The sequence below is a fragment of the Cryptomeria japonica genome, chromosome 10 (genome assembly GCF_030272615.1).
Source record: "Cryptomeria japonica chromosome 10, Sugi_1.0, whole genome shotgun sequence".
Classification (NCBI taxonomy): Eukaryota; Viridiplantae; Streptophyta; class Pinopsida; order Cupressales; family Cupressaceae; genus Cryptomeria; species Cryptomeria japonica.
The window spans coordinates 518,323,054-518,395,142 of NC_081414.1; the positions used below are offsets into that span (position 1 = coordinate 518,323,054).

Below are 72,089 nucleotides of genomic sequence, written 5' to 3' on the forward strand. Positions count from 1 at the left end.
AAGTTGACATTGATATACATTACCATGAATTAAGACCATCTTACCATAAAATTAATGCATGGGCATGAGCCAGGTCGGGCCCCAAAGTGGGTCTGGCTAAAAAAAATTTTGTTTTCATGCCATTGACCTCTGAAATGCCTCACAGACCTTAAAAATACCTCTGGAATCGATCGGCACCATTTTCGGGTCGTTAAATTGAGTTTTACAACTTTCAGGGGCCTGCACCACATTTTCACATTTAATTGCGAAGACGTAATTTTCAAACTAGTCAAAACACCTTTCTGGACTTCGCCATCTGACATGCATGTACTCTGATATACAAGCATGAACTCTACCAAATGGTTTCTCAAGATGAATCTCGAGCGAAGAGATATTAATTTTTAAAAATGACCAACTAGTTTTGTCGGCACTGTGGACCTGATGAAGTCAATGTTCAGGCAAGACATGATGCCTTTCTTAAAAATATCAAACGATCTCCGTAGACCCTCAAATCTGAGACATATGTACCTTGAAGTACATATCAAAACTTAGAATTCTTAGTTTGACCAAAAGTATGACTGGGTGCAAATGGTACGCTCATGAAAACTGCTACTTTAACTGATATAGCACTGAAAGTACGGAACACTGAAACATATGGCCTAAGAAACCCTTTTGAAAACCGATCAAACAGATTGGCAGGAGCTTGAAATTTGAAACATAGATCATCATTTATACCAAGAATAGCTCAGAACAAACATTCTAACATGACATTCACTAAGGCAACTTTTACACTTATGCAAAACAGGGCTCCGACTAGGTCCTGAAATAGGGACTTGTCAAAACATACAAACTGCAAACAGACCGAGCTTGGTAAACTGAGTAAATGGATTCATGAAGACTTGAAATTTTGCACAGAGACACACTTTTATGCATAGAATTCAATACATTTTTAATTTCTTTATGACGATCAATAGGGAAAAATATATAAACACCCAAAGTAGGCTACTTAGTAAAATCTGCATTTGTGCCTAAAATGCACTTTCAGCTCACCCCTTGAAATGGGTACCTGATAAATTGATCCAAGCTGAAATCTGAAAGTTGCACATCATAGCACAGGCCAAATTAAAGGTGTAGGACACATTTCCCAAGCCTTACCCTTTGAAAATCAACTAGCTCCATTTTACCCTCTCTCTACTAGGCCATTCAAACTGACTTATTTAGGAATGCAGAGCAAAATTTTGAAATGGGCCTCTAAACTTGACTCAAATTTAATGAGTCCATGCACCAACAACATAGCAGAGTATGAAGCTTTGGTTATAGGTATCAAAATGGCTATAGAATGTAATATTACACAACTTCAAGTCTTTGGAGACTCTCAGCTCGTCATCAATCAAATCAATGATGATTATCAAACAAAGGACGAAAAGCTAATGCCTTATAAAAACATGGTTGATGATATCAATAAATACTTTATAGAAATAACTTTCTAGCAGATTCCAAGAAATGACAACAAATAAACAGATGCCATGGCTACAGTTGCTTCTCTCCTTTAGACACAGGAAAATCAACAACGTTATGAATTACTAGTGGAAGAGTTGGTTTACCCTACTTATAATTGTCCTGATTCTCAAACTATCTATCAACTTGTCAGGCATGATTCCTCCTGCTATGGCCAAACTTACACATACCTGAAAGATAACACCTTACCTCCCGATTTATCGAAGAACCAAAAGAGAAACATTATTCGCCAATCCTCCCATTTTACTCTCATCGTGGATACCCTATTTAAATGAGGTCTAGACGGTACTATTTTAAGATGTCTTGAACAAAAAGAATTTGAGAAGGCCTTACATGAAGTCCATAACAACATTTGTGGCACTCATTCAAGTGGTCTTACCCTTTTGAAAAAACTCATACGCTTGGGCTATTATTGGCCAACTATGGAATGAGATTCTTTTCAGATAGCTAGAACATGCAAACAATGTCAGATCCATGGGAATTTGATTCATGCACTAGCACAAGAACTTCATGCTTTGGCAACATCTTGGTCTTTCTGTCAATGGGGTCTTGATCTAGTAGGAAAGATAAATCCTTCTTCATCTAATGGTCACAAATTCATCCTTGTAGGTACAAAATATTTCACAAAATGGATTGAGGCAGTACCTCTCATAAATATCATAGGAAAACAAATTGTTGCATTTATGTTGAACTATATCATCTATCACTACAGAATACCAATGACCATTATAACTGATAATGGGCAACCGTTCAAGAATTAGGATGTACAAGAGCTATGTGAGAAATTCAAGATCCAACACAAATTCTCCACACCCTACTATCCACAAGGGAATGGGCAAGTAGAAGCATCAAACAAAACTATTCTGAAAATCCTCAAAAAGACAGTGAATGATGCTGGAAGAGATTGGCATATCCAATTAAACCCTGCTCTATGGGCCTACCGTACCAGTATTCGCGCACCAATAGGTTCCACACCTTTCTCTCTTGTGTATGGATCATAAGGAATACTACCAATAGAAGTAGAGATACCTTCTCTACGAGTATCATTAAAAGGTCTCATCCTAGATGAGGAACAACGAGTATCTAGATTACAAGAGTTAGAACTGATCCATGAACGAAGACAAAATGCATTTGATCATCTAAAGGTATATTAGCAAAGAATGTGTCAGAGCTATAATCGCAAGGTCAAACCATGAATTTTTCAAGTAGGGGAACTAGTACTAAAAGAAAATCCACACAACTAGGCAGATCGAGAAAAGAAAGGAAAGTTTGAACCAAACTGGTTAAGTCCATTTGTGATCACAATAGTATTTGGATCCGGAGCATATTAGCTATCAACAAAGGACGAAGATCAGCTCAAGGAACCCATCAATAGTATGCATCTGAAGAAGTTCTATATCTGAAAAGGCAAAAACATCAAAAAAAAGGTGAAAAAGCAAAAAAATAAAATAAAATAAAAAATAGTGAAAAAGTAAAGAAATAAAAAAAAAATCAAATATGAGAAAAAGTGCAATAAAACAGAGGGTGAAAACCTGGCAAATAGGCACTATCTATTGGCTAGCTCTTCCATCTATTAGTTCATGCATCTTTTCGCTTGCATTCATTCATTTTCTATTAGCGCTGTTCATATCCATCATAAAGCTTTTGTACATATGCAGGCATTGCAGCTGCTCTCTCACCATGGTTTGGATCATTGGGTATATCATACTGAATTTGTTTCTAGGCTTGTGGCAAAATCCTGCACTTAGCTGGAGGAAAAACTTTGGATCAATTCTGAGCATAATCAAACAGATAGAAAAAATGATTAGACAACACTTATCAAGCGAAAATTGAGACACATCCAACATTAAACATGAGATCAAATTATCAATCATCAAACTATCACAAAGTCAGCCTAAATGCATGGATGATATCTTTTGGGTAATGATTTTAACATGATTGTTCAAATTTTCTATATTGATTTTTGCTATCATGATTTCTGAGTGACTCCAGGATGTCTTTGACTAGAGGAACAAGGAAGAAACATGATATTTTTCTTGTCCGTTGTCTGAAAATTTATCATTAATATGTACAAATTTGTCTCAGGACAATGTCATCAAAGTATTATTGAAGACATTTCTTATTTTAATATTGAAATGATTAATACTTCCTATTGTACACAAGCAACACTCAGGTCATCTCGGTTCAATTATACCTCGATGCTTGTGCTAACTTGCCATATCAAAATCCAGGAAAGCAGTGCTCAGGTCATCATGGTTTAATTATACCATCAATTTTTGCACTCACTTCCCACATTTAAAAAGCTCAATGATGACAAAAACACAATAATCCAGTGACTAATCTGCTCATAGCTTTGCATTGCATTTGCATTTTAGCTTGCATTTCATTCTTGCATGGGATCCCGCATGCTTCTTTTATCGAAGGTTAAATCTATCGCAGGAATCATCAAGGTATCATCACAACTATATACACAATCAGAATGATGACTCATATCTCTCCAGATATTGTCAACCCAACAAAAATCGTATGCTACCCTCTCATCAGAACCAACATCAGCATATCCAAATCTTTCTGCAATTTGATATCAATAAACTGTCAGTTCTTTATCCAATCAATCTTATCATTTCTATCAATCAATCACATCTAAATTGATTCTCTCATGTCCTATACAGGATGTATCTTTCCTGAAACCAGATGTTTTGATCATGTCTTATACAAGATATATCGTTCCTGAAACTAGACACTTTGATCATCTTTGTCTTATACAGGAGGTGTCATTCCTAAAACTAGACTGAATCTTGATCTTATCAATCTAACCAATCAAGATTTATCAATCATCAAGAACCACATTACCGTGATCATAGAACTCGCATTTTCATCAACCACAGTTGCAGACATTAAATCTTTTCTAATCGGGACATCAATCTCGCAATCATTCAAAAACTCCAAAGATCGATTATCTCAATTGATCTCCTGAGGGGGCATCATTGTATCACAATTTATCAACCAATAGATGGGGCATCCTATCGAACCAATATCATCATCAAAATGAGATTATTCTTTGAATCAACATGTCATCACACCTCGCTTCAAAGAGGGGCAAAATATATACACCTAAAAATGGTCTGAAGATAATTAGTTAAATAAGCAATTATTTAATTAATCCCTCTTCCCAATTTAATTGAATTCACTAAGCAATTTGATTAAATTCCCCCTTTCATCTACTTATTAATAAATCTAAGGATTTATTTAATAGGTTCATTTCAATAATCCCCTTAAATTAATTAATTCAAATTAATTAATTCCCCCCATCAAATTCATTTCTTCTAAATCCCATAATTAATTAAAACAAATCAATAATGAGTTGTTGAGATTAATTAGCCTTTTCCTATTATTGGAATTTTTAAATTCAAATTCTCCTAACTTCTAACCACCTAACCTAACCCCTTCTAAACCTAATTCATTCCATCTAACCCCGGGTTTAACTAACTCCTTCTTATCTTGCACATCCTAACCACCATGTCCCCTTTCCTTAGACACTTTGCCCTCTCATGAGAAAAGCCTCTTGACACTTGTCACCATAGAGATGACAATGTTCCCTTTCATCCAACCTTTCTAGATGCCTCTTGACACTTGTCACCATAGAGATGGAAAATGTTCCCTTTCATCCAACCTCTTTTCCAACCTCCTCCAATTTCACCATTAATATCTTCAAATTCAATCTTGACCGTTGATTCCTGCCACCTCACCCCTGGCCTTGGAAATCCTATAAATAGACCCCATTTTGGAGCAATAATGATCCCATCTCATTTGCATTCAAGCATTGTTACTATAGGCATATGCAATCTTAGTTTATCATTTTAGCATTGTCCTCATGTTCAAGTTTAGCTTAAATCTATCTTATTTTCTAGCATAATCATAGAATCATGTAGCATAATCTCATCATTTCTAGCTTAAATGCATCATTTATCATTTAAATCCTCCATTTAAGTGTAGTCAAGTCACTGGAATTTGCATGACTAGATCTGAGAGAAAAATTCATACTCACATTTACTAGGAGGTGATTGATCGCTTAGCTATGGTTTTATCTTTCTTTCCTTTAAATTCATTAACCATGTTTGTAATGATCTATTGAGTGTTTTGTGTTGTAGGAAAAGGTATGCACTTCACAGGCATGTCACGTACCTCATATTTGTGCTCCTATTTTACCATTCCCTATCTTCATTATATCCTAGCCTTGTTTTGGCCCTTTTTACTCTAAATTTAATGTCACCTGATTGCATAGTTGAATGAACCCCATATCGGGACTATGACCTCTTTTTTGTTTATTTGTTTGTCCTATTTTGTGAGGAAAAGGGTGTTGGGGTTCCCTCATCACCTTGGTCCTCCTTAAATAAGACTTATGTTAAATAAAAGTGGGAACTTTCCCTCCTTGATGGATTCTGGTCCTCGTGGTTCAACTTGACCATTGGAGGTTGACCTAATTAGTAGTTTACCTAGGGAACCCTATATAAAGGTATCCTACCACTACATTTAAGAGAGGGGAGGAGACATACATTCATATCATGAGCATTCATTATTTTCAAGCATCAAGAACTTTCAAGGGAAAAGTTCATCATCCATCATCCATCTTCATGCATCATGGAGAAAAGTCACATCAATATTTATGCATGCATGTGTGTTTGATTAGATCATTCATGTTCATGTGTTTGTCATGTTACTGTATTCAAAATTAGTGATCACATTTAAAGAGCATTTTATCATCAACCTTTAGTCAAGCATCGTAGATTTGAGGTATATCATTTAGAATTTACTTTAAAATTTCATGTTTCAATTATCATTTTAATTCAAGGTTAATTCCTAAACTGAGGTTTGATCCAAGGAAAACCCCTATTCGCAACCCTTTCTTCTCTCTTTCTATTTGCAAGAAATTGATTCAAGTTCTATGATTGAAGATTCTAATAGAGTAGACAACTAAAAAGGCTCAACTTTTACAAGCACAAAAAGCGAAGGACCAAGTAGCTCCCACCATCCTAGTCCCAAAAAATTAGACTACTCTTTTGACAGTGGATTCTTTATGTTCTCCTATTCCAAAATACATCCTACTTGCCTACCCTAGAATATGCAAGACTAGGTTGTTCCCACCCACTGGTCCTGACAGTTCAACCCAATTTTTTACCTACAAGTTCTAATCTAATTTCCGTCCTTAGATATTTGTCTATAGGTTTGTGCGAAATTTGGAACATTTTATCATTATTGTTTTGGTCCAATTTTTCATTATTTTCCCTAGAACTTGCACAATTTTATTTTTAACTTTGAATCAAACAAGAAGGAACACTAGTCTGATCTAAATTTAATCCCTTGAGGATTGGATCAATTAGATTCATCTTTCCTCAATGTAATTTTGGATCTTAGTGGCCTTATCAATCCTCTAGGTGGTAAAGCCTTAATTTCTAGCACCTTTTGAAAGTATTAAAAATAATTTTGGACAACAACTAGTGGATGTTAAATAATTTAAGAATGTTTACTTTAAAGGATGGAAAAACTAGAAAATGTGTCAATTTAAGCACAAAAAAAGTTAGTGTATATGCATTCATGTTATAATTTAAGAGTAAGATTGTATCAAAGTATGTGAGACACTCTCAACTTACTAGATAGCTTGTTTGTCACTTTCATAGATGTAGAAATACATTTCCATTTGGATGTATACTATCAGTTGTACTGGAATTTATAAAAAACTATACACTTGCTCCACAAGAGGGAATTATATATTAGTACTACAATTCAATGTAGGTGGCTATTTTATTTCATATTATTTATAGACATACAGATGATAGTATAAAGAATGATAGAAATTTTTTGAGGGAGCACCATTTCTATTTGAGTGATAATTGGATGCACTCATCAAAGTTTGCTCAATTATACAAATTTAAGAGAATGAGGAATCCACATGATAGAACATCTCATATGGTTAGATAATTAAATGAGAAAATTCAAGAATTCTTGAATGTTTTATTTTCTAAGTAGGGCTCAAAAGGAAAGCAATATCCAAAATATGTGGAGTTTTTTTGAAGCTAGACATGGTCAAGGAAAACATGATGGAGCTGGTGCATGTGTTAAAAGAATTTTTGCTAGAGAGAAACAAGAATTTGACAATTAGAGATTTTTAGGCTTTTGTCTCACCTCATCTAGTTGAAACATGTGTTCAATCACTTAGTGAGAAACCTATTGTGTGTACATTGGCCACTTGATCACACACTTATAAAATGTGCTTAGAAGTGTCCCATGTTTGAAGGGTTAATCAGTTTTTGTATGCAACTTGTCTATCTCATATACCTTGCCTATGTATCCAAGGCTCTTTATGTACATTACTTACACTCTCATTGTAAATGATAGATATTTCTATTTGTGCTAATTTTTATTTATTTATAGAAGGTTGTTATGCATTTTAAATTTGACAAATCCTAACATCATTAACAACCAAAAGCTTCTGCAAACCAAGATTTTGCAATCCACTTCTCACATCACCCATTTTAAAATCCCATTAAACTTGAATAATGAGGTCTTCGCTCATATTTAATAGAAACATTTTAGAGTACAAACATGGCAACTATTCTTCTATCATAATTTGGACCAAATGGAAGAAAAAATTGGCAAGACCTTCAAAAATATTTTTTAAGTTTTTGTTATTCTTTGTTTTAGGTATGTTGTGTTAGAGGTCTATTTTTTTTTTCTTTTTACTATTGTTGAATTGTAGGTTGGCTATGTGTTGCTTGTTGGTAGCTCTTTGTACTTATGGTTTTGAGATCCGTTCAAAACCCGATTTTCCTTTAAACAAAAAACATTCTTCTATCATGTGGGTTTGCGTATATTAATGAATACTCATGTTCAAATTAGGTAAATAAATATAGGGCTTGAAGCCATTTACATAATAGACAAAAATATGAAAGAGAGGGGTCTCACAAATGGTGAGACTATCAAAAACAAAAAAAATGATCAAATGCATTGAAATAAGAATAGTAGACAACAACTAAATAGGGGGGACCTGGAGAAGACCATATAAACAAAAAAACTAGCTACTGTTATCCAACTGATTGAGACCCTTCATACCTTTCCCTTCCTTGTTAAATATTAATAGATTTTCCAAGAATGACAACTTCAAATGAATATTTATGTTAATAAAGTATATTTATAGTGAGTTTGGATTAATCTTGATAGCATGGTCAAACTTAATTTATTGTTTCTTTTATACACATGTTTATTTAAATGTTTAATTTGTTTAGTTATGAATGTAATATATAAATTTAGAAACATAAATTTTGAGAAGAGATAATATAATGGGGTTCAAAGGAGGAATGTTTAATTTTAATCTTGAGAGGATATAGATTACTCAAGAATTTTGAAGTGGTGTCTAATAACCTATTAATGTATGCTATAAATGTGGATAATCTTGAAACTCTAAACATATTCTCTTCTATTCCTTTTGCTATGTATCAAATTTAGTATTTCTAGGTACAAACATACAATTTATAACCTTAAGAGGCAATTCTTAGGTGTTTCACTAATTATAATTTTTTAAGAATTTTTTGACTTTTCAAATACATTGAGTGTGAAATGGCATGCTGACTATCTCCCTTTGATTGTTTTGCATATTATGATATTATTTTATTTAGAATGTTGTCTAAGAAAGAAAATTATTTCAATTTTTAATTTTAATTCAATTTATTTTATTTTATGAAAAATTAGTCAATTAAAATTTATAAATAACTATAATTAGTGTGAAAATATTTGTATTCAATGATAATATTTTTAAATGTTTAATTTTTAAAATAAAATATGGCATACTAGTTGTTTCCTTACATTTACACGTCTTCCTATAAAAATTCATATATTTACTTTTTATTTTGAATCATGGTCTATATTACCTCATCCAAAGTACCATGTTAAATATACTCAATTAAATCTATTCAGTGCACTCCAAATTATTATTCCACATACCTAACTTTTTATTAAATTCATATTTTATGTTTTTTCATTAAAATGTTTCACATACTATTTACCTTATTCATTACTATACATTGTTTAGTTGAGTTCTTAGTCAAAGGATCATTAATTAATCTCACATAAATGATAGAATTGATTTTGAACAATATTTAAAAAATTATGTTTCACATGAATCTTGGGAACTCAATGAGTTTTTGAGTTGTGTGGATCATTTTAATGAAAACAAAACAATCCAAACTAATAACCTAATTGAATTGTCAACAAAAGGAAAGTACACAAAATAAAATAACTCTTGAATAACAACACAATAATTTTTAATATTAAAAAATATTTTTTAGAAGTTTAAGTCAAGTATTACATCTATATTAATAATCTATAATAGTTAGTTATTATAATAAATATATAAATAATTAATCTATATGTAATAGATAAGATTGGTAAGAAAATAAATATTAAATTAATAGTGTAAGTTAAACACAATAGTTAGAATGAGATTTTGATGATTGAAAATTATATTGATAAATAGAGAAATAGTAGGGTTATATCTAGATGAGTAGATTGATTATATTTTATTTTAATTTAAGTCAATACATGTAGATTTGATCTCTACTTTATGAAAATTAGTTGATTGAAAAAGTTGAGCCCATGATCATGGGAGTAAACCTACACACATTAAATCATTGACACATGTTCACTTTGAGCTTTTGATATTTAAGTTCAAGTAAGGATGAAATATGTTCAAAAACAACTTTGAGAAATTGTAGAGTCACAAAGGCTGTGTTTGTTGGAATCCAAGAACACTGAGAGGGGGGGGGGGGTGAATCAGTGTTTTCTCGGTATGATAAATTTTAACCTTATCAGCACAACAACTTAGTAACCAGTATGCATAAAAGAAAATAACAACAAGTAATAATGCAACCACAAAGATCAATACCATAACACATAGATTTATACGTGTAAAACCTCAAAGAGGAAAAAATAAGGTGGGATTGGTGACCCACAATATCTATCCACCGATCAAATGAATAAATATTACATATAAGGGGCCTACACATGCAGGAAGGCACACTGCCTAGAGTGCACTGCTCATCAAAAAAGGAGCTTCATTCACTACAAGAAATCTTCAGACTACAATCCAAAAAGAAGATTGAACTACAAGAATAGCATCTCTTATGCCCGAGTATAGTTCCAATTACACTCAATACCAGAGATCTTAAACCTCTTACACAAATTGGTGTAGGAGCACCCTTCTAAGGTCTTCCTCCTTTTTGGTTTTTGTTGGTGTTTTGCTTCTTTAAGAAGCCATTGTAAATGTAATAAGAGCCATGAGCTCATTGGTCTTATTTAGGTCCTAGTTTGGGTCCTAGGTTCTCAAGTCTTGGTTGAGGTTTCTTGTGGAGGAGAGGGTATGTGTGCCATTTATGAGTTTGGGGTCCTTTTAGCATGATGGTTTCCATAGGATAGCCCAATGTGGGCCTAGGAGTCAAGAAAAGCAACATTGCAAAAGTTGCTCAAAAGTTGCAAAAAGTTGCATGACAACTTTTCCACCTAATAGGTCAAAAACCATAGCTTAGTGTGGAGAACCCTCATTTTGGCACATAGACCAAGGAAAGGATACTATATATTGTTACAAACCCTAAAATGATGGGTTGGATGTTAGTTTGGTATGTCCCAAGAAAAGTGTCTTTGACTGTGATTGTAATTTTGTTGCCAGTCAACACAAATGGAGCATCAGAGGGTGATAACGGATTGTTTTGCAGATCAAACTATGTTGAGAGATTTTTTTTGTGTTTACTCTTCCATTTTGAGCAATTAGTTTTAGTGTTTTGTGCAGGTTTTGAGTCCTTTGTAAATATTTTGTAAAACACTCTTTCACTGTCCAGTTTTGGACTGTTTTGTGTCAATGGGTTGACAACTCCTATCCCCATTATGGAATCACCATGAAACCATGGGGAATAGGAGTTCAAACCCTGTATATTACCCCAGAGAAAGAAAGGACCTTGAAGATGTAGAGAAGCCATCCCAAGACCCACTCCTAGGTGAGACTGGACAGTGCCTGGCTAGGAAGGGTTAAGGTTGCAGAGGTCCGTGAGAGCAAGGAAGGTCAGAGGAGGATGAACCCTTTGGAGGAGTTGTAGAGGCATATGTGGAGAACCATTGGTGAGAAGGAGGAGCTTCCACCAGTCCAGACAAGGTGGTAAAAACACCAAACCATCACTGTGACCCTGGCAGGCTTAAAAACCCTCTCAAAAACCCTTGAAAACCCCAACATTCACGTAGGGTAGTGTACGGACACTTGGAGGCCCAAAACCTAGAAAATCTTAGAGATTTTTCCAATTGAACAATATTTCTTTTGGGGAGTTTCACAAGTTGGGTCATCGTTTGCAAGAGAGAGCCCTAAAAGTTTGGAATGGAGGCCTAATTGGGCTCATTCCTTGTAGCCCTATTTTGCAGGAAAGAAGCAAAATAATGAGATCGGTAGTAAATAGGAAGGTCTAAACCTCTTGGGGGCACATGAATGGATGGAAAACCATGTCTAAGACCTGTCCTATCCTTGCTAGGACCTAAGAAGGTGTAAGCTAAACCAAACCCTTATTAGCCTAAATAAGGGTTCTTTTGAATCTCATGAGTAGGATAGACCTTAGGAGAAGATATTATAAATTGTTGGTCGGTGGATTGGGAAAGGTCAAGGGATTACACAAGCAAGGGAAGTCCTAGAGACCCTAGGGTGTGGTTAGAACACCTGGTGATCCAAGGAAAGGATCAAAGAGCATAGACTAGGCTAGTCTATCCCATACCCATTCCCATCAGATTGGTATCAGAGCAAGTTAAATATTTTGTGGACCGTTCATGTCTCTATATTCTGGTGAATCAGTAGGGGAGAACATAATGGTCACTAATGCAGAGCTGGCAAGGGAGGTAGAAGAGCAGAAGGTGAAAAATAGACTCCTTGAAGAAGCTATGAGTGAGATAAGGGACAAGCTGCAAGAAGTGGTTGATCAAAGGGCACATGGACTCTAGGGTGAGGAAACCAAGGATAAAGGCAAGAAAACTATTGATATAGATGACATTATACCTAAGCCAGACCCCTTGATCAATGAAGAACCTTTTATAAAGGCCATTAAGGCTTTGAATCCAAAATCTTTTGAAGGATTGCCACTTTTTAGTGGGAGGATGGATATTGACACCGTCATGGAATGGATTGAAGGTATGGAGAACCATTTTGAGTGTGAGGGTGTGATAGAAGCCCAAAAGGTTAAGGTTACCAAATCTAGACTAAGGGGAGTAGCCTTGACATGGTGGAAATACTTACAAGAGGATAGGATTAACATGGGGAAGCTACCTATTGCAAATTGGAAGGCCATGGTGAGCAAGATCAAAGAGAACAAATTGCCCAAGGACTATGAAGTCCAACTTCATAAGAAGAGACAAGGATTGAAGTAGAAGGATATTTATGTGGCCTCCTACACAGAGGAGTTTCAAAAGCTTTGTCTTAGATCCAGAGTCCAAGAAGAAGAATCTGTCAAGGTGGCTAGGTATCTAAGTGGTCTAAAGTGGAACATCCAAGAGGAGATAAGCCTATGGACTCCTACCACTATCTAAAAGTGTCATCAGCTTGTTGTTAAGGTAGAAGAGAGGAACAAAAGGAAGGGAGACTCCAACAATAGGGGTAGAGGCAGAGGTAGAGATCAAATGAATCACCGAGGTGGTTACCAAAGCAAGACAAATGAACAAAGGAATCAAGGAGAGTCCAAGTTGATTGAGCATAGCAGTGAGACCACTCTTAGAGGAGGTCATTCTCAAGGTAGAGGTGCACAAGGGGGCTCAAATAGGGGCAGAGGTACTAGCAGGAACAGTTCCTACTTTGCAACCATGAAATTATACAATTGTGGTCAATTGGGATACCTGGCCTATAGATGCCCTGACAAGACTACATCATCAAATAGTGCAAAAAGGGTTGCTTATGCCCATGAAGACACATCAAGCAGCAAGACACCAGAGGTGGACCATATTGAATCAAAGATTGGAGAAAATCTGATGTTCAATAGAGTCTTGATAAGATAGCCGGTTAAGGATGAACCTAAGCATAGGAGAGCATTGTTTAGGGTGAGATGCAAGATCCTTGGTAAAGTTTGCAAGGTGATAGTTGATTCAGGGTCAATTGATAACATCATATCAGATGAGGCAACCAAGAAGTTGAAACTCACAAGGATACCCCACACTAGCCCTTACAAGATGACATGGTTGAATCAAGAACAGAGTGTGCTTGTCAATAAACAGACTTGGGTAGAGTTCTCTATTGGAGGATATAAGGATAAGGTCCTTTGTGATGTGTTACCCATGGATTCCTGTCATCTACTGCTAGGTAGACCCTAGTAATTTGATAGGAAGGTGATCTATGATGGAGAGGAGAACTCCATTTCCTTCAAGAAGGACAGTAGAACCTTTAAGATTTAGTCTCTGATAGAGAATGATGAGGGAACCTCAAGAACACCTAGTGTCTTACTGAGTACTGGTAAAGAGTTCTTACACTTGCTACATGAGGAGGAAACAATGAGGTGTGCCATCTTTGTGAAGCCAAAGGAGGAGGAAGACAAGTTGCAGACAGAGGTACCCAAGGAGGTGAAGCAAATGTTGCAAGAGTATAAGGACATAGTGAGTGATGGAGCACCTGCAACACTTCCACCAAGAAGATCTATAAGTCATCAAATAGACTTTGTTCCCCGTGCATCCCTACACAATAAAGTTGCATATAAGCTCACACTTGACCAAAAGAAGGAGGTGGCAAGGAAAGTGCAGGAGTTGTTGGATCAAGGACTGATCAAGAAGAGGATCAGCCCATGTGCAGTCCCGATAGTGCTAGCATCAAAGAAAGGAGGCAAGTGGAGACTTTCCACTGATTCAATGGCAATCAATAGGATCACCATAAAGTACAGATTTCCTATTCCTAGAATAGAGGATCTGATGGACTTTTTAGGAGGTGCCATGTATTTTACCAAGTTGGACCTTAAAAGTGGTTATCATCAGATTAGAGTTAAGGAGGGTGATGAGTGGAAGACCGCTTTTAAGACCACAGATGGGTTGTATGAATGGCTTGTGATGCCATTTGGACTTACTAATGCCCCAAGCACCTTCATGAGGTTGATGAATGAGGTGTTAAAGGACTTCATAGGTAGGTTTGTGGTGGTGTACTTAGATGACATACTCATCTATAGTAGAACCAAAGAGGAGCACCTAGAACATCTAAGGTTAGTCCTAGAGAGGTTGCATGAAGAGAATTTGGCAATCAACTTAGAGAAGTGTGAATTTTTGAAGCAAGAGTTGGTCTACTTGGGATTTGTGGTGTGTAAGGGAACCTTGAAGATGGATCCAAGCAAAGTGGAGGCAATCTTGAATTGGCCTGCCCCTAAAACAGGGACTGAAGTTAGGAGTTTCCATGGTTTAGCCCAATTCTATAGAAAGTTTGTGAGGAAATTTAGTGGCATATGTGCACCAGTACTTGACACCATAAAAGGAGGCCTAAAAACCAAATTCAAGTGGACTGAACAGGCTGATAAATCTTTCCGATTATTGAAGCAAGAAGTAGCCACAATACCCATCCTACTCTTACCTACTTTTGACAAGCTATTTACATTGGAATGTGATGCAAGTGGCATTGTAGTAGGGGGTGTCTTAAGTCAAGAGGGAAGGCTTGTGGCATTTTTCAGTGAGAAGCTCAATGAAGCAAAGAAGAAGTATCCAGCCTATGACCTAAAGTTGTATGCACTAGTTTAGTCTCTCAAAAAGTGGATGCATTACCTACTCCCAAAGGAATTTGTGGTGTTCATAGATAACCAAGCTTTGAGTTACATTAACACTCAAGAGAAGCTTAGCAATAGACATTTGAAATGGATGGAATACCTCCAATCCTTTACCTTTACCATCAAGCATAAGAAGGGGCAACTCAATAAGGTGGTGGATGCTTTAAGCAGGAAGTTGTTGACTGTCCAAGAGGTACAATTGCAAAGAATAGGAATAGAAGGTTTCAAGGACCTATATGAAGTAGATGAAGACTTCTCATCAACCTACAAGGTATGCAAGGAGTTTGAGAATCATTTCCATGGTGAGTATGCAGAATACACTCTTCAAAGTGGTCTCTTGTTCAAAGGTAATTAGCTATGTGTGCCTAGAGGATCCATGAGAGAAAATCTCATACAAGAGAAACACAATGGAAGTCTAAGTGGACACTTTGGGATCAGTAAAACCTTGGAGCTAGTACAGAGGTACTCCTATTGGCCTAGGTTGCCAAGGGACGTGAGAAGGTATGTGGAGCAGTGTGGTGTTTGTAAAAGAGCCAAAGGAGGGTCAAGTAATGCAGGCGTCTATTAGCCATTACCGGTCCCAAATAGGCCTTGGAAGTGTGTGAGCATGGAATTTGTAGTAGGACTACCCAAGACAAAGACAGGTATGGATAGCATCTATGTGGTAGTAGATAGGCTTTCTAAGATGAGCCATTTCATTCCATGTAAACCTACTCATGATGCTAGCTATGTTGCACATCTCTTCTTTAAGGAGGTTGTAAGGATTCATGGACTACCACTAAGTATTGTTTCAGATAGGGATAACAAGTTCATGGGCCATTTTTGGAAAACCTTATGGAAAAGACTAGGGATGAATTTATCATTTAGCTCAGCTTACCATCCACAAACTGATGGTCAAACTAAAGTCATTAATAGGGTGTTAAGCAACTTGTTGAGGTGTCTAATCAAGGAGTATGGGCAGACATGGGATCTAGTCATTCCACAAGTGGAGTATGCCTACAATGACAGTGTAAATAGGACCACTGGAAGGAGTCCTTTTGAGGTTGTCTATGGCAGACATCTAAGGGGAGTGTGTGAACTAAGAGAACTTGGTTCCATGGAGATGAAGAGTGGGCAAGTAGAGGACTTCACTCAAACCATCAAGGAGGTCCAAGAATAGGTCAAGAGAGCCATCCTAGAGTCTACTCAAAAATTGAAAGCTAAAGTGGATGAGAAAAGGAGAGAGGTTCAATTCAAAGTGGGTGACTATGTGATGGTCCATTTGAGAAAAGCTAGAATGCAAAGCGACAAGCCTACTAAACTGCAAATGAAAAGGGTAGGACCTTGTAGAATTCTGTCAAAATATGGTGAGAACACCTAGAAGGTTGATCTTCCTTTAGATTTGGCTATATCACCAGTCTTTAATGTTGTTGATCTGATATTATACAAGGGTGAAATAGCAAGACAAACTGAGAATCAAGCCAAGGTACTACAAGATTTGGATGTGAATGTTTTACCTCAAGTGAAGCAACCCATAGCAGAGGAGATCTTGGAGTCAAGGGTGAAAAATTCTACTAGACACCAGGTCTATATGGAACACTTGGTGAAGTGGGTAGGTCAACCTGAGTCTGAAGCCACTTGGGTTGAAGAGGGTAGGTTCAAGAAACTTGGTATTGACCCTACTCACATTTCTTCCCTAGTTCCTTAATTTTGTGCAGAGGGGGAGTATGGTGCAGGAGCATCCTTCTAAGGTCTTCCTCCTTTCTGGTTTTTGTTGGTGTTTTGCTTCTTTAAGAAGCCATTGTAAATGTAATAAGAGCCATGAGCTCATTGGTCTTATTTAGGTCCTAGTTTGGGTCCTAGGTTCTCAAGTCTTGGTTGAGGTTTCTTGTGGAGGAGAGGGTATGTGTGCCATTGATGAGTTTGGGGTCCTTTTAGCATGATGGTGTCCATAGGATAGCCCAATGTGGGCCTAGGAGTCAAGAAAAGCAACATTGTAAAAGTTGCTCAAAAGTTGAAAAAAGTCGCATGACAACTTTTCAATGTTATCAAGCAACTTTTCCACCTAATAGGTCAAAAACCTTAGCTTAGCATGGAGAACCCTAATTTTGGCATACAGACCGAGGAAAGGATACTATATATTGTTACAAACCCTAAAATGATGGGTTGGATGTTAGTTTGGTACAGCCCAAGAAAAGTGACTTTGATTGTGACTGTAATTTTGTTGCCAGTCGGCACAAATGGAGCATCAGAGGGTGATAACAGATTGTTTTGTAGACTAAACTATGTTGAGAGATTTTTGTTGTGTTTACTCTTCCATTTGAGCAATTAGTTTTAGTGTTTTGTGCAGGTTTTGAGTCCTTTGTAAATATTTTGTAAAACACTCTTTCACTGTCCAATTTTGGATTGTTTTGTGTCAATGGGTTGACAACTCCTATCCCCATTGTGGAATCACCATGAAACCATGGGGAATAGGAGTGCAGACCCTGTACATTACCTCAGAGTAAGCATGGCTCTTGAAGATGTAGAGAAGCCATCCAAAGACCCACTCCTAGGCAAGACTGGATAGTGCCTGACTAGGAAGGGTTAAGGTTGCAGAGGTCCGTGAGAGCAAGGAAGGTCAGAGGAGGATGCACCCTTTGGAGGAGTTGTAGAGGGGTATGTGGAGGACCATTGGTGAGAAGGAGGAGCTTCCACCAATCCATACAAGGTGGTAAAAACACCAAACCATCACTGTGACCTTGGCAGGCTTAAAAACCCTCTCAAAAACCCTTGAAAACCCCAAAATTCACGTAGGGCAGTGTACGGACACTTGGAGGCCCAAAACCTAGAAAATCTTAGATCTTTTGCCAATTGAACAACAGTTCTTTTGGGGAGTTTCACAAGTTGGGTCATCATTTGCAAGAGAGAGCCCTAAAAGTTTGGAATGGAGGCCTAATTGGGCTCATTCCTTGTAGCCCTATTTTGCAGGAAAGAAGCAAAATAATGAGATTGGTAGTAAATAGGAAGGTCTAAACCTCTTGGGGGCACATGAATGGATAGAAAACCATGTCTAAGACTTGTCCTATCCTTTCTAGGACCTAAGAAGGTGTAGGATAAACCAAACTCTTATTAGCCTAAATAAGGGTTCTTTTGAATCTCATGAGTAGGATAGACCTGAGGAGAACTATTACAAATTTTTGGTGGGTGGATTGGGCAAGGTCAGGGGATTCCACAAGAAAGGGAAGTCCTAGAGACCCTAGGGTGTGGTTAGAACACCTGGTGATCCAAGGAAAGGATCAAAGAGCATAGACTAGGCTAGTCTATCCCATACCCATTCCCATCACAAACCCAATTCGATCACCTATGATCAACCAAATCCTATGCATATGATTACAACCTTACTCACACACAGATAATCCAATAACCCATAATCATCCTATGATCTACAAAGACATATTACATCATATTTATACAAACCCAGGACCTAAACAATTAGGTCGACCACCTAAAATATAATACAATGTCTCCATTACATAAATCTGCAAACCAATGATAACCCAAGTCGGTCTAAGTCCAAAAAAACATTAAACAATCAATAAATCCAAGCGTAATGCATCGGGAGCATCCATCAACACGTTACACAAACCGGTTGGTGCAATAGCACCAAGTGAACCAAGTGTACCTCTTGATTCCAATGACCTATATGGGGTCAAATATGAACATTTTGAGTTCTATATGGTTTCAAATAAGGTCTAATGAGACCAAAGAATTGTAATAAGGTCATTTGACCATTCATGTAATCAAGTTGTCTAGATGGTCCTAGGAAGGTCCTGATTTGGCTTATATTGTGCAAATGAGTCAAAATGGGTCAAATTGATGTAATAATGTAAAATTTGGTTCCAAAAGTCATTTCATGTCTATTTGGACCTATTTCAATGTGTTTAAGGTCATGGTTTAGCAAAATGTTGAAAGTTGTCATTTTTGACAAATATTGTCATGAGCAACTTTTCTTTGTAAAGGGTAGTTTTATGTCTCCAACGGTCAATTCAGTTTGAAAAATGGTTGGAGGAGGTTGTGTTCATTTGGGGTGACACCTTTAAGGACCCCAAACCCCAAAAGATGCAGGTGTGTGTTGATTTGATTGTTTTGAGAAGGAAATTGAAGCATCAAAACTGTTGGAAACGCATGAAATCATCTATTTTTTGTTGATTGCATACTAAAGGTGGATTGGCAAGAATGATCATCACATAGATCCTAAAAATAGATTGTTTTACCTTTGTTTTAAATTTAGTGTGAAGCCTTGAAGTTATCGTTGCCCCATTCTACAAGCAAATCGCTACTGGGTAGCCTAAAACCCTCAAAGCCCTAGGGTTTGATTGTAATAATGGGTTTTGGCCTATCAATCCTTAATTGAACACTTTGTCGTTATAGGAGATGATAGGCCAGTGTATCATATGTCAATTCCAAGAGCCATCAAGAGGACATAACAGGGCAAAGAGGATGGAGAACTAACCCTAGGTCTGACATCTCTATGTGACAGACTGATTTGATGAGTGCAGTGCGAGATAATTGAGTGGTAGAGCACTGGAAAGGAGTTTGAATTTGAAAGAGGAGTATTTTGGAGTTTGACACAACATTTAATGGTGAGGGATAGTCATGTTTTCGGAGAACCAAGCAAGTTTGTGACAAGTGTTCAGTCAAATAGGCCTAATAGCCCTATTAGGTCTGTTAGTGTAATATTGGTTGGGATATCTACAAGTTGGTCTGGTGCCGAAAATTGAGATATTGTTGAGAAATCCCAAAAGGGTATTTGAAAATATAATTTATTTTCCTAGATGCTCAGGGTGTCGAAAGTTATCATCTGATTCCTTCAAATGGAGGTCTAATTGCAACCAGTTCTGTTTGTGGGCAAGTGAGTCAAAATTGATGTTCAGGCAGGTCTAAACCATGAAATCCTATTTCATTTGTGTTAAGGTGTTGTGAGAACACCCCTCCAAGAGTTCTTGTATAGAATTGGTCAAGTGGGCCATTCAAACCCCTAAAGCCTAGTAGTAGCCCACTCATGTATGCAAGGGTGTGTGTAGTCACACAAGACTTGAGAGTGTTACTTGTTTGTAAGTGGACATATTGAAGCCCTTGAGTCTCCCAAGGCATTGTTTAGTGTCATTGAACCATTGCTTTACTTGTCACTTGTTGTTGTGTAAGGACTCTTTGGTAGTAGGGTTTTGGTTGAGTTTGCGAGCCTTAGAGGTTGGTTGGTTCAAGGTTATCCTTCCAGTCTGTTGCCTCCTCATCACTAGTCCATAACCTAAGACAAAATAGCACTAGACCTAAATAGGTCACCATAAGCCAAATGCAACACCACTAATCAACTGGAATATCAACTTGATAACCATCAGCATCTTGAGAACCTTCTAGAAGCCGCACCAACACCACTTATCAAATCCATCAAAAGATCTTCAACAAAGCTCTATTAGTAAAACCTTTACTGGTAACCAAAAAGCTTACTAGAACATATGATAGCTTTCGGATCATCGAATCCCAAACCAACTAAATATGACACTCATTTGAATGGCATGAATGACCGAACCAAACTAGTACCACGAATCTGAACATACCAGAGAATACCAGAGATGGTCTCCAGATCAACATCACAGTCCAACCACTCTATTGGAACCCGATAGACAACCAAACAAGCTAGTGTTGACATCAATGACAAACATCAATGCAACACATAATCAATTCCTCCATATTGCCAACAGTGTTATCTATAGCCAAACTCCTAGTTGGACTGATTTAATGATTTTGGAACAAGGGTTAAGAAGAACAATGCACTTAAGTTGTTGTAAGTTAATTTTATCCTTTTACAAATTCAATTCTAGATGAGATCAATACATTCCGAGATTATTTTAAAATGAATGAATGAATAAATTTATTTAAATTCAACATCAAACACAAATCAACACAAATATGTGCTATATTTGTTGACAAGAACTAATGAACAAATTGAAGTAAACATTTTAATTTTAAATTTTATCAATTTAAAATTTAGACATTTTGCAAATTACATATTTTAATACCTGATTGAAAAATAAAAAGGAAAAAATATTTACATATATTAAATCATAATAACACCAATAACATTAATAATCGTAATTTTTTTGGTGAGATAATAAACATTCAATCTGAATGATATATGATTTTTATAAAACCATTTCATAATATTAACATACCCAAAATCAAACACACAAAATTATCATACACAAACTCGAACTTACACAATTAATATATTCACTATATCAAGTACCACTAAATTACTAAAGATGATTTTATTACAAAATATAAACCTTAATTTTAGCACAAAGGATATGAACAGTGGGATCATCTTGCCATGGTTTGATTCATAGGAGGTAAGGTGGCTGTGCCTATACCCCGTTGTTGGTTTAGCAGATATCCCCTCCAACCTGCAAAAAAATGCCAAAAAAAAAAGAAAAAAGAAAATGAAGCAATCAGCTCCAAACCCAGACAAACAATTCTAATAGGTAAGATGTGATCATAAAAATGCAATATTACCGAGAGCAGGATCATATCCTCTATATTTGAGCTCCTTATATTCCTGGCACAGCGCGCATGGCTCGCATAAACAATGGAGCAGACAATCTCCACAGGGGGTCTCCGCCAGATTATATTTGGCCCGCATCTTGGTTCGGTACATGCATGAATAGCACCAGCCAAGGCCAGTAAGACAAATAGGACCATACACCCCTGCCAACGCATACCCCGTAAGACAAAGCACCCCATGGATCCCTCCGCTCACAACGCATGCTGCAACAACTTCAACCAGTCACCCCTTCCATCCAATATACATAAATTGCATGCTAAGCTCGGCAATACAAATTATGAATGAAAATCTTACTTACACGTAGAACCCTCATCTACGATCTCCGCTATTTGCCCGAAAGTGACGCAGGGGCACCATAACGTGAGGCAACCTGCACTCACACAATATTTCCATTATTAATGTTAACATACAATCATATACGGGAGAGAAGAGGAGAAGTAAATAGATAGTTAGGCATACAATTGGAAGGATCTTCCGTGCAGGCAAAAATGTCAGAGGCCCACAGTGCAGGAAGATCATACACGCCTTGTACAAGATGAAACTGCGGCGGCGGCTGCACGTATATCATATTTACAAACTGAGCGCTGGCATTTTGAGCGGGCGGAGGTGGAGGCGGAGGCAGAAGCGGATATTGTTGGTGAGGGTGAGAATAGGGATTTTGAGGTGGCAGCGGATACCCTGTTGCTATTTGCTCTGGAGGCGGATAGCCAGGGGAATTTTGGGGTATAGGCTGAGTGTAGAGATTTTGAGGTGTTGTAGTGTGAGCGTAGGGATTTTGAGGTGGGTGTGGAGACTCTTCATGCTCTACGGTTGGGGCCGATGGGGCATACATCTTTCACTTCTTCTTCTGCTCCTGCTTGCCTGCTATGGATCATTTTTAATAATGCGAGGGCACACATAAAACATTTACAACCTCAACCTTCTTCCTCGATGTTTCGCTACCTACCTAGTTCCAATTTAGCCGGCTTTCGCCGGCCTTTCAAATGCTTTGGTAGTCACGAAGATTCTAGTTTATCTTCTCTTACCGTCTTCGTTACGTACGCTCAAAGCTGTTGCTTTGTCAGTAGCCCAATCATGATTACTACACGTTAGATGACATTTAATATATTTTACTATTAAGTATTGTATCTGATGCAATAAAAATATTATTTAATCGATTTAACATAAAAAGTTTAAATACATCAAGAATTATTTATTTTTTATGTATTTATATTTAGAATATTTATTTTCAAAAAATCAATATGAAAACGACATGAAAGATGATATCTTGATGTCTATTTTGTTTGAATTAAAATTGTAATATTAATGATGGGCATATTCTATACATTTTGACATAAACAAAACATAAACACAACTTTTTTTAATGCAACGTAAAAAATAATGATATACAATGAAAATAAAATGCATACCTGATGAGTATCCAGAAAGAGAGATGAAACAACTAAACCATGAGATTTGGACTCTTCCCACTGGACTTTTGCTTTCAACGTTTGAATTCCTCTCACATAATACAAACTATGAAGCAAAATGTATATGTGTCTGTTTATTTTCTTTCTTTAAATTACATTATAAAATAGAACAACAAGCAACAATAGATAGAAAAATCGATTCCAGGCATAGGAAAAGTATTGGAGGTGAATCATGCCCTCACCATGAAGTGGATATCATTAAAATAATACAGCATGCAAGGTTTGAATCTGCCCCATTCAATAAGGTAACCAAATATTAATTTGAGATGTGGTGCAATGGCAATGGACTACATTCCAGAACAACCCATTTCTAGAAATCCTAAGGATGTGATCCAAACCTTACTTCACACACTATTTGTCAAACAAAAGGAAGCACATACCATCGCCTAAGATTTTAAAAAGAAAAGCTTATTGTAGTGTCCCTCCCTGATTTATCTTTTCCTTTTGTGCTTCGATAAACTATTTTGTCATAGCATAGACTATTTTGTGATGCTTGGATTAGACTATTGTGGATTTACATGTGATTTAGATGCTTTATCTTGGATATTGGACATATTATATCGCATTTGACATTACTATTTCTTGAGGTGGTAACATTATGGATTGTTCTATGGGTTATTATGATGATAGGTGCTCATTTGATGACTTGTATGTATCTCCTTCTATGTGTTGTTTATACTCTTTTACGATGATTTGATGATATTTTATGTTGTACTAACCCTATTTCATGATGCGAGGTTAATTATGATATTGCTTGATTGTTTGTGAGTGTCTTCTATTGTCTTCATGATAGGGATGATGTCACATCACTCATTGCGAGCGGGATGTGCCATTGTGATTCTCTATCACTTGTCTGTATTATATATTATATATGTTGTATTGTGAATTGTGGATGCATGATTTGTAAGTACTAGACATTGAATCCACCTGGCTTCAAAGGTCTAAGCGTGTCTTATCCCAATGGCAAGTTGATCAGAGATGACATGAAATCCCATTCTACAGTCTAGGTTTAGGCTGATTATCCTTGTCAGTCCTTGTGCGAGTTGTAGTTCAGTGTTAAGTGATCTCTTGAGTTGTCTCTTGTTGGTGTGTTTGGAGTGTTGTATGTATTGATTGGTTTAATTATTAATTAATTAATTAATTAATATAGTTTATATAGTTTAATAATGTAAAATTACATTAATAGATTTATATAGTTTATAATAATAAAATAAATAAATATTTGATAATGATATTTAATATAGTTGAGAAGTAATGATGGCACGTGATTTTATAATCATTTGATGTCTATATATTATTCATGGGCTTTTGGAATTGTTATTGATATTATTATTAATATTGCTTTGTAATAAAAGGCTTTGATATTTAATTAATTAATAGCCTTTGATTTATTATTATGGCTTTAACTTAATATGGCCTTGGTTTATTTATTTATTATTAGGATTTTATAATTATTTGTGCCCATGAGTATTATTATTATTTCTCTTTTTACGCTTTGAGATAATTAATATATTCCTTTTTACTTACCCTCTTATTCTCTTGGTTGAATTATTGGGTAAGTTAATTAAATAATATCTTATTATTTTTACCTTGTTTTTTGAGATGGGTAGGTAAGAAATATATTTTAATTTTGAATGCCAATCAAAATTTCGCTGAGGTATTCTATGGTTTTGGGTTTTCATTTCTATTTATTTTCCTTCATGTGAGTTCACGGGGGTTGGCTTTTTGAATGCATCTTGCTGGAGTTTGATTTTGGATCTTGGAAGGAATTTGGATTTGCTTGGTTTGTGGATTTTCTTCATCAATTCTTGTTTCTACGTATTACCAAGTCAGAGGTTCTTACTTCAACATTTTCAATTTGGAAAAGATTGTCTTCTCTGTGTATTTTCGGGAATATGGGAAATAAATTTTATCATTTAATTTTATATAGTTCCGAAGTAAATATTTAAGGGGAAAACTTTAAATTATATGGGTCTTGGTATAGTTTAATTGAAATATTATTATTCTGGGAATTATTGTTGTCGTGAGCGCACTTCTCTGTGAAAGTTTTCTCTGTGCTTGTCTTCTTGCTTGGTGTTTGTGTTTGTGATTTGGATTATGTTGGTTTGAGAGCCTCATTGTATTTAGAGGAATGACTTCTGTATTTCATTTTCTGTCTAGTTTTGGTAGGAAGTTGTGAGGCTTTATTGTGTGAGATCTTGCACTACGATTTATGTTTAATTGATTTGATTATTCCTTTCTTTTGGTATTGGTTGGGCGTCACTTTTCAATCTGATTTCGGGACCTAGATGTTTTTCCTGATTTATAATTTGAAGTCGTAACTTAGCCTTTCTGGGTAATTTTTGCATTTTGTGTCAAATGCGCTAAAACAATAATCATATGTGCTAAACTATTTTCTATATGCACTAGACTTTCTATCATATGCACTAAAATAATTGTTGAATGCGCCAAAACATTTATTGTATTCACTAAAGAATCAATCATATGCCTTGAATAAATAGTCAAAATCGCTAATCTGATGCTCATATGCGCTAATCTGCTATGCATTTGTGCTATTCTGTGTCGCTTGGGTTATTTTGGTCTTTTGGAGTTTCATTTTGATCTTTTTGGTTTTTCAGTCTATTAGGGGGTCTGCCTAGAGGCTATGTTGTGTTTTTGAATGCTCTCAATGTCGGAAAAAGAAATTTGATACAATATTTGATTATTTGTGTTGTTGCAATATGTATTATACATTGTTTAAATGATGGTTCTTTCCTTTATGAGTTTGTATGATTTATGTAGCCTATATGGATTATGTCATTGACTCAATGTGTGTCTATGATGTTTGATCTTGGTTAGCTGGATTGTGTTTTGTGATTCTTCTTGTTTTGATTTCATGTGTTGTTAAGGCCTAGGTGCATGATTAGGGGAGTGGGCTTCCATGAGTCTACTGAGGGCATGAGGAATAGACTACTAGGATTTTGGAGTAAGAGAGCCAGGGTCTAGACTGTTTGGATAGCTCATTGGAGGTTTTTCATTGTAATTTGACAAGTGATAACATAATCATTAACATTAGGTAGGTTGGTTAGAGTAACTCATCTAAGTAAGATAATAAATGTGTTTTACTACACCCATCTCATGGATCGAAGACTAGAGTGAGGTGGTAGATCTGGTAATCAGGTAAACCATACTACCTTGATTTCCTCAAAGGTTGAGACGGTTCCGCCATGTGTATACTATGTGGTAGCATGTGATGACACTTTTTCCCTACATGTTGGTCCTAGTTCCATGTGTCTTGTTGATGAGTCACCTCTAGAGATTTCTAAGTTGTTTGGTATGTGTTTCTTGGTTGTGTTAGAGTTCTTTTCTTTTTAGTTATTAGGTGTCAGCTTAGATCTAGAGTGTGTGTGGGATCTTGTGTCATCTCCTAGCACAGGGGGTGGTTCCTTTGGTTCCACATGGTCAGGTGGTTGACGTCTTTCTTCCATTGGGATGTTCTTCAATGGATACTTTTGTTGTATGCTTGCGTGGATATGGATCTCTTACCTCTTCTGTCCGTGGATGGAAATTTGTAGTAGCTTATTGATCATAATTCATTATACATGTATATGTAATTATATTTGAGAGAATTGCTCATTGTTGTAATAGGCATTGTAATCATGTATCTAGTAGATGTTATTAGGAAAAATTATATATTATATGTATCTTGAGAATGATTCATTAATTGGGAATATTGATATTGAAATAAGGATGTGTACTTGTATTTAGATGATGTAATTAGTTCATAATGCTATGGTGAAATGGTGTGGTAATTGGTATTGATATGTGTATGTGATGCTTACGGAATTAATGATAGTAAGTTCGACTGCATTTGGATTATGAAAGTAAATATCTTATCATGTTTACAAATGGATAAGTGGTTAGTTTAAGTGATGGCATTGAGATACCCTAGGGAAGGTAGATGATTATTGTATTTTATTTCCACTTGTGTCTTATGGTTGTATGTTATGTCTATGATGTGTAATTGTATGTTGAGTGTTAAAGATTGTTAAATGCATACGAGTAGTTGGTTATATATGTTGCATTAGTTTATATGATGTTAAAAAAAATTGTTATCTCTATTTTTACATGTTAGTTAGTGTATTTCTCTAGGGTATTTTGGTGGGCATTACACTTATTTTTTATGACCTCAACCTAGTTGTAAAATTAAATTATCCCCCACTAGTTTAAAAGCTAAATTCAATAGACTTAAATAATACACAACACCATTTATCAACAATTTTGACCTGCTCGTGCATCCATATACACAATTGAATAGATTTTTATTTTTTTAAAAGCCAACCATTCAAGGTAAATTTTACTGAGCCACGCATTACAATGCCACTATTCAATTTTGATTTCAATCGACCATACACATGTTGGAAATTGATGATTCAGTGAGTTTGAAGGAACATGCAGTTCTCCTGTTACAACCAATTACAACCAATTTGCTATTCACCATCATGCACTGCCATGCATCTCATTCATCACATGCTACAGTTTGTGTGCAATAGTTTAACAATTAGTTTACATTAGTTAATAGTTGATTTCCATGTTTAATTTCCAATCTTCATGCTATAGGAATAATGCATGCAATGCATACTTAGCTTTAGTTTAGGTGATCTATAATCTATGAACTGAGGCTGCAACCTCTGTAAAAACTGCCTATTGTAATATTTAATACACAGTCTGCAAAAATATAGTCCATTACAAAATTTGAGTTAAAAAATGTTTTTAATGTTGCATTTGGTTTATTGTATGTGTTTCTAGATTCTACAATTGGTATTAGAGTAGGTGATAGGTCTTGGAATGAGGAGTGGATTGGGTTCAAAGAGATCAGAAGATCTGGATGCCATGAAGGAGAAGAAAGGATCCAGGAAAGAGTTCAAGAATTTGCAAAAAATTGAAAAGAAGAGAAGTGTCCAATGATTGTGAAAATAAAGTTGGGAGAAATAGAGATAAACCCATAGGTTGAAGAAAGAACATAAAGCTGCAACTATTGGAAGATGATCACAACAATTGATTGTCCTCTAAAATCCAAGAAATAGAAGATTGTTGTGTTTAAGGAAGGTAGTTTGCAATTGTCTTGAAAGCTAGCTAGCATAAAATAGTTTTTCTATTTTGCAAGATGTAGTGAGGAGATTGCCAGAGACAAGAGGAAGATAGGGTAAGATGTCGCCCAAGCTGAAGATTATAGGATTTAAAGAAGCCGTAACAAATGTGTAAGTGGAATTGTCAAAAAAATAATAGGTGTAGAAATGAAAATGAAGTTAAATTTGTTGTCATTGATGAAGATGCAAGTCATAAGGTTTGGCCCCCAAAGATATGAGTGTTTGTGTTTAAAGGTATAAATTTTGAGAAGCCTCAGAAGAAGGCTATTAGTTTCTGATTAAAGTTACAACTAAGTGAATGGAAATTTGATCTAAGCTACCGTGAAGGGGTTCTCAAGGGTAAAGCTTTTGTAGAAGCAAAAAGTTGTTGAAATGTTTGTTGAAGAAGATTGTTTTTGAAACCACTTATATAAAGTTTGTGGTCATCTGAAACCAATTAGTGTAATGGTTTGTGGTAAGCCAAAACCACTTTAGATTTATATTGGTTAGGGATAAGGCACAAGATCCCAAGGTGATACAACAAAGAGAAAGGTCTTAAGACTACTAGTTAGGTGTTTGATGAAATTATCACAAAACTTGAATAATTTGGAGCACAATAAGAAAGCATATGATGAGATGAAGTGTGTGTTTGAATTCAAATAGGAAAAAAGAGATCATAGCCAACAAGAGACAGAAGATTATGACAAAGTGGAAGTTGATCCAGTCATAGTTGAATTAGTAAAGAAAGTTTCTAGTTTAATGTTAGAAAACAAGGAGGAAGATTGTGGCTAGTAAGAAGCCACCACAAAAAGTGAGATCAAAAAGATCTAGGAAGATCAAGAGGAGCTCTAGTAGTTGGAAGAAGCCATAAGAAAGGAACGATCTGAAGATCAAGAGATGGTTAGAAGCTATCAAACAAGAAAAATATTGGAGGAAGTCTGAAGACTTGGTTATGATATTAAAAAGAGACAGAAGAAAGACTATAGTCACTAGCAAGGAAATTTGACTATTGAAGCATTCATGGTCAAAATTAATGGGGAGTTCGTTAAAGCTTCAAGATCATATTGTGAGTCTCAGCATCAAGCGTGGGAGTATGTTGGAAATTGATGCTTCGATGACTTTGAAGGAATATACAATTCCACCGTTACAGCCAGTTACAACTAATTTTCTATTGACTATCATGCACTGCCATGCATCTCATTCACCACATGCTACAGTTTGCATGCAATAGTTTCACAATTAGTTTACATTAGTTAATAGGTTATTTCCATATTTAGCTACCAATCTTCATGCTATGGAAATAATGAATGCAATGCATACTTAGTTTTAGTTTAGGTGATATAAGCTATGAACTGAGGCTGCAACCTCTATAAAAACTACCTATTGTAATATTTGATACGCAGTCTGCAAAAAAGTAGTCCATTACATAATTTGAGTTAAAAAATGTTTTTTATGTTGTATTTGGTTTATTGTATGTGTTTCTAGATTCTACAACACACCCATCTACAATGAAATCAAACAAAATAAAGAAATGATAGAAATCCCTAACTAGGAATGGAGTGAAAAGAAACAAGCACTCATCTATCAAGTGCATCTCTAAGAAACTAATATAACTAGTTCATAACATCTACTAGGTTTTGGGGTTCTTTTCCTACTTATTTCAAAAGAAATATTATGAAAATATTCATTAACATTCTTTTCTTGGTGGGACTCGACTGGTTAATCTCTGAGAGGTTTTGGCACGATAAATTATTTTATGCACTCTACTCGAAGTCTCTGAGTTCCCAAAGAGTCAGTGTGTCTGCCATTTCCTCTTTGAATTGCTCTTCTGCAAAAAAAAATATGACAAATAATATCAAAGCATTTAATTACAGATTGTTAATGGGCCAAGGAAAATAGAGATGTGGAGAGCGTGCAATTGGAAGGGGATGGAATTCAAATTGATGTACAATTTCAGTGTTAATTGCATCTAATGAGTGTTTATTGCATGATTTTGTTTCTCCCCTTGGTTGTGGACCCTCAAGAAAGTTAAAACTAGAGACAAACATTTAGCAAAAACCAAATTCATAGTTATCTACAAAATAGGATTTGTGAGCACGGGTCTTTAAGATACATTATGCAATTATATACATCTGTTATCATATTGGAATTTATTATCTATATATATTTTATATATAGATTAGATTTAAGATATATATTTCCATTGAGAGGCATATTGTGCATTTGACTGTCAACCAATTTGTCAATTAAAAAAGTATTATCTATATTATTTAAATTCAAAATTTTCTTTAAAATCAGTTTTAGAATATTACTAATCAAAATATAACATAAAATTTTTAAAAATAATTGAAAAAAACTTATAATACTTTTTAAATGGAATATTTATTTAAAAATTAAATTTTATAATTTTAAAATGCAAAGAATTTTAAAAAAAAAGCATAATCTATATTCTTTAAATTCAATTTTTTCTTTAAGATTGGTTTTAAAATATTATCATATTAAAAAAATTACTAATTAAAATATAATATAAATTTAAAAATAATAATTAAAAAAAAACTTGTAATTTGATAAAGATTATAAGTTTTCCTTACTAACTAATCAATTAATACTAAGTCCAGTTAATTTACAGTAATACAAGTATTTATTTTATGAAAATTGCAAGTATTCTTTATTAACATTATTCTTAATTATAAGAGAAGTTTCATAATTTGCTAGTTTTCCTTATTAATATTACTCTTAACAAAAAGAGAAGCTACATAATTTGCAAGTTTTCCTTATTTATAATAAAAATATCTTTCCTAATAATCAACTTAACTAAAGTAAGTTTTTAAATTCAAAGAACTTCACAACTTTTATATGTATTATCAAGCAAGGATCAGAATTTTTCTTTCTAGTTCTTTTTTCTAGGAGCTCCTTGAAACAACTTAACTTAATATATCTTATTTATATATTTCTTTAAAAAATTTGTTTCAAAGAGCTCCCAGAGAAAAGAACCAGAAAGAAAAAGTTCGATCCTTGCTCAATAATACATATAAAAGTTGTGAAGATTATATCCCTAATATGCCAAAAAGATACAATATATCTCATAATGTCCAGAATACCAAATGCCACAAATCATCCCCAAGTATTGAATGCTTCTTGGAGTATGTTCAGCAAGATGAAGTCCAAACCAAAACATAACAAAAGCTATACACATTTACATAGCAGCCCACAGACAGCCTAACTTAAGCATTTATGCAGCTTGAAGTCCACATGCTTCCTAGATGCCCAAATCGACATCCATTCACATCATTCAGATACAACAAATCCACGGAACCCTACAATTATAATGCCTCACATACACCCTTTTTATCATTATGAAAAGGACAACTTCATAGCCATGTGCAATATTATCCTGTACACATGTCCTCCAAAATTAGTTTTTTAAGAGTTGGAAAAGAATCGAGATCGCAATTCGGACCATCATATTAAGCTCCACCTTGGAACTTCCCATATTTGCCAAATGATCTGCAACCCAGTTCCCTTTTGTATACACATGTGAAATGGTAAAGTTTATAAATGTATCAATTAAATTAATATATATAATATTATAAATTAAATGATATATATATTAATATTATAAACTATAATATTGTATTGTTTAAGTAAAATAGTGAAAAATTAAATTATTAAATTATTTGATATTGTTAATTTTACGTCGAGGTGTAACAATTTCTTATGTCATAAAAACAAAAAGAAAAAAAAACAAAAATAAATAAAGAATAGATAGTTTCCAAGTTGTTAATTTTTCTTATCTTTAAAATAAGTTTCTATTTAATTGCACATGTTAGATCATTGTTAAACTTTTTAATCTTAAAGCACAACGTGGGTGTTTATTGCTAAGGAAGAACAAAAAGAACAAAAAAAATAGATAAAGATAGTTTCCAAGTTTCTATTTTTAATTTTATTTTTAAAGATAAGTTTCTATTTAATTACAAATGTTAGATCATTGCTAAACTTGTTTATTTTTAAACAAAACATGAGGTTTATTGCATCAAGAAGAAGAGAAGGTTGGTAAAGTGGGGCTCTCAACATGATTTAACAATAAAGGAAGAGTATAATATTTTTTTTTTCATCATTTTATTTTTTATTTTCATGCATTATGGATGGGGATAAGACAATAGGAGATAACATTTGAGAGGACCAACATAGCTATGACTTTGATCAATGTATTTATATGAATACTCATATTATCTTTTTTATTATATTTACAAGTTTGATGAAAATAAGTTATATTCACCTTCTTATAAGTGATAAGAATATTGAGAAAGTGATATGAATAATGACAAAAGACAGTTTCTATCTTAAATCGTTTATTATCTTTCAAAATTGTATTTCCAAAGACTTTGCAGGTGGAGTTTCCTAAAGAAAGAGGTAAATTTCATGTGATTTTAATTTGTCTTATATATTATCCTTTGAATTAAGGTTGTAGGTTCACAATGCAATCTAGACAAGCATTATTTTTATTGATTGAGTTATTCAATCACAATATTTAATCAATTCTTTGTATATGTATAGTTGTAGAAATATCACCTTCTTAACCAAAACTGTAACTTTTAATTATGCCTTGTTCTACACATGATAATGAAAAGATTGAGAAACTTGGATGGAAATTCTAATATTGTAGATGCAATTCGTAATCTTGATTTTGTAGAAGTAATCGATGATAATGTTGTTTTGTAAATATAATTGATAATGATCACTTTCATCTTCAATCAACAAACATATCAACATCTATAAAATAAGGAATACAACTTTTTGCACAAGTAAAATATAAAAAACATATAATTTGTTTTAGTAAATTTATTTTAAAATATGATTCAATATAATAATAATGCTCCTATTATAAGATTTCATTGTTTCCTTAAATAAAATTAAAATTTCTGTAATTGGAAAGCTATTATCTCATACCAATGTTAAAAAAATAATTAAGGGTTTTCAATTCTCAATTCCATGATGTTTTTAAAATGTATTTACTTAAAATAAATTAAGATTATATCAAAACTTTTTCCATATTTATAAATATCAATATAATATCGAAAGTGTTGTTTTTAAAATATATGTTTATTTCCTTTACATTCAATTCTTAATAGATGATGTTTCTATAATTTTATTATTTAAAATAAATAATTTATATATTTAAAATAAATTAATATTGTATCAAAATTACCTTTTTTATATTTATAAATATGAAGATAGTAATTAAATTATTATTTTGAAAAAATATATGAAAGATTTCCTTTTGAAGTTCCATAAAAAAAGTAATGAATGAGAATAAACATATTTTTATATTTTCAATTTTATGATGTTTCTAAAATTTAATTACTTAAATAAGTTAAAATTATGTCAAAGTACCTTTTCATATTTATAAATATCAATACAGTAACAATTTTTTATTTTTATTTTTTTATTTGTATTTATTGTCTTTACATTCAATTCTCAATTCCATAACATTTTTATAATTTAATTACTTAAAATAAATTAACATTATAAACCAAATTAAACATTAAACCTAAACCGGATTGACCGCTATCCCTAACACTAAAATAAAATAAACCTTAATCATAAACTAATTAAACTCTATAAATAAATTTAAAAGTAATTAATAATAATAAAGATGTCTCTATACTTAAAATTTCATGAAATTTCTAAAATGTAAGTACTTAAATAAAATTAAGATTATTTCAAGAGTATTTTTTCATATTTATAAATATCAATATAGTAACAAAATTGTTAATTTTTAAATATATAAAGATTACCTTCCTTGACATTCAATTCTAAATTCCATTATGTTTCTATAATTTAATTACTAAAAATAGATTAATATCATATTAGAATTATTTTTCCATAAATTATTAATTTGAAGAAATCTATTAAATTTGTCTTCCTTCTTATTATATACATAATCTTTTACGAGTCCTCTGAAAGTGAATCAATATGATTATCAAAGAAAGTGGACAAACCAATATATATCTTTCCATGAACAATAAAAATAATTCAATAGTAAGACATGTGATGATGGTCGAATTTATTGATCTTCACATATACATAATATAGTCTATCATTAAAAAATGAACAATGAAAATTCTAGACATATTAATTCATAAAATATTATTTAATTATAAAAGAACTATTTCAAATTTAATTAGGTGATAATTTTTGAATTAATGTTTTGAATTACACTGTAATCTATAAAAAAGAAAGAAAAATAGACCAAGAGGTCCATTGAAATATTATCCTAAACCAAACTTAACCCAAATTCTAAACTAAATTAGTACTAAAATTTAACACTAAACCAAATAAAACCTTAACCCTTAAAAAAAAAAAATTTAACCCCAACCTTAATCCTAATCCTAATAAGATCAAATTAAACTCTAACACAAAGCCACCTTTAACCACAATCGTATACTAAATTGAACCCTAACCCTAACACTAAACCAAATTGAATCTTAGCACTAAACCAAATGGAACCTAAAGCCAAATTCTATTCAAAATCAAATTAAACTTAACCTACACCAAATTGAGTTCAAACCCTAAATCAAATTAAACCCAATCTTTAGGCCATGGAGAATCTTATTAAACCTATAGAAATTATCACCTTGAAAACTAAATTACACATTAAACCAGATTGAACCCTAACCTTAACACTCAATCAAATTGAACTTTAACCCTAAACCTTGAATTGAGCCTTATACTAACCCTATTTTAATGTTTTTTTAATTAAATAGAAACCCTAATTAGTGTCTTATCAAGTGATCTCTTTTCTAATTTTAATATGTCCCCATTACATATTTTTAAACTAATATAATCTTATCCATCATAAATCTGCAACCAAATTAAACCTTATCCCTAATACCAGACAAAAATGAACCTTAATACTAAACCAAATTGAAGCCTAACTCTAAACCCAAACCCAAATTGTACTCTTACACTTATAAAACCTTAACACAAATTGAAAATTGTCCTTAAACCTAACTAAACTTTAAATTGAACTATAACACTAAATCTTATAGCCATCATCATCAAGTTTATCTACTCTAAGGTTTAGAGTATTTGACTTTCCAAAATCTACTAATTTGTTGGATGAATAATTTTTAGAGTCATTGTTAGATTCAATTAAGTAATATTAAATAAAAAGTACAACTATGTTTTTTATGAAATGATAGAATATTTAGTTTTGTATTTGATATGATTGAATCATGAATTGAGATTGATTAAGTATCATTATCAAATATATAATACAATTAGAATAGTGATAAGGAAAGATCACAAAGAATAGTCATTAATGGATTAAGATTGATTAATTATTCATTTGAAAATAATATTTTATTGGACTGTATTGCTAAGTTTTAGGTTTTATTACATTCAATTTCTTGCATGTATTGTTTCAAATATGAGTTTGTGTTGTTATTGATGTCAAACTTGCTAGTCTAGATATCTAACTTGTTGATATCTTTGGTCCATATGTGATCAAAAGTAGAGAAATAATAATGGATGGTATATCAAGTTATTATGGATTTTTTGGAGCTTTGGAGATGATCTTAGTGGTCCATAGTTGGAGTTGGTTAAGCGTGATTATTCAGGTGAACAATCTGTCAGAATTTGTTCAAAATTTCATTTGCATTATGGCACATATGTTTAATTAGTTCTTGCAATTAGAGTACGATGTTGGTGGATGCAAATGCATGATATAAATTTTAGATTCTCATTTGGTCTATAGTTGGAGTTATGTCTATATGAGTTAAAGTTTGTATAGTGATAGAGTGACAATGTGGATGAAAGCATTGCATTCCTTTGCCTTAAGGAAATTTGGTGATGTGGTTTGATAATTTGGATTTGATTCACTATTAGGTGATTCTATGTTGAAAATTTGCAAGTGTTTTGGGTGGTCTACATTATAATTTAAGTAAGTTTATTTGGCATGCCTTAACTGTTTTATCATTTAGAATCGACCTATGACGTCCTGGTCCATGCGGTAGAGTACAAAATCATAGGAGCTTTTTTGGAATAATCTAGGTGTGTTGAAATCATGCGATGCCTCACATGTTTCATTTTGTCTTCCAAATTTTTATGAAATTTTTTTTTGGGCCAACGATTTTGATCCTACAAATTACATCTGATTAGGGTGACCTAATTAATGATTATTTTGGTTGTGAATGGTATAAAAGAAATGAAATAATTTTGACATATTATGAGTGGTGTGTGTTGTGTTAAATTTATGTAAATTTGTGTGAAGGTTGACAAGTACAACACAAGTACAATAGAGTAGTAATGAAGGAAGTTTTAGATGTATTTTAAGTGTTAACCGTAATCACCATATCAGTGAATGTGGTTGCCTATAGTTCAATATATTAATGTTTCTATTTCAATTACAATGTATCTTTCCCTAAACAAGTGATCTTTGAAGCCCACAAGTCACTTATATGTATCTTTTCCAGAGGTTGTGTGCCTCACTCTTGCAAGTCCACTCTAGGGGTAGTGAGCTCCTTGGACTTGAGCCTAAAACATTGTAACTTGTTTTTCATATTGTGGGATAGTTCTCACTATTGTTTTTCTCTCATTAGGTTTTTCATGTAAAATCTTGGTGTTCATGTGTAATTTTTGTATGCATGTAAAATTCATCTTAAAAAAATTGAAATTAGAAACAAAGGGAAATCACGAATCTCTATCTAATCAAATAATTCTAACAAACAAGACAATGAAATAATGCAATATCAAACAAACAAGAATTAAAATAGTTCAAATCAAACTCCCTATTCCAAGATTGCATATAGCGTCCATTTCTCTTCTCTTCTCTATGGTATGATGGATCTCAGATATTGCACTGGTAACCTGCAAGTGACACAAAGATTCGAAGTTCGTGATTATTGAAAATGGAGATTGGATGCTCAATTTATAGATTTTTGGAGAAGATTGATTGAAAGGTGGAAAAAATTGATCAAGAGGTGGAACTCAGGTGAGCTCACATGAAAATTGATAGTTGAACTACTAATTGTAGGAGTGAAACTGAATAGAATGAATAGATTAATGGAGTCAACTAATTGACAAAAAGCTGACTAAAGGAAAAAAAATAATGATTGGAGGAAAATTAACTAATGACAAAGAAAACTTTATTTAGAAAAAGCTAACTGAAAGATGGAAATAGAGATTGGAGAGATAAATGAATGAATTAATTAATTTAGCATGTGCTTGCATTTTAACTTAGATTTTCAATTTAATCTTTGCATGAGATTTTAATTCAAATAATTTAATTTAATTTAATTCACTTTAGCATTTGAATATATTTAGAACCTGACTTTGATTTTCAATTTGGTTTTTGAAACCATGCACATGTATTTGAATTTGGAAGAAATTAGAAGAATATGAAATTAAATCAAATTAGAATTTGGGGATTTGGAAATGGAAGAATTAATTAGCTAGTTAAATAATTTAAAGAAACTATTTAATTATTTAGAAATAGAATTTAATTAAATAAAAAAGATTATTTAATTTAAATGATTAAATCACAATTAATTAAATAATAAATATTTAATTAATATTTAGAAAAGGGTTAAATGATGAGATGATTAGAGATAGAAATTCAATAATTAGTAATTTATTTAAATAATAAAGATTATTTAAATTGGGGAATTAATCAGAATTAATTAAATAACAAATATTTAATTAACATTTAGAAAATGGTTAAAATGATTAAATGATGATAGAATAAGAAATAGAATAATTAGTAAGATTATGAGGAAATATGAAATAGAAGAATAAGATTAATTAACTTAATTAAATAATTAAAGAATTATTTAATCAATTAGAGGAATAATTAGTACATGATCAATGAGACATTTTTAGGTGTCTACATTTGCCCCTCTTTGAGACAATGTCGGAATGACTTTGTTTCAAATAAAATGAAAAATTCTGCCCCAGTATGCCTTGGTACTACTATATAGTGTAAATATGCCCCCTCGAAAAAGGTGGTCAGAAAATTCAAAAATTGAGACCATGTTTTTGATATCAGTTTAACGAGCAAGCGTGTAAAATTTCATGCAATTTCGAGATTGTTTGAGTAGGCTACAAGGTGTTTAAAGCTAGCAGGGACCATGGGCGTCAATGTGTCAAAAAACCCTAATTTTGAGTTATAAATAAAGATTTTTTAGGTTTTCATTTGCTCATTTGCAATTTGGTAATTCTTTGGTTTTCTCTGCAATTTGTGTGCTTTTTTCTGAGTATTTGATCATCATGGCTGGTTATAGAGCTTGATTGCATCTGTCTGACTGAGTACGTTCATATCAGAGACCTCTTGGGACTGGCAGCATGGTATTTTTCCAATTTTTTTCTTTATTTTTTATGTGTTTTTATGCTATTTTCCAAAAAAAAAATTCATGATCAATTTTTGCATTGTGTTATGGAATCGCTTGTCGATGTTTACGCATTCATTGTTAATGTATTGCAAATGCTCTAAATACTACGCATGTGCTTTAAGTGTTACGCATTCATGTTAAATGTGCCGCATTCGCTCATTTCTTTACGCAAACGTGTCTAATGTAACGCATGTGCTCATGTCATTACGCATTAGCTTTAAACATCACGCAAGAGTCATAATTGTACCGCATTAGTCATAACTATCACACATTCGTTCTAAATGTAATTTTTGTCATGCGTTTGAAAATATTTTAGTTTTTCAGGATTTGATATCTGATATTTTGAACATTTTCTCATTGTAGGAGAACATTGGCATGTTATACTACTGACAGAGCAGACCTAGTGGACTTGATCTTCGAGCTAACTTACTTGATAAGGAGATTGAGCATATCTGACAACTTGTTCTATATCTTGTTTTACACTTGCCAGACGTTATGGCCAACAGGGCTAGGATTACAGCTTTGATAGAGCGATGGCATCCTGAGACTTGTTCTTTCCATCTTCCAACTGGTGAGGCATCCATTACATTAGAGGATGTATGGCATATACTGCGTATTCCTATTCATGGTGAGAGAGTTGTATATGACCATGACAATGGCATTGCTAGACTATGTGCATTTTTCGAGTGTGAGATACAAGACTTGCAGATCAGTGGCCATTATGACATCCCTTGGGCCCGATTAGACTATGATGACATGACTATTTATTATGCGGTGTTGTCGGTGGTTTACTGATACCCGACAGACGAGGTCATGGATTTCTAGTTGGATGGGGCAGAGTGCTCCATGATATGATTGTTCATCGTCGATTGTATGCATGGGGTCCTTGTCTACTAGCCATGTTGTACTATCAGTTGCATGGTATTGTGTATCTAGGATACCGAACTATTAGTTGTAGTGTGACTCTACTCCAGACTTGGGCATGGGAGCATATTTCTATCTCTAGGCTTGTTATTCATGTAGATTTGCAGCCTGGTGAGCCTTATGCTTTCAGGTATTAGACACGGGTTCAGGTAATACCTTGTATTGGAGGCATTAGTTTGACATATTGCAGCATTTTATTTGGAGACCATACTTAGATTGCCCCAGTTGGGAGGATGATGCAGTGCACATGCCTTTCTATTGACAACAAAGATATTTGATTGGTAGGACCTTTGAGACCCAACGGATTATCAAGATGTATCTTCCAGGGCAGGTTCTGAGACTGTTCGGTGAGGTATCTGATTGGGGTGTCTGCATACAGCCACATGTTGCTTCTGCTAAGTTTGATTCTCTGTAGCCATTACTCTAGGGTTGGGGTAGAGGTGCAGCAGATCTAGGGATGGCAGTGGAGTATGATGTGTGGTTTGCTAGGCATAGGCCAGTGCCTTTGACTGATCCTGTTGTTCCGGTTACAACACAATAGATTCGCCATCCTAGATAGCGGTTAAGGATAGATGCAGGGGAGAGAGCTGAAGGAGGAGGAGAGGGGGGAGCTGAGAAAGGAGGTAAGGATGATGAGGGAGGAGGTGAGGGAGATGAGGGAGATGAGGATGTAGACATTGGAGGAGATACCGAATCTATTAGCAGTGAGGATAGCGATGATTCTTATGAGTCATCGAGTAGTGAGGATGGAGGTGATGATGAGGATATGCCGGAGCTGGAGGATGTGTTTGTTGCTGAGGGTGGGAGAGGACAAGTTAGTGAGGAGGATGAGCTGCAGACTCTTAGAGCGCAGGTCTAGAGTTTAGAGGATGAGATCGCTAGACGAGATGTCAAGCAAGAGACCTATCATGCAAATTATGGTGCCCTTGAGGCTGAGAGAGATTGTCTCTAGAGGGGGAGAGATGAGGCAGTCTGGAGATGTCAGATCACTATGGATGCCTTTGATCAACTATTTAGAGCAGGTACAGATGTGCGACACCAGGCAGATAGGTATTTCACTGCTACGTAGGAGTCTATTTATTATCGGCAGGCATATGAGAGAGCCATCCTTGAAGGTTAGAGAGAGCCTAGCTTCAGTGCATTTATGAGGAGGAGATCGAGTAGATCTACTTCACGATGAACTAGTAGTGGTGGTGTTATGGGACCACCTCGACATCCTGGGGCAGGATCTAGTGGACAGGATCCACCTGCTAATAGAGGTAGTGTTGGTTGAGACATTTTTTTTTTATCATGTTATCCAAGCCTTCGAGCAAATTTATCGTATTCATACACGTTATCATTTTTTAGTTATATATATATGATATGCAGGTTTTGGCAGTGATCTATTTGTGTTTTGTTTTCCATGTATGCTTATATGATGCTATGAGTTTTATGATACATATCTATTTGATTCTATATGATTCTGAATGCAATGGTAGTACATGTATGTATTAATGATGCTAATGAATGTAATGGAATCTATAATGAATGCAATGGAATTTATTATGAATGCAATGGAATCTATAATGAATGTTTTATGAAATTATTATGAATGCAATGGAATCTATAATGAATGCAATGGAATGTTTTTGTATGATAATGGCTGAATCAATTTTACCTCAGATACACCATGAAGAAATGTTAGTAAGATGATAGAAAGAAAAATTGATGATAGAAAGAATATTAGAAAGAATATGATTTAGAAAGAAGATGAGAAATCAACAAACTATCAATAAGCAAATGAGATGAGACTGAAATTTGAAAGAATCACGAACCTGTGTCACATATTTTATTGCGTAAATATATATTCATCACTGAGCCTTATTATTGAACAATGAAGCTTAGCACATCAAGGTATAAGGAACCAAGATGCAAACATATCTAATTGTAGAAACAAACACGTAGTAGACAAGGAGTGAACCCTCCATTCTGGGAATTACACTAGGAGTCGAGGTATGTGTGGCATCAAATAGCTAAATACTCCTATCACAGACACCCACTAGAGCAATTTCCCTATAATTTCATCAGTTCACACCACAAAAAACAAACAAAGAAAAAGATAATGCCCATCATATCTCCTCTAGTCACTTGTGGACATCCTTGAGTAGCATAGGAACAATATCTGTCGCTAAATGATAAAAGATAAAGATTGACCTGGACAAAATTCAGCAGCTATACTGACCTTGTGCCTTCGTTCTCAGTTGCTTGATGTGATGGTTGATAATGTCTGATCTCAGAAAGTTGTGGACCACGTTTAACACTGACCTGTCTGATTTCAAGTGTATCCTCTTCTGTTTAAGACAAGATAATGATCACTCTGATATGGATATGATACGATTGATAAGATAGTTTGTTCAGTTGATTGCAAATGTTTGACTGGATAGTCGTATCCTTTGTTGACTTCGTGTGAAGTGTTTGTTGGATATCTACTAGGGTATTTGTTTCTCACAAGACATTTTATTGCAAGTTTTTTTGATTGATTGATTGTCGATTTTTAGTTCTTTTCCAAGAGCTTTTTTGATGTTTTTGGATTATGTAGATCGATACTTGAATGTTTTTTATTGATTTTTTCAGGATCGTATTTGGATGTTTTGGGGATTTTATGGTTTTCAATGTTTTTGAATTTTGAGTTTTTCATTGTTTTTGAATTTTGAGTTTTTTCAATGTTTTTGAATTTTGAGTTTTTCATTGTTTTTTGGATTTTGAGTTTTTCAATGTTTTTGGATTTTATGTTTTTCATTGTTTTAGAATTTTTTTAGGACTTTATATGATTGTTTGGATTTTTTCGGTTATGCCCCCAGTGTGCAGACCTGTATGACATGATGATCTACAAAATGCATGTGGAGACATTGAATTTTTTTTGACATGACCTATGTTAATGCAATATGCATGATGAAGATGCATTTCCTATTTGAACAAGGTTGATTGTGTTTGTTTTATCATTTGCAATACACCAATTGAAATGGAGGTGCAAAACATTTCATAGCTAAGCAGTCAATCGATCCCTAAGGCCCTTTTGGAACATCCAAATTAACACACTTAGTGACTAGGATTTACAAATGGAGACGTGGAAAAATTCCCCATTGGTTGTTGAAACATTGATCTTCTTTTGCCCATGTGTGTGCAAATGAATTAATTCCTGCTATTGTGTTCACTAAAGATCCTTAGCATCCTATATGACTAGCTACTTGGATTATCCTAACTTCAAAAGCATCCCGAATAGAGCCTCGCTGCCAGCAAACCTTGAGAGCTCCAAGGAGGTTATAGACTGTAATTTCTCAAATATTGCTCCATTGCCAGTAGGCACTCATAGCCCTGATGGAGTTACTCGCATGTTCCCATAGTCCAGCTTTTTGGCGCACTCGTATGCATGATATTTCAGTTATATACGATTTCTCTTTTGCCTTAAGATGAATTTGGCATAGCTCTTTTTATTTTTATTTTCTTGCCTTGACTTGTAAGTAATGAAACCTACTTGGGTGTGACAATTACAGTGGCGTTGAAGTAGAATTTTAGATTTTTCACTAGTCATATGATCAACTAGGTGTCTAGAATGAATTAGAGATCTATGGTGTTTGAGATATAGCAATTGATATATTTTGGGTTAACAAGTCTCAAATAGTGAAATTGCTACCCAACCATAAGTAAAGCGTCGTCACAGGGTAATGTTGAAAATGAATGACCTTAGGACCTCAAAGACTTCATGTCCGAATATCTAAGAAAGGAGGTGACCCTTGCTTCTCTTAAATGTAAACGAATGATAAACTTGGACAGTTGCCGTGTATTATTGGTTCTTATATATGAAACTACAGAAACTTTTGAGAATGCGATGCATTTTTAAAAAAAAAGGAAACTATATGTAATGTAGTACTTTGAATAATATGATATGCAATGTAGAAAGTAAAACCTAAACTACACATCCCTTAGGTATAATATCATTTAAGGTGCATGCTTTTCATAGGATCAGAGAGTGGATCTCTCTCCATGGTAGCCAAATTATATGCTCCATTGCCTATGACCCTTGTTATGATGAAAGGACCTAGCCAATTAGGTTTGAATTTCCCTGGATTTTCTCGTTCCACTAGGTTCCTTTGATTCTCTTTAAGTACTAGATCTCCTACTTGAAAAGTTTGTGGGCGGACCTATTTATTATAACTCTGTCCCAGTCTATTTTGATATCCTTGTAGATGGTTGAATGTCGTTTGTTTTTTTTCATCAAGGGTTTCAAGTTCTTGTAACCTTGCTACCCTATAGTCTTCCTCTGATACGAAGTTCTATAAGGAGACTATTAGAGATGGTATTTCTATTTCAATGGGGAGTATCGCTTCTGTCCCATAGACCAAGGAATATGGTGTTTCTCCTGTAGGTGTGCGTACTCCTGTTCTGTAAGCCCAAAGAGTGGGATTTAACTGGAGATGCCAGTCCCGTCCTGTGTCAGTGACTATTTTCTTAAGAATTTTCAATATTGTTTTATTTGTAGCCTCTGCTTGTCCATTTCTTTGTGGATAATATGGCATGGAAAATCTTTGTTATATGTGAAATTTTTCACACAACTCTTTCACTTCCTGGTTTTTAAATGGACGTCCATTATCTATAACAAAGCACATTGGAATTTTGTATCTACATATAATGTAGTTGAGAATGAATTTTGATATCTACTTTCGAGTGGTGTATGTAAGAGGAATTGCCTCAACCCATTTGGTGAAGTACTAAGTGGTTGTCAAGATGAACTTGTGCCCATTGGAAGTAGGGTTGATTTTACCCACTAGATCTAATCCCCATTGTGAAAATGGCCATGGTGATGTAATGGGTTGAAGATCTTGTGTTGGTGCATGAATGAGGTCTCCATGCATTTGGCATTGTTTACACTTCTGTACATACTTGTAAGCATCCTTTTCCATAGTTGGCCAGTAATATCATATTCTTAATAATTTCTTTGACAATGGTGGATTGCTTTGGCGAGCCCCATGGATTCCATCATGGACTTCCTTTAAAGCAAGGTGTGCTTCACTCTCATCCAGACATTGGAGAAGAGTTCCATCGAAACCCTTTCTATACAAAGTATTAGCTATAATGGTGTATCTAGATGCCTGATGAATAAAGGTCTTCTTTTGATTTCTAGATAGATCCGGTAACATGTATTGAGTATGTAAATATGTATATATTTCATTGTACCAAGGTGATTCTGGACCCACAATTGCACATACATATTCTGATAGGGGAGTCTCATATGTCGGTAGCATCAACTGTTCTATGATGAACTCAAACTAAGTTTCGTTAGTAGGCATATTCAGAAGAGATCCTATGGTAGCCATTGCATCTGTTGCCTTGTTTTGTATCCTTGGGATCTGTTCGAAGGTAATTTTGTTGAAATGCTCCTTGTAATCTTTGACCAACTTCTTCTAAGGCATGATTTTGTCATCCTTCATGTTGTAATCATCATTGACCTGGTTTACAATCAGTTGTGAATTACCATAGACCTGTAACTCTTGTATTCTCCATTGTACAGTTGTACAAAGTCCTATGAGGAGAGCTTCATATTCAACTATATTATTTGTGCATTGGAAATTGATCCTAAATGACATAGGTATAACATCCCCTTGAGGGGTGACAAAAAGAATCCCTGCTCCAGATCCATGACTTGTATACGATCCATCAAAATATAATTTCCATATTACAAAGGTAGTTAATGTAAAGATGGATTCATCTGGAAAGTCTATCAGCAACGGGTGACTATCCTATAAAGGAGCCTCTACTAATTGATCTGCTATAATTTGTCCTTTGATGGATTTTCTATCTATGTATTCTATATCAAACTCGCTCAAGATCATAACCCAATTAGCCAATCACCCGGTCAATGTTGCTCTGCTCAATAGGTACTTGAGTGGGTCAAAGCGTGCAATGAGTTGTACCTTATGACTCGGCATGTAATGTCTGAGCTTTTGGGATGCAAAGATTACTGCTAAGTATTCTCTCTCTATAGGGGTATAATTAAGCTCATAGCCAATCAGAGTCCTACTTATATAGTAAATGGCTCTTTCTTTTCCATTTTTGTCATGCTGTGCCAATAGAGCTCCTAGAGTTGAGTTTGTTGCTGATATGTATAACAATAGAGGTTTTCCTGGAGTAGGAGACATTAACACTGGTGTGTTCAAAAGATAATCTTTCAGAGCTTGGAAAGCTTCCTGGCATTGTTTTGTCCATTTAAAAGTAACTCCTTTCCTGAGTAAATGTTGGAATGGGTGACACTTATCTGCCAACTGTGCTATGAATCTCCTTATGGATTGTAGTCTTCGTTGTAACCCTCTGAGTTGTTTAAGTGTTAATGGAGGCTGCATATCAATGATTGCCTTGACCTTGGCAGGGTCTATTTCAATTCCTCTATTTGACACTATAAACCCTAACAGTTTACCTATTGTTACGCCAAACACACTTCTTCGGGTTTAATCTAACATTATACTGTTCCAACCGATCAAATATCTGTGTAAGAATTGCAAGGTGACTTTCTCTTGTTTGTGATTTAGCCAATATTTCATCCACATAATATTCCATTATGTTGTGGATCATGTCATGAAAAAATGTTGTCATGGCTCTTTGGTATGTTGCTCTGGCATTTTTGAGACCAAATGGCATCACATTCCAGCAGTATGTTCCCCATGCGCATGTAAAGGCCATTTTATGTTGATCTTCTGGTACAGTTTTAATCTAGTTGTATCTTGAAAAACCATCCATTAAGGATAGCATCTCATTTCGAGTTGTTAGGTCAACTATCATATTGATATTTGGTAGTAGGAAGTCATCCTTAAGACAAGCTTTATTTAGATCCCGGAAATCCATGCAAATTCTTATGCCTCCTGTGGGCTTAGTCACAGGTACTAGGTTGGATATCCATTCCGCATAGTCAATAGGTCTAATAAAACCTACATCCAACAACTTTTGTAGTTCTATTTTAACTAGTATTGTGATACTTGGATGCATTTTTCTCAATTTTTTCTTGTAAGGTTTAACTCTCGGTATCAAAGGTAAGTGATGCAGCTCTAATTCAGAGTCTAAGCCTAGCATGTCTAAATAGGACCAAGCAAAGTTGATAGGTCCTTTCTTGAAAAAATGAATGAATCTATCTTTTTCTTTTTTGCTTAGTGATTTTTCCAGATGGATGTTATGTACAACCTCCCCTTCTGCTATGTTTACTTCTTTTGTTTCCTCTATAAGTAATGTTGAACTTTCTCTTTCCCTAGGAAGATTACCCAAGTCACTCTTTCCATTATGGGTAATTTGATCCTTATCTTCTGTTACAAAAGAACTCTCTTCTCCAAAGTATGTTGTTCTATTCAGGTCTAAAACAAACCCTACTTTGTGATCACCTTGTGGAAATCCCTCTCTGACTCTTAGAAATTCTGAAATTGCTTCGTCGTTTTCAAACCAATCCAGCGTTGGTTTTCCTTCTTTCCCCCAATCAATAAAGTGTGAATGCACTAGGGGTAAATCATTACTCCCTTCTTTAGTAGACTCTAATAACATGAAGACTTGATTGTTTGAATGACTTTGTGTATTTGCATCCTATATAAGCTTTATTTGATACGTTGATATTACACTTTCTGGTGGCCTAGAATCATGGAGTGATAAGAATTCTTAGTCATGAGAGTCTGTATCACTTTCAATATATGTTTCATCATATGAGATATCATCACTTATTTCTTCTTGTTCCTGCCTCTGATTTTGTTGTAGATTGACTAGTCTTCTTTGGACATTAGTTACCCTTCTTAAGCCTGGTATAAGCCTTTGCACTCTTTCTTCATCTGTTTCATTAGGTTGATCTTGAGTTGTTTCTCATGGTAGAAGTAGTGACAATAACCAGGATGGGATTCGGGTGGTGGTGGTAAACCTGCATCTGTTGCCACATTAGCTTTCACTGTTGTGTCAACAACTGCATCATTTTGTAACTTAGTGGTAGGTTCTTGCAGGAGTTGTCTCATGTCTTTTCCATTTGATTCTGCACTAGGTGATGTAGGTATGTGATTACTTGTTTGAGATGAAGATGGGAGCACCTGTGTGGAAAAATCCCTTTTTGGTAAGTAGTTTGATGGTTTCCTTGGCCGATTTAATATATCAAGGGTACGTTGTCTTGCTTCTGTGATATGTTGTACATGCTTATATCCCAATCCTTGATTCCCTCGATTATCATTAGGAACAACAAGTTCTACTCTTCCTTGTTTCTGTAACCCAAGGCCCGTGGTACCATCATATCCATGTCTCTGGATCATTTTGAATCCATTGCCATACTGATCTATGGGTATTCTAGGTATCGTCAGGTGATCTTCTTCTCTATATATCCAATGGTTAACATCTTTGTTTAGGGATTCTTCTTGTAAGTCACCCTATCTAATGAAAGAGCATGAGTCTATCTATCTGACAATTTATTTTCCTTTGTCCTATTTTTGTACTATACTGTGAGGTTTCCCAAAAGACTTAGGACAAAGAGACAATTGTTTCCCACTTAAAGTATTTGCAATAGAATACTCTCCACAACCCATATCTTTTATTTGTAAGGAGGATGTTGTAGGCATATCCTTTTTTGTTTTTGTGATCTTTAATGTTTCCAGTTGTGTAGTGAGAGGTGCAGCCTAATTGATAGGTACCTGATTATCCACATTGTCTTTCAGGTAATTGCAATGTTGGAATGGATTTGGATCACCCTTTATGGTGATTTGAATACCATTGTATGGGAATTTGACATAGTGATGAAATATGGATGGTACCGCTTGCATCGTGTGGATCCATGGGCAGCCCAATAACATGTTATATCCTAGTTCTCTGTCCAAGACTTGAAAAGCAACCTCTGTCATTATAGGTCCTAATTGTATAGGTAATGTTGCACTGCCTTTTGATGGACGTTCTTCATCATCGTAAGCCTTGATATTTATCCTCTTGGAAGAATCAATGTGAAGTTCAGAATATCCTAGTGCTTTGACCAGCTTTAAAGTACAAATGTTGAGACCGGCTCCCCCATCTATGAGTACTCTTCTGATTCTTCTCTTATGAATGTAAGCTTCCAGATGTAGTGGGTTGTTATGAAGTAGTCTATCACTAGGAATTTTTTTTTCTGTGAATGCAATATGTGTGCCTTGTGTCAGATTTCCTACCATAGATTGGAAGACATTTTCATCTATATCTCTGTCTACTACCAAATCTTGAAGTGCTTTGTCTAGTATAGCTCTATGAGTGGGTGAAATACGCAATAGTTCAAATAATGATATATGTGCCAGAGTTTTCTTAAGTTTCTCAACAACATTGTAAGTCCCTACCGGTGGTGGATGATTTGGTGGTATCCCTTGTAAAGTTACCTTTGATCTGCGAGTAACCAATGCACAGTCTCTGTCTCTGGGAGTTATGGTGATCGTAGCTACTATAACATTTGACTTACAAGATTTATGTTAAATCCCTCTTCATAGTCTTTATGTGTATGTTTGACATCCATGATGTGTTCTATGAGTTCATCTTCAAACCAACCTGAGTGAGATGGTTGATCATGCCCCCAGTCTCTGAGACAAAGATTAATATTAGCATCATACTTTGGTGCCTTTGATATCATGCAAATTTGGTTATCATCGTTGTGAGTATCTTGATATTGGTCATCTTGATCAAGTGTTTCTTGTGAATCATTGTTTGCTACATATCCTGAGCTAATGGCATGAATAGCGTAGTCGTATGAGACCTTTGTGTAGTTAGCTATATTGTCCTGGGTACCTGATGTGCTAGCTTTCCCTTTGTCATGCTTAACAAAAGGATCCTTAAAAATTGTATGATTTGTGTTTGTTGAGGTTTTATCGGTATCAATTGTGATGTCCCCTTGGTCTATCATATCTTGGACCAAGTTTTTCAATTTGTAGCAACTTGTTGTTTTGTGACCTTTAGTCCAATGATAATCACAGAAATCATTATCATTCCACCATGTGGGTTTGAAAGGACCCGGTTCATACCCTCTTACTTCAGGTAAAGTGATCATGTTTGTCTGTATTAAATTTTTGAGCACTGACTCAATAGGTTGTCCTAGAGGTGTGTAATTTCTTCTTGGAGCATTTACCCTGGGGTATCTTATGTTCATGTTTTGTGTAGCATTTACATTTGCTGAGGTTGCGTTACTCCCTATATGTGGATTAGATGACTGACTCATTCCCAAAGATAAAACGGGTTGAGTTCTATTTATCGTTCTGGCGTCTACAATACCATCATTGGTCACATTTTTGTTTTTCAACCAAAACTTAGATTTGTCATTATTGTTGGTGTTGCCATACTTAATAAGACCTTGTTCTACTAGTCCCTTCTCACATTCGAGAGCCTTTTCCATGATTTGTTTGAATGTGGTTAAACATTGCATTTGTATCGGATATTTAATCTTAGGAATCAAGTTTTCTGTGAACATATCCACTTGCTCTATTTCTGGGATAACTATCTTGCACCTCCTATAGAGAGCCCTCCATTGTTGTATGAAGGATGCAAATGTTTCATTGTCATATTGTTTAGTGGCACATAAGTCCATGAAAGTAACTAGGGTGTCAATGTTATGTGAGAAGTTTGCAATAAATTGTTCAGCTAATTCTCCCCATGATGTGATGGTTGGTGGTAAATGTGAAAACCACTCTAAAGCCAGACCTCCCAAACTTTTAGGAAATAGTCTCATTAAGTAAGTATCTTTTGAGGCGACCTCTATACATGCCGTAAAAAATTCTCTGATATGATCTCTAGGATCACTCTTCCCTTGATATCTATCAAATTTGGGCATTTCAAAATGTTGTGGGAAAGGTGGCATGTATAGTGTGTGATCAAATGGATAAGGACGTAATTCCTACATTGTGTAGCTCTTTTTATTGTTACCGGTTTGCATGGTCATCATTTGTTGTTGCAAATTCTGTATTTGTTGTGTTAGGATATCTGTTTGGGTTAAAGGTAGACCTTGTGTTTGTGTATGTCCCACAAAAGGATTCATGGTTGCATAACTCAGAGTTTGTTGGGAGGTACCATGGTTATAACTTTGTGTGTTATGTGCTCCACTAGGTACTGTGTAGTAAGTGATATGCGAACCCATATTTGGTTGAGTTGTAGTTGTTGTATTGGTAGAACCTATATTTGCATTTTAGTGACTATATGTTGATCCTATAGAATAGGAAACTGGAGGTTGGGTTGCACTTGTTTCTTGTGTTTGAATAGGTGCTGAGACAACTGATATTATCGATATGATTTGTGTTGGTATACTAACATTGATCGCCGAGGTTGACGCACTTGTTTGAAATTTTGCATTTGCATTGACATTTGTTTGGATAGGTACGTTTTGAGGAAGACTGGAGGTTGTTCCTTGTATTTGTGTCATGGGTGTTGTTTGATTGTTTTCTTGACCTAAAGTTTTTCCCAATGGTAAAATATTTGTGACATCAAAATCTTCAGGTAGTTTTGCCCCATTTTGTAATAACAACGAGAGATACTTGTCCCTATCACTATGTATAAGTGCATCTAGGATCATAAGGATGAGTGGATCTTGTTGAGCTGACTCAATTTATTCCTTTGTCAAACACTTTTGTAATTCATTTATGGTAGACATTGTCTGGGGACCTGAGTGTTGACCAGTTGATAGATCCATATTCCAAGTGGGGTTTATAAACTATGTGTTTTCCGGGTCCATTATTCCTTTCGCTTTTTGTGACCTCATAACGGGCATCTAAAATTGCTTATATGAGGGTGGTTCTATGCAAGATGACAACTTAAGACTAGACTATAGACGTAAATATGAGGTATGCAAGGCTATACTAGACTCTGTATTGAGGATTTTGATGTGAGACCTGCTGAGCATTTCTAGATTTCTCTAATGCAAGTCTTTCCATTTCTTGACTAAGTTGTTCAGCCTCGATCTCTCTATCAATTCTATAGGAAATCTTAGACTCAATGTTTATCTCATGTATGACTCCTATATATTGAGGTGCGCTTCTTCTTAAGTCCCAAGCTAAGTTAGCTAGACCATCAATGATTTCTCGTTGACTGTCGTTTGGCACTATATTAGGTTGCTCGAAGGGGAGAAAACCATCACCTGGGAGACCCATGAAGACACATGCTATGACTCTATAACTGACAATGGACTTAGACGTATATGAGGTCTAGATGACAATGTATATGATAATGTAGGACTATGTAACAAATATGGATGATAATGAAAAAAACTTAGGATGATAATGAGGACATAAGTGGGACTATGCAAAAGACTTTAGGATGATAATGAGGACATAAGTGGGACTATGCAAAATCCATAGGATGATAATGAGGACGTAAGTGGGACTATGCAAAAGAAGTAGGACGATAATGAGGACGTAACTGGGACTATGTAAAAGACTGCCCAGGGTCACAAGTATGTAAGGACTTTAAGTTTTTGGTTTCAAAGTGGACTTTTTTTTTTGGTAACTTCGTGTATATGACAAGTTTTGTAGTTTTCCAAATCTGAGAACAATTGTTGGGAGGTAGGTATAGCTGACTAACTCAATTTTCATACAATCTCGGAAAATTCAGAGATACATAGGATAGGGCCTGAAATAGCCCAAAGGACTGACTCAATACTGGTCTAGCACAACGATACAGAAAAAAGCATGGAATACAATCTTAGGCTGGAAAGTGGACACCATTCAATGAGGCCCTTACAAAATACCGAGACAAAATGAATAGATAGAGAGTCTGGCAGCACTAGCTCTACTCCATGACACACAGTTCTCGGGCATGCCAGTCTCTCTTACCTCGAAGATCTGAAGATCTTACAGCTGAGGGATTTCTGTATCATAGTGTAAGGTACATGAAGGGTATCTATGGGGTACGATCCGTACTCCTGGAATCACTGAATGTAGGATTTTTGGCAACTAAATTGGTTTGTAGTATTAGGTTTTGAGGGGTACCGATCCAACGATGGATTCTCAGAGCAAGCCACTTAAGACTTTAGTTGAGCTTATCGGTGCAGGGAAGGCCCCCACATACGTCGAATTCACTCAACACTCTAGCTGCCTGACTAGTATATCTATATAGCAGCTCAAAAAACCCGCTCGAGAGTACGCTGGGAGAGATGATATCCCCAAAGCGTCCCAATTCAAAGTACCTCTGTGGGGTGATGAAATCCCCAGTCAAAGATACCCCTCACTACGTAGAATAAAATAAAATTTGGATGTCATTATCAGCTTTCTCATTTCTCCAAAGACCCTGAAGGTGAGTGGAAAGTTGGTTAATGCAATAGTAGGTCCACCCCAAACATGATAAAAAAAAATTTACCTTAAAAAAAGAAAAATGATTTAATCTAATGTGGCTTGATACACGTTCATTTTTTGCCAAAATTTAGGTGTTGAATATGCATGTGCATGTCCATTTTAAAAACCAAATCAAAATATGAAAGCATACATGTCAATTTTAATCATTTGTTGATTTTAAGCACCAAAAAACAATGTGTGAGATACATGCATGTCAATTTTAGCTTATGTTTATTTTAAGCACCAAACAAAGAAGTGTGAGATTATCCATGCATGTCCATTTTAACTGTTGTTGATTTTAAGCACCATGAGATGAAGTGTTAGGTGATGCATGCAAAAATACTATTCTAATCCTTTCTATAAATCTGCCACAGACTGTAAACAGGAGATTAGTAGTAAAATCAAACTAACAGAAAACAAAAACTCAAAACTTGACAGAAGCGAATGTGTAACTTTACCTGTATGATTGCGTGATACTTATAGATCGAATGCATAATTCTGACAAAGCGAATGTGTAATTCTGACAGACTAAATGTGTGATGATACCTAATCGATTGCATAGCACTAATAGGTCGATTGTGTGACAAACAGGCAGACAAAAAATTAAAAAATAAAAGAAAACTAAACCTGATTAGAAACCTAAAAAACCAATTGTGAAGCCCTAGCCAAATCTCTAATCATCCATTCAATATTGATTAGATCATATTTAACTTGATAAGAAAAAACTAAGATATTATATCTATCAAAGGCCAGATGCTCTTCCAAATCTTGTATCAATTTTTCTTCCTAGAGAACCTTTTGATAGCGTTTGGCTTCTCTTCTTTGTTGTTTCGTGCTTCTTGCGCCTAAAATCCTCAACTGTACTTTCTTGCCATAAACTATTATAATGAAATCATGAAATAGAAGTCATTTGTTTGCAAATTAAACCAATTTTAGACAGAAATAGACAGAATAAAAAATTAGACAACAGTTTTCCCTGCGAATGCATAATCCGGAAAGGGCGATTGCATGATCTAAACAAGGCAATTGCGAAACCCTGTCAGAGTCAATGTGTGACCACGAGGGGTCAAATGCATGATGTTTTCTATGCGATTGTGGGATGATGTAATCGTGATTGCGTGATGGAATATTTGTTCTTGAAATCTATGCGAAATCTATAAATTTTTTTGCAAAAATCCATATGACTTGCAAAAATTACATAGAGAATAGAGAAGGTATGTTAGCTGTGTTTCACATCGGGTTCACCAAAATGTATGCATGTAAAATTCATCTTAAAAACAATTGAAATTAGAAACAAAGGGAAATCACAAATCCCTATCTAATCAAATCATTCTAACAAACAAGACAATGAAATAATGCAATATCAAACAAATAGGAATTAAAATAGTTCAAATCAAACTCCCTATTTCAAGATTGCATATAGCTTCCATTGCTCTTCTCTTCTCTATGGTATGATGGCTCTCAGATATTGCACTGGTAACCTACAAGTGACACAAAGATTCAAAGTTCGTGATTATTGAAAATGGAGATTGGATGCTCAATTTATAGATTTTTGGAGAAGATTGATTGAAAGGTGGAATAGATTGATCAAGAGGTGGAACTCAGGTGAGCTCACATGAAAAATGATAGTTGAACTACTGATTGTACGAGTGAAATTGAATAGATTGAATAGATTAATTGAGTCAATTGATTGAAAAAAAGTTGACTAAAGGAAGAAAAAGAATGATTGGGGGAAAATTAATTGATGACAAAGAAAGCTTTATTTAGATAAAGTTAAGTGAAAGATGGAAATAGAGATTGGAGAGATAAATGAATTAATTGATTTAGCATGTGCTTGCATTTTAACTTAGATTTTCAATTTAATCTTTGCATGAGATTTTAATTCAAATAATTGAATTTAATTTAATTCAATTTAGCATTTGAATATATTTAGAACTTGACTTTGATTTTCAATTTGGTTTTTGAAATCATGCACATGTATTTGAATTTGGAAGAAATTAGAAAATATGAAATTAAATAAAATTAGAATTCGGGGATTTGGAAATGGAAGAATTAATTAGTTAGTTAAATAATTTAAAGAAACTATTTAATTATTTAGAAATAGAATATAATTAAATAATAAAGATTATTTAATTTAAAGGATTAAATCACAATTAATTAAATAATAAATATTTAATTAATTTTTAGAAATGGTTAATTGATTAGATGATTAGAGATAGAAATTGAATAATTAGTAATTTATTTAAATAATAAAGATGATTTAAATTAGGGAATTAATTAGAATTAATTAAATAACAAATATTTAATTAGCATTTAGAAAATGGTTAAAATGATTAAATGATGATAGAATAAGAAATAGAATAATTAGTAAGATTATGAGGAAATATGAAATAGAAGAATATGATTAAATAACTTAATTAAATAATTAAAGAATTATTTAATCAATTAGAGGAATAATTAGTGCATGATCAATGAGACGTTTTTAGGTGTCTACAATTTCTATTGTGTTTTTCAATTCTTTACTTCTACACATGTGGTAAATAGAGTGAATAATAATTTATTGATTAAATTGACAAAGTTTTTAACATATGTTGATTCATCCCCCCTCTCAACATCCAGAAGTGTTCAACATGTATATCTATCTTTTAAATAAGGATTCAATGTCTCATCAATTGATCAACACAATATGATCCTTATATCTATTTTAATTATTTTAAATAGTAACTCTTGTCATCTGTTTATATTTATGAATACTATTTTTTTTTAATTTGATATCTCTCGGTGTCCTCTACATGAATTTTATTTATAAAATCTAGGTATGCTATTTTAATAAAAATGGGAATCATAATATATAAGATAAAAAAACAAATCAATATAATTTTATTATATATTATTTATTATATTATATTAATTTTAAACTATTATTATTATTATTATTACTGTTTAAAATAATGAATAGATCAAATGTAACATATATATGGTTGTCGGAATTGGAGATTAATGAAAGATAAAATCATAGCATAAATTGTTGGAAAAGTAATTATACTACCAACTGTATCTTGTTGTGCAATGGGTATGTTGAAGAGGCGTGGAAGGTCAATTAGAGGAAAAAATGGCATATTTTTTATATAAATTTGTGTAGTACATGAGGTTGATTGGTAGACCATTAAAAAAATGACGTTGTTCATGCAACAAAAGTCTCAATGGAGAAGTGATAACTTCAAATTAACTATGCATTCATTATAATTATCTAGTCAAAATTGAAATAAAACCTTTGAATCAAGAAGATAAGCAAGTTCCATTACCAAAATGCTCAAATTATATTTGCAATAGTCCGAGAGGGAGAGAGATGTAGAGATAGGGAAAGAAAGAGGGAGAGATAGAGAAAATGGTAAAAAGATAGAGATGTCGATAGAGATGGTGATGGAGAAAGAGAAGTGAAAGATGGAAAGAAAGATAATTTGATATGGAGAGATAAAAAGAGTGGAGATAGGAATAAATAGAGATTGAAGAGAAATATAAATACAGGAAGAGAGATGGATATATAAAAAGATAAAGATAGAGATAGGAAGTGATATATAAGTAAAAAGAGAGATATAGTGGTAGAGAGAGATATAGAGATAACTAGATAGAGATAGAGGGATAGATGAAAGAAGAACTATAGAGAGGAAAATAGATATAGATATAGAGGTCTAAAAAGAGGGAGAGGGAGAGAGATGGATGGATAGATGGAGACATGTCTAGAGATAGAGGAGAAGAGAGGAAGATAGATATAGAGATGAAGATAGAGTGAGAGGGGAAGAAGGAAAAAAACTAGATAGAGATATAGAGGTAGAGGGAAAGATAAAGAGGAAGAGATAGAGTGATATATAGAGGAAGAGGGAGAGTTTTATATATATATATGGTGAGATAGACTAATAGAGAGATAGAGATATAAGGAGATATAAAGAGAGGAGAGAGGGAAATATATACAGAGACAAGGAAACAAAGAACTAAAGATAAATAAATAGAGATGGAGGGTGAGAAAAATAGGGGGGAGGGAGAGAGAGAGAGAGAGAGAGAGAGATGCATATAAAAAGATAAAGATAGGAGGAGCAAGAGAGATATTCAGATATATCATACAAGATAGATGGAGTGAATAAGAGAGAGAGGTGGAGATAATGATATAGATATAAATAGAGAGGGTGAGAGAGAAAGAAAGAAGGTGACAAAGACAAGTAATAGAGAGAAATATTTAGAGAAGGAGAGATAGAGCGAGGCAAGATAGAGTGATAGAGGTACAGATAGGGAGGGAGAAACAAGGAGTGTGTGTATATGAATTATAGAGAGGAGAAGTAGAGAGATATAAAAAGGAGTGATGGCTCGGGACATGAGAGACATAGATAGAAAGAGGGAGATGGGGATAGAAAGAGGTAGAGATAGGAAAAGAAAAGAGAGATAAAATAGATATAACTTGAAAAATATAAATGTGTTGAGACGGAGATGGAAGGAGAGAGAGGGAGAGGAAGAAATAAATATATAAAGATGGATATAATGAAAGGGAGATAAAGAGATATAAAGATAAATGTATAGGCAAAGATATATAGAGAGACTTAGAGAGGAATCTATAGAGAGAGACTAGGAGATATAAAGAGAGAAGAGTGTACAAAAGAGAGATAGAGAGATAGAGATAGGGAGAGAGAAATAGTGAGTGTTTGTCTGTGTGAGTGAGAGATATAGAGATAGAGATAGGAGATAGAGAGGGAGAAATAGAAAATGTGTATGTGAGTTAGAGAGATATGGAGATGGATATAGAGAGGGGGAGAGAGGTAGAGAAATAGATATACCATAGAGAAGCACATATATATATAAAGAGGGAGTGATAGGGAGAGAAGGAGAGACGGGGATAAAAAGACAAAGAGATAAAGAAATAGATATAGTGTAAAGGACATAGGGAGAGAGAGAGAGAGAGAGAGAGAGAGAGAGAGAGAGAGAGAGAGAGAGAGAGAGAGAGACAGAGAGAGAGACAGAGAGAGATATATATATAGAGAGAGAGAGAGAGATAGAGAGAGAGAGAGTAATCATATGACATGCTACCCTATGCACGTAACTCCCCAAGGGTACATGCTATCCTTAATTTTTTGGCATGAAACGAGTAATCAAAAGTGAAAATCAGTATTGCTAGAGTTAAAATTCTACCCTGGGCTGATTTCTATACTACAACAAGGCTTGTACAAAGAATGGTACTATTGAATCTATTGTTAGTGTCCTTTCTACTTTTTTTCTTTTATTGGCCCCTACCAACACTTTTCAAATAACCACTACATCGATAGACACTCATACCCACTGTCAAACACCCACCCATTGGTAGACTATCCCTCCTAGTAGTATATTCCATTCCTAAAAGAAAATTGATCCAACCAAATATAATATTTTATCTAACCAAATCTTTTCAATGATAACCCAAAGTTTTTTGGCATACAGATATTCCAAGCATCGAAAGAAGATTTTGTTGAGTATTCCATCAACTCAAGCTTTCCTAAGAACCTAAAAATGTTTTGGAAAGGGTGATTTTTTTACTAAAGGGGAATATTTCCTAAATATTTTATTAACTTCATGCTAGTTTCAACATGATGTTAGCAGTATGGCCAACTCCAAGCCCCCTCCTAGCCCCTTTTCCCCTAAAGGAGCTACTTTTTTTCTTTTTGGTATAACTTGAGCATATGATGTCAAAGTCAAGCCACCAAGAGATTATAAGATTTTTTGGTTTTGATAAATTTCTAATGGTTTATGTCTCATCTTAAGATTTTTTTGTTGGAATCATTATCTTTTTCTAAGATTGTAACCCTTTTCCTATATCTTAAATGTTCATAATATTTATCTAGAATTAGAAAGGTACTTTAGAGCTCTTGAGATCCATTCATGCATTTTTTTATAGAATATTACCTAATATATTTTATTTATTCTTTTATAATTTCACATTCTAGTTAATGAATTGAATATTTTAGAATTTGAAATGGATCTATTTACATGAGATGAAACTTTTCATTCTACTTTAAATGAACTAAGATTATTGGTCTCTTATTTAATAATTTCGAGGATTTATCATATGTTTTTATATTCATCCTTATTTTGTTATCCTAGGAGAGGATAATTATGAGTCTTGGCAAAATGACATCATAACACATCTCAAGTGGATAAATATTTTGCCTTAATTGTATGGACTCGTATATAAACAAACCACACTAGGGGGTAGATGAGTTTAGGTTAACATTATTGACCATGTTATAGGAGTTATTTATTCTAATGTTGATATGGAGGATTATTATAAGGACATTCATATCCTCTTTTAGATTTATAGACACATCATCCTTATATTATCTATTCATCTTCATCACTTCCAGAAATAGCTAATTGAGATTCATATCTTTTAGCCATATATACTTGTTTGTGGAGTCTTAGATTGTATACTTAGAGAATTATCTTGAGGATATTCATTTCCTCTTTCATGTTAGCCCCATTAGTGTTGTCAACCAATCTTCATCTCCTTTGGATCTTGTTTTACATTAATCCTTATAGGTTTATGGATTCACACTATCTCATTTCGACATGAGAAAATTTGAGCAACTTTTAGAGGCACATATCATTTAGATTTGGATTCTTGAATCTTCTAATTCATTAGAGTTACTTCTATAATCACTACCAAATTTGTTTCTTCCTAAGGGGAGAAATATTATTTGTGAGTAGTTGATTGCGTTATGTCTTAAGGTTTTCTTCCTTGGCATATGAGATACTTATTTATGGGGGATTCTTATCCTCATTTTCTCTCTCTTATGGGGAGAAAATCTATTATAATTATGTGGCTAAATGTGTCCTTAATGGTTTACATAGAGTCCTCATATCCTTCTTGCACTAGTGTATTTATTTTATTTTCACTCTTGGAGAGGATTTATTCTTATGCAGTTTTCTCCCTTTTCTCTAGTTATGAGAGATTCATGTACATGGGTATCTCATTGGGAATCGTAGCTAGGACGCATCCACTCATGGATCCATGCATCCATCTTTACATTCATCATTAGTTTTTTAGCTTCTCTCTAAGTTGATCTGAGAAAATTAAGTAATTAGGCAATCATTAGTTACTTAGGTTGCTTATTACTTTATTAAACTAAATCTAAACTTAGGATTTCTTTCTATTGTTATATCGAGCTAATTATAGATGATTTTCTCTCATTATAGAGGATGAGGAAACTTTTCATGTTCTGATTTAATCCTCAATTATGTTAGATATATAGATTTATCTTTATACTTTTATAAGCATTGGTTGTATTTATTATACTCTATCCAAGTTAATAACAATATCAAATTCTCTCTTAGATAAATTTTCTTTCAAGGCTACATAGCATAAAACCATGGATTCTGCTCTTCAAGCGTGATAGGTTTTTTGGTTGTAAGTGATTTGAGGGAGTTGTGGGGTTCACTATCCACTCCAATAGAGGGATCTAATTTGGTATAAAGGGTTTTATGATTATCGTCATCAAAATATCATGTCATATTATTTGGAGAGGACATAGGGTCTTCTTTGATGATTTTGTCCTTGCAAAATGTTTTGTGTTGATAGTAAGGAATCATACAATTCTTGCAAGTCATAATGATAAACAATGATAATTGGGGTTTGTTCACCATGATGGGGATTACAATAACTTGGGAGGAAAGAGGAAGAGAGCACATTTTAAATTCATTTGGTAGGCTATAAGGATTAGAACCCTAACCATGTAGATTGTTCAAGCCAATAGCTATGCCTAACCATCAACCATTATGCTTCTATTCTCCATTTTTTTCTTCCACTATATCACACCCTGTCATGCCCAAACTTTTGGGCATGAACGGAATAATTTATTTTTTTTAAATCACAACTTAAAACATTAATTTTTCTATCATGAAACAGACTAGCAAGTTTTCTTAACTATGTGTGAGTTAATTCTAACCACTAACTCAAGTAAGTGATATTAATTTAAAATTAAATGCGGAATGCTAAATAAAATTAATTTATTATCTCATCAAATTTAGTCGATAGTTTAATTAAATCAAAACTCTCTTCAAATAATTCATGAAGATAAAATTAATCTCCAATAACCATTATTTGTTTTTAGGATCTAATTAAATTAGTCCTAGCACTTAGTTTATAAGTGTCTATATTTTTATTTTAACAATAATTAAAAATGTTTAAACTAAATTGACTAAAGGATCAATTAAATCCATAATGAAATTTTCCTATAAAGTTTAATCTCATCATATACCTATATTTAAGAGGGCTAAAATTATTTTCCCCTAGCCAAAAATAACTTACCCCAATTGGTTATAAAATTTCTAAAAGATTAAACTTCATAAACTTCATAAGTAATTCAAATTAAACATAAAGTTTAATCTCAAACCTTATATTAGATTTAACTCCAAAATAATAATATAATTTTAAACATCATTTTTCTAAAAAATATCCTTATGTTTATCAAAACAAATAATTGCCCATATGTTTATTAACACATATCAAATTTATAAACACTTAATTAATTATTAAATCTAAAGTTTACCCTATCCATTCATATTCTCTCTCTCTCTCTCTCTCTCTCTCTCTCTCTCTCTCTCTCTATATATATATATATATATATATATATATATATATATATATATCTATCTAAATATTATAATAATTTTCACATATTTCTAAAATAACCATGCAAACCCTAACTAATAATATATATTATTATAATGCCCTACATTCTACAAACCTCTTCTTTCTTTATACTACCCTAGCCCTACTCGGGCTAGGGTTTTATTCTTTTCTTGTTTTATTTTCAAGGGGCGGAGGTTTCCATGGAAAGCGGTGGCCATGGGAGAATGGCAGTTATGGTGGTGGGTTTGGTGATAGGGGACAGCGGTGGGTTCTCCCTGTCCACCACTGTGTGAGCACATAGCGGCGACGGTGCCCACTGTGTGACCACACAATGGTGGCGCGGTTGCCGCCCACTATGTGTCCACACAGTGGTGGCGCGGGCACCACCCACTATGTGTTCACACAGTGGCAGGCCTTGGCGCTGCCCACTATGTGTACACATGGTGGGTTCGCCCCCCCCCCCCCCCCGAAACCCGTTTTTTTTAAAAATATTTTTTTTTAAAGTTTTAAAATTTTTTTAGTTAATATTTATTTTATATATATAAATATAATAGAATTTATATAAATATATGTATATATATATATATAAATTTATTTTATATATATATATATAAATTTATTATATATATATATATATATATAAATTTATTATATATATATATATATATATATATATATATTTGTTGCATAATAAATCTAGGGCAACCTCTATAAGCAAATGTATGTTGATAATTTATTTTGAAAACATTTTTTAATAGAATAGATAGAGTCTTCAGTTTTAAGATCAATGTACATATTTTCTTTATTTTAAATGCCTTGCTGCTATTAAAAAAATAGAGAATAGTTTATTTAATCCTTAGATTATCTTTCCTTTTTCTGCAAGTAATTAAAATTGACAGAAGTAAATAAGTTTAAACAACAACTTTATAAATCTAGAAATTATTAAGATAAACCTTTAGAGATGGCTAAAATAGTCTTTTTTTAATTTTTTTTTATTTTCTGCAAATAAATAAAATGACAGATTTAAATAAACTAAATTTGCACTTCCATACATAGATCTAAATGTTTTATTTTCAGTTTGCTACATGCATGATAATCTATTTCATTTCTTTTCTAATATTTTTTTTAAATGCATAAAGGGATAAAATAAATTTCTTTCTTTTGAAAATATCATAAACACAACAAATGTTATTTTCAAATCTATAGAAACTAAACCCAGAATACTCATTTCTTTTCTGCAAAATAGCATAATAGAATATTACATTTCTTTAAAACGTATTTAAAAGACACTATTGTCAACTTTACAATGGATCTCTCATTTCTAATAAATGAGGTCTTTAAAAATAATAGATACATTTCTTTTCGAAAATAGATACAACATAATTTCCCTTTACATTGCTGCAACTTAAAATGTACATATTCCATTATCCAAATCTTTTTCTACAGCCACATAACTCCAGCAAACTTCCACTTGTCCTATTCTTTCATTCCAACAACCTACAAATAAATCATAGGCTATGACCATGGAGTGCTCACCTCACAGCCTAGGCTAACTAGTAGCCACCCCCGAGCTTGGAGAACCAAGCCCTAGACAGGTTACACACATGCAAACACAACAAGCAAGGGAAAACAATCACAACCATATTCCCAACCAAGGCTACACTGCACCACACAATGTGATGAGTTTACATGGGTGGTAGTGGACCAAATACCCTGAGGAGACTGCAAGTATGGTAAAACATGAAGCCACCTCATGGAAAATAATGATATATCATAAGTATAACAACCCCACATCCTTATGCCCCCCAAGGCATTCATGTCTTATTTCCCTCGTTATGACCCCCAAAATGCATAAACAAGCCATGCAGCAAGGGTCACATAAATATCCCTTGAGATCACTCTCATAACGAGAGCCTCTCACTCGAGGGTTGTCATACTTCTACCACCCACAAGAACATCCTCTCTCCCAAGAGTAGGAGGTCTTGGTTACTCCCAAAACACAGAATGCATACAAAAAAATAAAGACATAACACGTAATAATTTTCACAAACTAAAATGCAAGAGAACAACTTTTTCCACACCAACAACCTTTCCAAAATAACATGCAATCATGAAAGAAAACAATACAAAGGGAAGTTTAACCAACCTTCAACTGCCAAAGGTATACTAGTCTAGTTGAGGATGAGCAGCCCAATTCCACAATCTTTGTTTCTCTACCCTTAGCCAAAATCCTATACCAAATCTATCTTTTTTGTTTTCAAAATTGCCTTGTCTCCAAAAATGGAGAGTGGGTGATTGCCCGCAAAATCTCTCATTCTTGCCTAAGAAGACCTTAGTGAGAGTTCTCACAGGTTTCTAAAATTGAAAAAGGAAAAAGTCCAAAAAGATCAAAAGGGATCTCTCCCCAAAAAGGAAAGTTAACTAACCTAGATGAAGCCTTCTAAATTCAATTTTCGCACATCTTAGAAAACTCACTTTTTAGGGTGACTAAACAGTCACATGGGAGTTGTCACATGCCTAAAATTACTCCTAACCCTTAGGTATACCTTATGGGCTTTAGGAAACACCTATAAACTACCCCTAGGAGTCCATTTAACCCTTTTTAAACCCATCTAAAGTTAATTTTCGGGTCAAAACTAAGTTGACCACCCCAAAGATTCTCTACCCAAGGAAAATATAGAACCATATTAAATTATTTGAAAAAGCTATGGTTGAAACAACTCCCTCCAAGAGACAAATTCAAAAATCAAGACATAAATCAATCACATGTGTCAAGTGACACAATAAAATACTTTACAACATTACACATGAAATTTTGTCTCTTGTTAGATTTACACAAATGAATAAATTCAATCTAACACACATGCAACATTTACTTTCACAAATAAAAATATGATACAAATGGCGTGTTGTCTCTCCAAATAGACAAGCCCTAGTTTTACGAATGTACATAGGTCTAGGTTTGGTTCTCCATAATATTTCCATGGTCACATGGATAATTTTCCTGCGCATCTCAATTACACATTAGTACTTCCAAATAACCTCATATAACATTTAAACACATGAATAAGAATACACGTCAAACACTCTGCATACAATATACATTTAAACAAATCAATACATCTTACATCCAAATAAATCCACATAAGCAGTTATCATAATCCTCATAATTTTAATCCATACATAAAACACACATCCTATTTCTATCATCATAGTGAAGTCCTACAAATCCAATAATGACATATATCATCTCAAATTTATCCTATTCTGAAATCATATAAAGTTCTATATCATCAATGCATATAAATGAAGCATCAACATACATCAATGTTATCCAAATCATGGAATCTTATAAGTTCTAAATCCATAATGAATAAAAATGTACACCTCAAGGTGAAATGATTTCGTAACCTGGTTCAATTACTTTTCTCACCTATCTATCTATCTAACATAGCCCATCCTATTGAATTATAGCATTTATTAGTAGGGTCAAACATGGTCAACTAAGTTAATCAAAGCTTGGTTGGGGTGGGCCTTACACACCCCTACTTTTAATCTACTCATTGCACTACCCCTTAGTGTGTTTATACATTTTTTAATTAATTATTTACTTTAAGAGCTATAGATATTTTTAATATTGCCTATTATCCATTTTTAATAAATAAATGAATTTTTTATTTTTCACTAATTAACTCAATCCTCAAATTATTAATTCCTCATCAAAAAATACTATAATACATTAAATCTATATTCAAATTAGAAATGTCTCATTCTCATTTATCTATTTATTAAATTAAGTATTTTTTTATTATCCCTTGATGAATTTGAAATGGTAAATTTTAAATTTGTCTTGATTTGACTTCATATATACTTAGTTTAGTTAGCTTAAGTCTAAGATCTAAATACGTTTCATTTTTCTCAAACTACTTATAAATACCATAACTGTCTCATCTTTTTTATTTCATAATTCTTTATGCACATAAACTTCATTAAAATTAATTCAATCATATATAGTGCTATGTTGAACTGAGTTGCATCTACATTACTACCAAGTGAATCAACATTTATTTGAGATTTGCATTGAAGCTAATTGATTAGATTTGATTTATGTTTATCCTTTTAATTTCTTTTTGTTTTTAATTTTTTAATTTTATTTATTTCACTAACATTCTTGATTAAATAAATATTTTAATACTAACATCAATCATTAAGGTGACTTTATTACAAATGTAACCCTTAATATTCTAGCAACCTCCTTAAGATTCACATTACACACAACAAAACATGTTAATTAAAATAATATAAATACATATTATCTAGATTTATTTTTTCAATTCTATATTTTTAGATTAGGTAGAACTCCATCAAGTTACCTCATAACTCTCAAGGTGTACCTCTCAAGATAAATTCTCATCTTCTTTGATTACTACTTCCCCAAGCTTCAAAATCATATACTTCATAAATTATTGGACAAAAAAGCATATCTTTCAACATCTGTAGTGTTCAATTGTGTTATCTCATGACCTAATAAGGTTATAATTCCCAAGATCCTTATAATTCTAAACTATCTAGGCAATAATCTATATAAAGTTTGGACCAAATCTCTTCTCGTCTTAAAAAAAAGGGCTTTATGATAAATGTATTATTTAATACAATAAGAATCAAAAGAAAATAATAAATGGAAAAATAATATATCTATGCCTTTGATATAAAGCACTATCTTCAAGTGAGAAGCTAACTTGAGATGATGAAAATTCTTTAGCCTTTAATGCCCACCAACCTCCAATATAACCATATAAAAATTTATCCAATTAATTTTGCATGCAAGGCTTTGGAAGTACCCTTAGGTGTGGTAAAAATAGCCACGAAACCAAAAAAAAAAAAGTGATATGGTAAAAATATTCACCTTTTACAATGTAATCATATTTTCTTAGTAATGCAAGAATCATTTAAAAAAATTGAGTTGTGAGCTTTTTTAATGTAGAAAGCATAATATGTTAACCAACAAATCCCATTAAAAAAAATATTTCATAAAAATTTGCAACCTTGATCTTCAATGTAAAATCAAATAATAATTTTCTTTTGCAATTCAATTAGAGGCATCTATACAAATAGGAACACAAGAAGAAGGCATTTGTAGAAATAGAGGCTTTAAATATTTTAATTTTTAATTTTTTGTCATTCTAGGAAAGTAAATGTGCACGCATTGAGGCCATCATTTAGGAATAATTTAACATGGATGTTGTATTCTAATGCCTCACTCTAGTGGAATACATCACATTGAAGGTAAATATTTAAGACTTCAATCCAAATAAAAAATAGCAAAATTGGTAGAACTATGTACTAAATGCTACTTGTTGGTCACTTAACATACTTCGATTTGGGACAGGCTATGTATAAAGAGATAAACAAATTCAAAAAAACACTCTCAATTGTATATAAGTGTTTTCCTTACACCTCATAATGCCACATAAACTTTTCCTACACCATATTCATTTTTCTTGTTTATCCTTTCAACTATATGAGAATATGATTAATCACTAGAGAACTGATCATAATTGTACAATTATAAACTCAAATAATAATATTAAGTTCATATAAAATTTTACAATTTAAATGTACATACTACATATACTTATAAAACATTGGATTCCTATGAATTCATCAAACTACCTGTAACAAACTAAATTCATCATATATATAAACTTTAATATTTCAAAATTCATATGAAAACACTAATTAAAATGTGGAAATGCTTTGATCAAACATAAATGATATGAGTGGTGGGATCATTTTTCCATGATTGGATTAATAGAAGGTGCCATGTAGTGATACAAAAATTCTATAAGATTAAACCAATCTCAATCTAAAAAATGAATAAATCAATTTCAGATGAATTCAAGATAAAACTTGATTCGTACAATAAAAATAAAATCTTATAGCAATACTAAAAACAACGTGAAATAAAGATATTAAAATACAGAATATAAATTTTTATCTATAAAAAATTCTTTAGTATCCATTTATGATATCACCAGTATTTTTTAACATGTGAATGAAATAATAACCCCTCTAAGCAGTGAGTTACTATTCAATCCTTTGACCTCTTAGAACAAGAGAAATACCTTATATATGATATGAAAGAAACATTAGAGCTAAAAAAAACACTGGCGGAGAAATACCAGATGGATACACAAAGCAGAACTTATTTGTTGCATTTTTCATGGAAAATGATCTGACAAACTGCAATGTCCAACACAATATTGAAAGCAAGGGAAAATAGTTTTTCGTGATACAAAGTTGTATAGGTCATTATAATATGACCTTTAGGAAGCAATTTCATAATATATACACATATCAATAATTCACTATATTCAATAGTGAATTAAATCATCATAATAATTTTATTACAGTGTATAAATCCCAAATTGAACACAGATTATGAGCAGAGGGCTCATCTTGCCATGGTATTATTGGCAGGAGGTGTCATGGTGCCGTCCTTTTGCTTTTGTTTTCGTAGATTTCCCTTCCAACCTACAACAAGGAAAAAAAAAAAAAAAAAAGTGAACTCCAAAACCAGCATAACAATTATTATAATTACATCTGGTCATACAAATGCATTACCGAGAGCAGGGTCATATCCTCTATGTTTGAGCTCTTTATATTCCTGGCACAACGCACATGGCTCACAAAAACAATGGACTAGACAATCTGCGCAGGGGGTCTCTGCCAAGTTATATTTGACCCGCATCTTGTTTCGGTAGGTGCATGAATAGCACCATGCAAATCCCCCAAAAAGAGGCAGACCAAAGAACGCTGAGAACGCAATCCCCGCCAAACAAAGGAGCCCATGGATCCGTCCGCTCACAATGCATGCTGCAACAAGTTCAACCATCCAGCCTTTCCATTCAATTATAACATCCAATAAATATAAATTGTTTGGTAAGATTGACAATATAATTAGGTAATGAAAGTCTTACATGGAGAATTCTCGTCCACTATTTCCGCTATCTGCCCGAAAGTGATGCAGGGGCACAGTAATGTGAGGCAACCTGCATTCACATAACATTTTCATTATTATTTTTGACGTTGCTATATAAATCATATGAGAGATGAGAGGAGGGAAATAAATAGATAATTATACAGTTGGCAGGGTCTTCCGTGCAGGAGTATAGGCTAGAGGCCCAGAGTGCAGGAATATTATGTCCGCCTTGTTGAAGAGAAGCATGTGGCGGTGCCTGAACGTATATAACATTTCCAAACTGAACGTTGGGGTTTCGAGGCGGCGGCTGCACGTATTGTACCTGAGGTTCAGCGTGGGGATTTTGAGTCGGCAACGGCTGCACATATTGTACCTGAGGTTCAGCGTGGGGATTTTGCATATAGTGTACATGAGATTGAGCATGGGGATTTTGTGGTGGCGGCCGACGTTGCACATGCTGTACCTGAGGCTGTGGTGGCTGCACGTGCTGCATATGATGAGGTTCAGCATGGAAATTTTGTTGTGGCCGCCGTTGCACAAGCTGTACTTGAGGTTCATCATGAGGATTTTGGGACGGCGGCCGCTGCACATATTGTTCTCGAGGCTCCATGTAGGGGTCTTGAGAGGCTGATGACTGCACGTATCGTACCTGAAGATCAGCATACAGATTTTGAGACAGTGGTGGCTGCACATATTGAATCTGAGGGTCATTGTAGGGATTTTGAGGCACATGATATTGAGTCTGAGGCGCAGTGTAGGGATTTTGAGCTGTCGGGGGCTGCACATATTGTGTTTGGGGGTCAGTGGAGGGATTTTGAGGTGGCGGCCGCTGCACACATTCTGTCTGAGGCTGAGTGTCAGGAATTTGAGGTGGCAGCAGATACTCTGGAGAATCTGCGTCCTCCTCAAAGTCTGGATCCGCCGTTGGGTCATCCATCTTTCTCTCTTATGCTCTTGTTCCTGCTCCTGCTCCTGCTCTTGCTACTCCTGCTATGTATTAAATTTAATAATGCCAGGGCACCTACAAAATAGTATGTAAAGCCACGTACTCGCTTAAACTTTATCTAAAGCCTTAAAGAGGCCACGTTCTCGCTTAAACTTTTCGCAGTCTCAGCATTTTCGTCGTTTGTTCTGAGAAATATGAGATTCCGCGTACGGTGGCCCACACGTCTCCTTGACATTTCTGGCCAAATTATTGTGAAAGCAAAAACTGGACGAACACGGCACGGCAGACATCCAATTGACTAAGAAAAAATTGCTTGCTCGGTACAGTCAAATCTTTGAATCGTTCCACTTCTCTGCACCTTCCCATTTTCCATCATCTTTTAACTTTTTGTCCATTTTCCAGTGAGAGGACTCATTCCCCTCACATTTTCTGTTGCATGCGCAATTAGCGGGGGCTGTCTTTTCACAAATATCAACAAAACTTAATTGACACGGTTTGTATAATGGCGATGGCATGTGTAATGAGGGTGAAATCCATTGTAACAGGGCAGGACCTCTAAGTCGTCGTATGAAATTTTAATTTAAAATTTATTATAATATGTTAGTGGTAAGTTTTCTTAGTAGAAGTTAGTTTTTAAAAAACATGCTCAAAAGAAAAAAGATGGAATGAAAAGAAGATAGAATATGAAACATTACGACTTACAAAAATTTAAAATTGACTAATAGAATGTAGCAATTATTTGAGCTATTTAAGTATATTTTTTTAATTTTGATCAAGAGTATGAAAGAAATAAAAAAAAGTTATTTGTAATTCTACACTTTATGAAAAGTGTAATGAAACATGTCAACATGATAAATAAATACAAAGCATAGTTCATCATATGTGTATTGAAACATGTTAACGTGTTAAATAAATCTACAGCATAGTTCATGTAAATGTGAAACATATGTATGATCTAAGTCTTATCCTCACTAAATCCTAGGCTTCTCTTCAATCCATCTGAACAGGATTGGCATGTCCCATGCTGTACAACACAAAGAAGTTCTTCAAAAAATATTTTAAATTAAACAATTTGTATATAAGTGTGTGCACATGCCAAAGATTTAAATTCGATTGAAATTAACTAAAATTATCATATGCAAGTGCTCATCACCTCCACTAACCTGCTTTGCATGTACTATCTAGTCATGATCTGGGTCATCTTGTATAAGATAAAGAAGTACATGCATACACACGTGTATAATTAAATTTTGATTGCAATTATTTAAATTTATAATTCATTTATTATTAATTAAATAATCAACATTTAAATTACCATGTGAGACTCTTCATCTCCTCTAACAATATCAAGTGCAAGAGGTCTAGGTGCTACTGAATCAGGATCAAAAGTCACAGAGTGTGATTCTCCTTAGAATTCTATTTCATCCTGATGATGAATCACAGAGTGTGATTTGAAACGTTGATGATAAAAAATGCATACACAATCGAATCTAAAATAAATTAAGAGAATCAAAAGTCACATTAGCTAACTTATGTACAAGGTCAAATAAAGCATGCATATACAAATTAGATTAAAATATATATTCAGGTATCAATCTTTTTTTATTCCTTATAAAAGACCTACATATTGTACATATCAAATTTACTACAAATAAACAACCTCAAATGATGTTGATGACTCCTGAAATTAGTGTTGATCAATGACATGAGCAACACCTATCCTAATAGTAGTGTTAACCTATAGACATATATAAAAATAATTATTTATTACATGTGTTTGATCTTTACTGAATTCCACTTGTACAAATTCCTATGTGTAGTTTAAATTTTTTTTTTTTTAAAATACATACACTAGATGGCTCATGCTCAAGGTTGATGACGTTGGAGTTGCACTTGCAACACTGTCTAGTTGGCACAACATAGAAGTATCATGACCTAGGTCATGGAGCAGCAAAAAAAATCACATGTTTAAGCCCAAATTATACTATGAGCAAGTTTAAATAACTTAATTTATAACCGCCAAAATTCAACATGATAATTTAAACACTTCTATGTAAATATTGTTAAATATCCCAAAAGGTGTGCCAAGCTGTATAGGTGTCGATGAAAAAATTTGAATCGAGCATCTAGTGTACTTGATGTCATTAAGGTCATCATCTATACACCAAACAATTTGAATATTTCAAAATATTAGATATATATTTCTTTAACTTAGATTTTTTTATAATCTATATATATTAAAAAAGTGCACTTAATTTATATATTACATATATGTACATAACTATGTGGGATGATCATTTGCACATAGGAAATCCACATATGATATGAGTAGGAGTGGGGCCTACATATATTTGATTAAAGCTCATACATAGATGCAGTGTCAACCGTGAAGCAACCGCCATGTGGGTTTCTTGCGAATTGAGG

The 72,089-nt window shown here is 33.9% G+C and overlaps 2 protein-coding genes across 3 annotated transcripts; both read right to left on the reverse strand.

The window, feature by feature from the left end:
* Nucleotides 1-21,816: 21,816 nt before the first annotated feature.
* On the reverse strand, nucleotides 21,817-22,717 carry LOC131054555 (cell number regulator 1-like). Its single transcript, XM_057989092.1, has 3 exons — nucleotides 22,345-22,717; nucleotides 22,184-22,255; nucleotides 21,817-22,088 (listed from the first exon to the last, which is right to left on the reverse strand). The coding sequence occupies exons 1-3, from the start codon at nucleotides 22,715-22,717 to the stop codon at nucleotides 21,817-21,819; spliced, it is 717 nt and encodes a 238-aa protein (XP_057845075.1).
* A 45,206-nt stretch (nucleotides 22,718-67,923) lies between these two features.
* LOC131054541 (protein PLANT CADMIUM RESISTANCE 6) lies at nucleotides 67,924-69,786 on the reverse strand. Of its 2 annotated transcripts, XM_057989072.2 has the most exons (5): nucleotides 69,093-69,786; nucleotides 68,882-69,041; nucleotides 68,718-68,789; nucleotides 68,362-68,613; nucleotides 67,924-68,271 (listed from the first exon to the last, which is right to left on the reverse strand). In XM_057989072.2, exons 1-5 carry the CDS (start codon nucleotides 69,654-69,656, stop codon nucleotides 68,192-68,194), a joined length of 1,128 nt encoding a protein of 375 aa, XP_057845055.2. In that variant the 5' UTR covers nucleotides 69,657-69,786; the 3' UTR covers nucleotides 67,924-68,191. The 2 variants fall into 2 exon arrangements, with proteins under 2 accessions (XP_057845055.2, XP_057845054.2); XM_057989071.2 differs by having other exon boundaries at nucleotides 68,882-69,782.
* Between the last annotated feature and the right edge of the window lie 2,303 nt (nucleotides 69,787-72,089).

Excerpts from the sequence above, each read along its gene's own strand:
- LOC131054555 (XM_057989092.1), bottom strand. The coding sequence starts at position 22,717 with ATGTATGCCCCATCGGCCCCAACCGTAGAGCATGAAGAGTCTCCACAC. Across the intron at positions 22,256-22,344 it reads CACGGAAGATCCTTCCAATT|GTTGCCTCACGTTATGGTGC; the intron begins GTATGCCTAACT and ends GTGTGAGTGCAG. Across the intron at positions 22,089-22,183 it reads CGTAGATGAGGGTTCTACGT|CATGCGTTGTGAGCGGAGGG; the intron begins GTAAGTAAGATT and ends AAGTTGTTGCAG.
- LOC131054541 (XM_057989071.2), bottom strand. The coding sequence starts at position 69,656 with ATGGATGACCCAACGGCGGATCCAGACTTTGAGGAGGACGCAGATTCT. Across the intron at positions 68,790-68,881 it reads CACGGAAGACCCTGCCAACT|GTTGCCTCACATTACTGTGC; the intron begins GTATAATTATCT and ends ATGTGAATGCAG. Across the intron at positions 68,272-68,361 it reads AGGATATGACCCTGCTCTCG|GTTGGAAGGGAAATCTACGA; the intron begins GTAATGCATTTG and ends TCCTTGTTGTAG.